The sequence below is a fragment of the Ailuropoda melanoleuca genome, chromosome 9 (assembly GCF_002007445.2).
Source record: "Ailuropoda melanoleuca isolate Jingjing chromosome 9, ASM200744v2, whole genome shotgun sequence".
Taxonomy (NCBI): domain Eukaryota; kingdom Metazoa; phylum Chordata; class Mammalia; order Carnivora; family Ursidae; genus Ailuropoda; species Ailuropoda melanoleuca.
In genome coordinates, this window is record NC_048226.1 from 65,457,318 (window position 1) to 65,529,406 (window position 72,089).

The 72,089-nt window shown below is 44.1% G+C and overlaps 1 protein-coding gene and 1 long non-coding RNA gene across 7 annotated transcripts; one reads left to right on the forward strand and one right to left on the reverse strand.

The window, feature by feature from the left end:
- Positions 1 to 5,673: 5,673 nt before the first annotated feature.
- On the reverse strand, positions 5,674 to 10,935 carry TSPYL5 (TSPY like 5). Of its 6 annotated transcripts, none has more exons than XM_034668352.1 (3): positions 9,863 to 10,935; positions 7,239 to 7,344; positions 5,674 to 7,152 (listed from the first exon to the last, which is right to left on the reverse strand). In XM_034668352.1, the coding sequence occupies exons 1-2, from the start codon at positions 10,781 to 10,783 to the stop codon at positions 7,243 to 7,245; spliced, it is 1,023 nt and encodes a 340-aa protein (XP_034524243.1). In that variant the 5' UTR covers positions 10,784 to 10,935; the 3' UTR covers positions 5,674 to 7,152; positions 7,239 to 7,242. The 6 variants fall into 6 exon arrangements, with proteins under 6 accessions (XP_034524243.1, XP_034524239.1, XP_034524241.1 ...); XM_034668348.1 differs by having other exon boundaries at positions 8,592 to 10,935; XM_034668350.1 differs by lacking the exon at positions 7,239 to 7,344.
- A 219-nt stretch (positions 10,936 to 11,154) lies between these two features.
- LOC109491319 lies at positions 11,155 to 31,472 on the forward strand. Its single transcript, XR_002144662.2, has 3 exons — positions 11,155 to 11,282; positions 18,227 to 18,284; positions 30,836 to 31,472. It is a non-coding gene; the product is annotated as an uncharacterized LOC109491319 (long non-coding RNA).
- Positions 31,473 to 72,089: the final 40,617 nt, after the last annotated feature.

A 72,089-nucleotide genomic window follows, 5' to 3' on the forward strand; every position in this document is an offset into this window, starting at 1 on the left:
TTGTCCAGCTTGCTTTTCAGTGATATCCCTCTTTTACAGATCGTCTTTGTTCTAACCCAATTTTTTTAAGTCCTTTGAATTCGTGGGACCTCTTAGGAGAGCCCACACTATGTGTACATACCCATATATAAAGAGAGAAAGGGGTGTCTGGGTGGCTCAGTCGGTTAAATGTCTGCCTTCAGCTCAGGTCATGATCCCAGGGTCCTGGAATCGAGCCCCACATCGGGCTCCCTGCTCAGTGGGGAGTCTGCTTCTCCCTCTCCTGCTCCCCCTGTCTGTGCTCTCTGTCAAATAAATAAACAAAATCTTAAAAAAAAAAAAAGTGATAAAAAGTCATTGGCAGAATCACATTGGCTTCTCCTTTTCTTGCTTTTGATTACAGACTCATGTGTGGAACATTACTAGAGCACACCATACGTGGTACATTTCCAACATTATTCTTTTGCTTCCCTGCTCACTTCCATTTTCCTACTTGATTTCCAATATGCTCCAAGAGTAATTTGGTACCACTAAGTTTTTTGCCTGAGGCTTTGTACCGGTGATAGTCCCCCCCTACCCTTAACCTATTTGTATTAAGTTCATGCTTCTCCTTCACTTGAAATTAGTCCCACTCTCTGCTTCTGGGCACTTCCAGCCTCTCTGTAGTTTGTCACTGACACCTTGAGGAATCTTTAGGGGCCATTCATCTGCTTACTTGTTCAGGGCTTCGTGAGCACCTACTATGCATAAGTCCCTGAACTATAAGATTACAAAAATGATTAGGACATACTACTTGTCATTATTATTCTGTGGCCTTAAGGATCCCACAGTCTCTGACAAACAGACAAGAACAAGTCACCATGTTAGGTACTGTAAATTGAAGTGTGGACAAAATATTGTGGAAATAAAGAGGAGGGAGAGAATAATTCAGATTAAAAACTATGACCCAGTATAAGAATGTCTGAGCCGTATCTGAGAAAGGCTGCGAGCACTTTCTTCCTACACAAACAGCTCGTGCAGACATTCGGGGTATGAAAGAGCACAGTGGGCATCCAGGGACCCGGAAGTGATTCACACTGACTCACACTGGCTGCAGCACAGCACACGGGGGGCAATGGGAGTAAATCAGGGACAAGGACAAGAGGAGTCTGGTAAAAGTTCATAGCAAAATGCGGGTCAGTTTAGTAGCCAACAGAAAAATGACGGTAATTGATCATAAAACGCTAAATAAGTAAAACTCCACAAGTCACAGTGATGATAAAGAGAAGAAAAACATGCCCTTATTTGAAACCACTAGAGGCAATTATTATACCAACTTCTGATTCTGAAACTAGATAATAAAAGGAATAAATGAAGCATTTACACTGCCTTTCGGAAGGAAGTATAGTTCATTGCTAGATGATGAGGGTAAGGTCTTCCTCAAAGGAAAATACCAGATAACGTATGTAAAGGAAATGCCAAGATTAGAAAGTCACTATTTTGTAACCCACAGTGAAATAACGGGTTTGGGCAAATGTCATCAATGGCTGCTAAAACCCTGGGATGAAAGTCTAAGGAAACAGTATCCTAACAGTAATTTCAGGGATTTCCTGCTAATTGGAAGAGAGAAATATGGTGATCGCCATCTTAACCAAGTGAGCCAACGAACAGCATGACAGTGGGACCAGCTGTCACTGTGCCTTCAGAAGTGACACATTGTGAAGTACCAGCCCTTCTATGTACACTTGCCAAAGGCATTCCATCTGCATCCTCAGTTTACAAGAAATACAGGAGACAGAGGAAAAAGTTAACTGACACCAGGAATATGCAATCAGACAAATCCGGAATTTGGGACATCCTGTAAGACAACTGGCCTAACTACTTCAGAAAGTCAATGTCATGGGGGGACAAAAGTGAGGGGTTTATTTTTGTTTTAAAAAGATTGAAGAGAACACCACATGAATGCCTGAACACTATTCAATCTTGATTTTAAAACTAATACTGTAAGATAATCTTGGGAACAATGGAGAAATCTAAATGTGGACTGGATGCTAGATAGTGTTTGGGAATTGTCCTGCAGTGTGATGATGGTCTTATGTTTACGCAGGAGAAAATCCTTTTTTATGAGATGCATACTGAGTATTTAGGGGTGAAGGGTCAAGCAACTTATTTTCAAACTGTTCAGCACAACATATACCCAGAGAGACTAAATATGGCACAAAGTTAAAAATCATTGAACTTAAATAGTACATGGGTAATCATTGTGCTTTGTCAACTTTTATGTATATTGAATTTTTCATAATAAAAAAGTTTGAAATAAAAAACATGTAGGGTCAGATCATGGAAGGCCTGTTATGAGCTTCTTAGGATTTTGGACCTTACTCCTGAAGGTTTTGAACAGGTGACTGACATGATCAAATTTACATTTTAGAAAGATTACTGACTTATTGCATTTGCCCAAGTAGCATTTATAAACCACATGCATCAAATGTTGAGTGAACCCTGAGCGAGGTGCTACGGGAGACAGGAAAACCAAAAAGGCATTGCCTAGCAGGAAGAGCACTTACCGTGTAATGGAGGAGATGAGATACGGAATGCCAAGCACAGGCAGAGCTTTCTTGTCAAAAGAGGTGCCCAGGAGCACTGGGGCAGGGGCAGTGCACACACATGGTGCTTCCAACTACTATGTGACGCGCGTGTCAGTGGCAGAGCCACAGCGCTCCAGAAAGGAGGAGCCTGCAGGTGACTAGCATCCCCCCTCCATTCTAACCACTTGAGCTCTCCTTATTCCTTGATGGCAGCGCTATGTTTCCCTGAAATAGAGTGTAAGAGTGTGACCCATTTCTGGCCCAAGGAACCTGACTCAGGTCTCCTGAGATCCAGCAGGGACTACAGGCAGATTTTCTTCCCTGATAAAGACAGAAACATGTGAGCAGCGCCTGGGTGGCTCAGTCGTTAGGCGTCTGCCTTTCGCTCAGGGCGTGATCCCGGGATTCTGGGATCAAGCCCCGCATCAGGCTCCTCTGCTGGGAGCCTGCCTCTTCATTTCCCACTCCCCCTGCTTGTGTTCCCTCTCTCACTTGCTGTCTCTATCAAGAGACATGTGAGAAGATCTCCCCGTCCTCCTTCCTGTCCGCCTTTAAGTGCATTTGGGGAATCATGAGGGGAAAGCCAAGAGACGAGGAAGCACAGGTGCGGACCAGAGCCCTAACACCATGGAGATATTGAAGCAAGCAAAAAATTACCTCCTTTTTTCCAAATCATTCATCTTCAGGCATTGAAACTTTGAGCCGATCCTAACTTTAGAACAAAGCAGTTAAAGGAAGCCTCAGCCACCGTTCTGGGTCACCCAGCCCTAGCCAGCCCTGCTTCTAACCGAGCTCTGCAGGCAGGCTATAGTTCGGGACGGTCAAGAAGGTTCACACTCACAAGCCAACTCTGATGGGCTTTGACTGACCAGTGCACTGTGCTGAAGTTTCTTTTTTTTTTTTTTTTTTTAAGATTTTATCCATTTGAGAGCGAGAGAGCACAAGTAGGGGGAGCAGCAGAGGGAGAGAGAGAAGCAGGCTCCCTGCTCAGCAGGGAGCCCATTGGAGGACTCGATCCCAAGACCCTGAGATCATGACCTGAGCTGAAGGCAGACACTTAATGGACTGAACCACCCAGACGCCCCAGTGCTGAGGGTTCTGACACACTATGTGATGGCTTAATTAGAGGTTCTGTGGAAAGAAGGGTCTAGATTCATAGTACCAGGTATCTGCTTGGGCCTCACATTACCATCACAAGTATGGATGGAGTTTGGAATTGGCAGACCTGAGTTTGAGCTCTGGCTCTACTGCTTACTATTTCTGTGGTTTTGGTCAAGTCATTTAACCTCTTTGAGACATCCTACCGGATAGTTATTACAACTGAGATAATGTAAGTGACTGTGCTTTGTGAACCATCAAGTGTCACGCAGACAGAGGCTAGTTTGTCTTTATCTGTCAAAGCTCAGCTGAGAACCAAGTTGACAGGAGGCAGGGAGAGGAGGAAGCAATTCAAGGTTTGAGCCTTAGAGAGTATGTAACTGAACACCTGACCAGAGAATGCGGATCCGGGGTCCAGAAGCACGAAGTCAGAGTTTCAGGTGAAAATGAATCAGCAGAAGTGAGTTGGTACCCTGAATGATGAAATACGGTTGGAGAGGATTCCAAAAACAGAAGTGAAAATGCTAAGGACAAAGAGAGATAAAAACCACAGANCCTGGTTTTTTTTTTTTTTTTTTTTTTTTTTTTTTTGCTGCCCCAACCCCTGAGGGGCATGGCCCACCCATCAGTAACAGTGGCTCACCGAGGCCCAGATCTCAAGGGGAGAGAGGGCAGAAGGAGTTTCCACAATTTTCACAGGGACAAATGAGGGCAAAGTCTCCTCCTTAGGTGAGGCCACCCCGGAGCAGTGTGCCTCCCTGCCCTGTTGCAAATCGTGGAGAAGACCAGAGACAGGAAGCCCAAAGTGTAAGGATAGACAGTCCGAAGCTGATAAAAACTTTCAATAAGCTATGAGTAGTAAGACTATTTTTGTCTCCTCCCTCACCCATGGCATAATCAAACCCCCCATACTTCCAAAAAAGCCCAGCCCGTAACAAGTTTAGAAACCAAAAGAAGGCCTTTTGTAATAAAACTCGAAGTTGAGAAAAGGGCCAGGGATTCAGCCTAATAAGAACTACTCCAAAGAGTCCTCACTTTCCAGGTTATTAAAAACCTAAGTGCCCTGTGAATTCTGACCTAAAGGTCAGACGATGAAGAGGCTTCCTTTAGCTCCCATATGGATCTAAGGCACTCAGCAGCCCTAGGCAGGAAGACAGATTGACTGACAATCCCCCGGCAAAACCTGAGAGCTTGAAACCTAGGAGGGGGGCAGAATTCAAAGTTCTAGTTGTTCATAGCTGTATTTCTAACTCTATAACTGAGACTGGCACGTACAAGAGGCAATGAAGGAAGGAGCCCATGGGGAGGGAGTGAACCCCAGATCAGAGTGAAGGTTTCGCACCTCTGAAGAAGCAAGTGTGTGAGCCGAACTGGGCAGAGAGCCCTTCCCAGGGCATAACCCCAGAGGACTCGGCACGGATCCCAAGACGAGACCTGAGCATCCGAGGCTGCTCTCTATACCTGTTTGCACGCCACGTACAGCAAGGCTCTGGGTGTTTAAATTTTTTTTTTAGTTGAAAACATTCAAAATTGGGAGATTCTGCATAAAAATCCTGATTCCTCCCACTGCCCTTTGAAGATGTAGCCACCCTAGGCTGGCACCGCCCCCAAGTAAACAATCCAGCCCTGCAGAACAGCCACACACAATCTCCACCTCCGTCCATAGCTCCCAGGCTCGCACAGAGGAAAGGCCATGTGAAGACAGAGTGAAGAGGACCATCTACAAATCCGGAGAGGGGCCTTCAGAGGAAACTAATCTGCCCACACTTTGATCCGACACTTCTAGCCTCCAAAACAGAGCAAGTCAGTTCCTGTTGGTTAAGCCAGCCAGTCGGTGGTACGTCATTATGGCAGCCCTAACAAACGGATGCGTACATCCTCATGAAACGAAACTGGCCTACTTTGCAAATTTAATTACCAGACTAGCCCTGAGGCATCTGACTATAAACTGCGTTTCAAACTCATTCATTCATTCAATATTTGAACACCTACTATGCTCTGAACACTGCAAGTGCATTGATTCAAGCCCTTTATCATATAAACCAATTTTATTTTTTGTCATTTAACAATCCACTTCTAATTTTTTCCAACTATTTTCTGCTGGGCAGCTTTTCGTGGCCTTTTGTTGTCTGCTGCTGCTTCCCTTGATGAATAGAATTAACCTTCTTACATATGTGTTATGAACAGCATCAGAGACCCCAGTTCTCAACTCTGGCTAGACAACACAATCACGTGGGATGTTTCTAAAACACCTACACCTGGACTAACCCCTTCCCACATTCTGATTTAGTTGGCATTTGTGCAGAGCTCTGGCAGTATATTTAAGTTTCCCAGATAATTCTAATGTGCAACGAAGTCTGAGCACTGCTGCTCTAGTCTGAATGGGACTTGAACGTCACCTCCTTTGTTACTCAAAGTACAGTTCACAAACCACCAGCACTGGCATCACCTGGAATTTTGTTAGAAACGCAGAATCTCAGGTTCCAGCCTGGACAACTGAATCAGAATTCACACTTTAACAGGATTCCTCACACAATTCAGAGGTACTCTAAAATTTGAGAAACACTGGATTTCCACTAAAATCACCTGGAAAACTCGTTAAAAACAAGAACTACCGGGCTTCCTCCCAGAACCAAAAACAGAATTTCAATCTCTGCTAAAGGCGTGAGAATCAGAATTTTATATATTGTTATGCAACTTGTCACACCAGGGCCTAAGACCTAGGAATCACTCTTGGAGTCCAATGTATACATCCCCTCAACTACCTAGCTCAGCTTCACCTTCCAATTCTTTTTTTAAAATAAAAAATATAACAGAGATACAGGCTTTTATTTTTCCATCATGCATGCAAGCTTACAACTATTTATACTGTTTAGGAACAAAGGAATAATTGCATTATTACCAAGGTGTCAAATTACCAGTAAGACAACCAGTAACTGATTGCTTTGGGGAGGTTATTTTCTCAGAACACAGAAACAATTTCCAAATTATACTTCCAAGACCAGTTATATTATGAGACCAGGACAAGGTGATGATATTTCTAATGGTCACACAAGTCTCCATCTTTCACAGGCAAAAAAGACTGATATTCTGGTGAAGGGTCTCAAATAAGCACCTTATCGTATCAGTCTTCGAAAGATTTACAACAGAACAGTCTCTCTCTCTCTCCTTTTGTGGATACAGGGGAAAGGGAGCATCTTTTCATATCTTTTTGAGACTCCCTGTTTATCCCGAAGACTTTCACTTCTAAGGCCCATTTCTGGAACTTCATTAGTTAACATTCAAAACAAAAAGCAGACCTGATGTGATCACGACAGTGACCCCCACCACTATCACCACCAGAAGAGAGTCCTGATCTCCCAGACCAGTCAAGGTTGAATCGGCACAGTGTCGGATTTTCCATCAACAATACAGGTGGGGAGAGGACGATACCAGGTTGATCATAATTGACGTAGCTAGGTGATGGGTACCAGGGTGCAGGTACCATCCTCTCCGTTTCTGTGCATGTCTGAAAATGTCCATAATAAAGAGCAAAAAGTTAAAAAAAAAAAAAAGAAAAGAAAAGAAGGAAAGAAAAGAAAAAAGCAGACCTACACAGTTACATCTTCCCATTAGGCAAAAATGGGGGAAGAGGTAAGATTTTACTTATGGCAAAATAAGCAGCATAGAGCATCAATCTTCCACATACGCAAGGCCACACCTAGAACAAAAGAGAAAGCATCCAAAGTAACATTATTCTGTTTTGGATTTGTTTCTGTGATGTATAAAATCCACTAATCATAAAATAATCATCGGACAAAACTGTGGGCAAATCCTCACCTAGGCATCATATCGGCCCAGGACCCTTTTAATTCTCCCCTCCTTGCTCTGGGGAAGGTCCCGCCCCGTCCCTGCCCTCACTGAGAGATAGGCATCTCTCCCTGAGGCTTCTCAAGCCATTTCTACCAGCATCACCAGGCCCCCTCCACACCAGGCTCATTCCTGCTCTGTGTTTTTGCTCCAAGTCCCCCGCCCCTGCACACCCTCTCTACAAATTTGAGTCAAGGCCTCCCCAGCCCTTGGGGGACTCAGAACAAGATCTCCCGTAAGGAAAGGGAGATTAGGGGGAGGGCAAGTGTAGTTACAGTCCTACTGCCCCAACCTTAGGGATGTGGAGGAGAAAGAGGGCCCAGTTCAGGTTTTATACTCCCTGGAAATGAGCCTTGGAGATCCAGAAGATTCTGCCCAGCCTGTCCTCATGCCCCAGGACAGAAGCCTACTCCTAAGGGTATCTGAAGGTAGAAGTAAAGAGAGCAAAGGACTGCTGAGAGTAGAAAGCTGGAGAATGAGGGCCAGATGGCCCTAGGCTACCACAGAGGAGGAAACAATATGAGGTACCTGGGTCTTAAGGGGCACAAAACAAGAAAGAAAAAAAAGTTAGAATTGGAGTAAACACTAGTCCACAACACTGCTGCCTTAGGGCTTATAATTCTAACACATGTGTAGCCATGAAAAGAATTCTCAACTTGAGAATTACAGAGTGAACCCAGGAGTCGGGACCAAGGTCTGACCACAGACCCACTTAGCTTTCTGGCTTCCTCTACCCTCTGTCAGCCCAGTGTGTGAGTGTGCACAGCAAATCCCAGCTGCCTTGCTAGCTGTATGCAGAAAATCCTAGTTTCTCAGTCGTTTTCTCTTTCTGAGCTGTGGTAATATTGAAACAAGAAAGGAAGGGAGAAGTGGAGGAAGGAGGAGGACAGGAAAGGAAGGGAGGAAAGAAGGAAGAGAGGGAGTGAAGGAAGGGCAAGTAAGGTGTAGAGGTGTGCGATGAGGCAGACACAGGCCCACAGATCAGGAGTACCGCTTCCCCAGCAACCCCACTATAGCACTCTGGTCATGTGCTAGGAAGGGATAAGTGGAGCTGACAAAGGTATCTAGATTGTACGTGGGTCCAGTCCCCACCCTCACCTGGAGCCATGGCACGATGACAGTGAGCACATGTCCACACACCCACCCGTCAGTCTGGCAGGCAGCAGGGTTCCTGGAAGGCTAAGGAGGGTAGGTGTGTGTCTCATGCACTGGCAGGGGACCTGGGTCCACAGGCAATTCTTGGGATCCTCATTGACCAGGAGGCCAACTGGGGCCAATAGCAACCTAGACAAGTCTCAATGGCCTGACAGTGACAGGGCATGGTATAGACCTTGACGAATGTTCAACGATAGAATGGCCCAGAGGCAGGAAGAGACACATGATGGTACAGAACACATGGCATACTGCTTCTCACCCTTAACCTCATCCACGCCCAGCAGTCAAGCGCTATTGTGCATATCCAGCAGGGCAGCAGAGGCCCCTGGCCAAAGTCAGAGATCCAGTCGGTGGTGGCAACTAAGCCGGTGACCCCAGGGCTTTGGACAATCAGTTTTGGCTGATGGCCAATACCATGCGCACTAGCTTCATTCTGCAGTGGCAACAGAAAAACTGGCCATAGATGGCATGCGTGGCCAGCATGAACACAAAGCTCAGCAAGTCACTGGCCCTGAAGTAGCAGAGCTTGAGGATGCACTGTCCTCTTGGAAGATGACTCATAAGTGTCCATGTTAAAGACGGCTGGGAAAGGCCAGAGCCAAGAACACGGTCCAGGCAATGTAGACAAAGGCAGCACACATTTGAAGCATGTGTGCTTAACATATAAACAGGAGGGGTGAGATCATTTAACATGTAACACTAATGTGAAAAAGCAAGAAGGCCACCAGGAGGCAAAAGAACATGATCATAAATACCATATTCTTGTAACTGAAGTCCAAAAGGAATACAGTGCACAGAGGCCAACATGAAGAGAACACAGACAGCCAAACACGAGTGGTTAGCTAGGCACAGGTCCAACAGGAGGTAGTAGGGAGACTAGTGCAGGATCAGCTGGACTTGTTTGCCCCAGGCTCAGGGGTCTCCACTGGCTGCCTTGCTGGACCTTGTCTGCCCTCCTTTCCTTTCTCCGCACGGGCCCCTTCACTCATAAGGTAGTACTGCAGGGGGTTGGGCCACAGTTCTTCGTTGATTATCTCCACAATCTTGTCAGACTCAATGGAGCTGTGGTTTGCAAACCACCCAAAGAAGCTACGGCTGTTGTCAGGGTTCCCCTGGCTTAAGGACTGGAGATCATGCCCTGGGAGCCACTGGATTGGAGTAGAACGAGACACCACCTGACCCGAAGGACCACACCCATATTCCTTGATGAGCACCTTATTTTGGAAATAGGGGTTGCGCCCAAAGTAGAACTTGATTTTGTAGCCTAATCTGGCAAGGCCAAGCTCTTCCACCTCCAAGCTGTTCAAGTAGCTGAGAACCTCTTTATCTTGGTTGTTCAGAAAGGACGAGAGCTGGGGGTGGTTCTGAAAAGCTTGCCCCCAGAAACCCGGGATATTCTGGATGAGGAGGTTCCTGCGCTCTAAGTGATGCAGTCGCAACTGCCCAAACTTCCGCGACAGCCGAAGGTAGGCCCTGTCTGCCTGGGCGTTCATGGTCTCCAGCTTCAGCTGGACGGTCTCCAGCGTATCCATGCTGCCATCTGTCGCCAGGGGCCCTGACCCTGCATCCTTCTCCACCTTCTTTTCCTCTACCACAGGGAGGGAGACATTCTCCCCTGTGGCCCCCTTCTTCAGCTTCCCACCAGCTATGGCCTGAGGCGCCCTCCCCGCTGTGCTACAGGTTTCTGGGGCCTTCCTCCCGGCAGGGCCACGCCGATTTCCAACGCGGGGGCCGTTTTTCGGCCTTCCCACGGCTCCCGCGGTTCCCACGAAGACAGTGTCTGCGGCTAGGCGCTCCGAGAGAGATGTGGCCTTCCCCAGGCTGGGCCTGGTCGCGGCCTGCCCGCGATCCCCCGCAGCTCGGGCCCGGAGCGCGAGGCCACAGTCCAGGGGGAGCCGGCAGGCAGCGTCCTCCCCGGGCCGACGGGACGGCGCGGGCGCAGCGGTTTCCAGGCCACCCCAACCCGCGCCAGCCTGCACCTGTGCCGCCTGGGTTTCCTCCCCGAGCCTCTGGCACTGTGGCGGGTCCGGGTCGCGGGGGGCGTCGTCAGGAGCAGCGCGGACCCGGGCTTTGCCGCGGCCTTTGCCCCGGCTTTTGGCGCGGGAGGTCTTTTTACCCCTACTTCGGCCGCTCATGGTGGTAGCGGAAGCGGCTTCAAAGCCACGCTCCGACCCTGCCGCCCCTGGCGCCAGCTCGCGGCCCCCAGCTAGCGGGCCTCTCCATGGCAACTGCCGACGTCACGACTGTACGACTGTACAATCGCGCGAGGACGGGTTGCGCGCGGCGATTGGCTCCGCCGCCGCAGCTGCGCAGGAGCCGACCCTCACCGACACCCCCCTCCTCTAGCGCACCCTACCTCGCTTTGTCTGTTGGAGGGGGATGTGCTTTCCTTTCGTTGCTTCCGGTTGGTCTCAGCGTGCCCGCTGGGTCTCGTAGAACACGTCTAATTTCTCTCATACAAGACGACGTGACGACAGCCATCACGTCCATCCCCCCCCCCGCCCCCGTCATCTCATTTCTAAATTACCTCTTGTGACATTTGCCACGATGAAACTGCTGTGGGCCCCTCTGTTTTCTCTTTGAAAGCCTTTGCTGAGGGATTTGCCATGGTGTCTGAACTCCAGAGAATGAAAGGTGGGTACCATGGTGCCGGGCCACAAAGCGATTTGATAGGTGGTGGGCTGTTACTAGCGATTACAAAAATAATCACCAGTATTTTGTGAGCATCCTATGAACCAGGGACCTGACTACATGCTTTATATGCATCCTCTCAATAAATGAGGGAAGTGTTGTTGTCATCCCCACTTTCCAGATGAGGAAACTGTGGCTCCAGGCCCCCAAGGAATAGTCCTGAGATTACATAGTAAGGGAGAGAAGCGCAGTTCAAACCCAGGCCTAGCCGACTCATAACTCCTGCTTTATAGTCACAAGTGGCAAGTCCTCCCAGGCCTGCTCCCCTGCAGATTACTGCACTAGCCCTTACGAAGGCCAGCCTTGCATGTAAAATAGTCATTAGCAGAGCATTCTCTCTTCTACCTAGGAGCATAACCTAGATCCTCTAGCTGTCTCAGGCCAGTTTACAGGGCTGGACTTTCACTCAAGGTATAGGACCAGGAGTGAAGGCCGCAAGTCAGAACTTCATAATTGGAGTAAGATAGGAATGTGGTCAGAGCCTCCATAGTGGCAGTGAGGAGGCCCTAGAAACTTACTAGACCCTCCAGGGGAACAACCGGACAACCTGTCTCTTGTTCCTGGAGGGAGCTCTAGACCATGCTGTTACTAGCCAAGTGATAGAACCTTGAAATAGACCAGTGGTGAGACCATGACGGATAGGAAAGTGAACAAAAACCTTTTGAGGTTGTCCTTTCAGGCTCACAAGGAACAAGAAGGCCCTTGAACCCAGCTAACAGAGAGGTAAGTTCCAGGCCCCCTGGGAGCTCAACACCTCTTTACTCTTATTTGTCAATGTGTGGCTGTAGACTAACAGCCTGGCATCACTTGGAAGCTTGTTAAAAATGGAGAATTTCACACCCTGCCCCAGACCTACTAAATAAGAATTTGAATTTTAACAAGATCTCAGTTTATTTGTATCCACGTTAAAGTTGAAGTATAGGAGACCAGGGAAAAGATAACTTATTTTGATACAAGCAGACCTTGCTTTAAGCCAGCCCAATGCGAGTGACCGCTGACTTTCTCAAAGCCTCTACAGTTTTGCAAGGCTCTGTATGATCTAGCAAGTTCCCTGCTGCCACTGCCCAACTTACCCCTCTCACCTCATCTTCTTGTCTTTCCCACCCCTTTCCAACTATACTGGTCTCTTTGCTATTCTTCAGACACATTAGGTAAGCTCCTGCTTCAGGGCCTTTGCACTGGCTCCTCCTTCTGCCTTAAATACTCTTCCCCCAGTTGGGGTTGGTCATGTTGGCTGGCTCCCTACACACTTTGCTTATGTGTAACCTTTGCAGTGATCATCCTGTTTAAAATTATCCCATCCCATCCCATCCCTCTTACCCTGCACTACTCTTACATTATCCCTTAGCACTTACTGCCTTCCAACATACTATACCAATTATTGATTCTGTGTATTGTTTAACTCTCTCTCCTCCCCAGAATGTCAACTCCATGAGGGCAGGTATCTGTCTTTTATTCATATGGGCCAACAACAGTGTCTGATAGTCATGAAATCACTCATTAATTGTTGAGTGAAAGAACCAACCAAAGTAGAGTTTTTAAAAAATGGGTCTATAAATTTGTCTGAAATTCAGAATACCCCTGTTTCTCCCACAGAAGCAATTTTATAGGTGAAGGTTATATACACAGATCAACATATGAAAACTTATTAAACTCATAACTTAGACACAGAATTATCTTTTGATATGAGAACCAGTCAGGGACAGGTTGTAGGGGAAAATCTAGTGATAAATTTAAAAATTAAGTTAGAGGTTGGTGTGCCTTGCTGGCTCAGTTGGTAGAACATATGACTCTTGATCTCAGGGTCATGAGTTCAGGCCCCACATTGGGCTTGGGACCCACTTAAAATTAAAAATAAATAAATAAATAAATAAATAAATAAAGGCATTCCTCTTTATAAAAAATAAATTAGGGGAATTAATATTTGATTTCAAAGGGATTAATCCAAAGACTACCTTAAATTCTTGTTGAAGGCCCTTCATAACCGCATCTTTCCAAGGCCTTCCATGAACATTCCAGACCACAGGAAGTCATCCTGTCCTTGATCTCACAGAGAAGTTAACTGTAATATTTATCTGGCAATTAGACACGCGGTTTTGTGCCAGTCCTTATACAGAATTACCTCTTAAACTGGATAGCCACAGACTGGAATTGTCTGTAAATCTCAGAGAAAAACTTAAAAATCAGCTCAAGCAGTCACTGTCCCTCTGCAAACTGCAGAAATTGTTGGGCTGGCCCGCTTCTCAGAGCACTCACAGCTCTACCAACCTCTGTTGTCAAGAGCCTTAATCCAGCATCAGCAGCTGCGTCATTGACTGCTCACCCATGGTTAAACCACTGCAAGATTAATGTAGGCTGGGCCACTGCAAACGGTGTTTAGTATCCAATTTGCCTTGAGCCTGTTTCCATCATGTCAGAGAGATAAGCATCAGGTGAAGGGAAACAAATGTGAGACTAACATTTTATATAAAGATATTCCTCTGGTCCAGGTCACCCAGCCCATAGGGCTTCTATATTTAAGAGGCTGGTCCGTGCAGCTGAACTGAACTATTGGATTTTCTTCTCAGGTATTAATATTTAACTTTATATAAGACGATAGCTTGAGTTCCCAACTAGATATTAAACCATATGAGGGTAAAGACTGTGTCTCCTTTTTCCCCCAAAGCAGCTAGCATGGGCCTTGCATATACTAGTAATGTTACTGAAAGTTCACATTTATTTTGTACTTTATACAATGCCATGTTCTAATTTACTTAATCCCCACAGCCACCTCATGGGGCAGATGCAGTTGTTGCTTGCATCTTAGAGATGAAGTCATTGCTATACAAAAAGGTTCAGTACCTTGCCCAAGGTCACATGGCTAATTAATGGTTTTAGCCCAGGCAATCAGATTCCAGCACGCATGCTCTTAACCACTATTCCATGATATAAAATTATCATTTGAGAGATTGAAATATCAAACTCTTTCTAGTGGGTAAAAATACCTTTCAATGTTCAAAAATTATATGTGTGTATAAAATTACGTGTATACATGCATGTACATACACATTCTTACACATGCAACATGTCAGTTGGTCAGGAATCATTTTTCAGTAGGGTATGTACCTGATGTGGTGATACTCAACATAAGGGAGTTTTCATTTCACCAGTCCATGTTGGGAATAAAACATCTCCATTTGCACTGCATTTGTCATGAGCATTCTGTGAATATTATGAAAGAAATATGTTTACTATCATGAACTCAGAAATCTGGAGAATTTTGACCTTTTCCCAATAATGAGGGCCTTAAATCCATGATAATATAAGCATTTAATTGATTCTTTTGAATGTGGAGATATTTCATCATTTGCAAATTTTATTAAAAATTCATAAAAACATTTTTCAAAATATTAAAGTAACTAGTGTTCACTTTTGTCCTCTAAAAATTGTACTTTCTCCCTTCCTTTTAAGGTCTGTTTTCCTTGAATCATAGAAATTAACAAGCTGGGGAAAAGACATTTCAGTGATCCAACCTATTCCCCCACCAAGAGACTTAACATTCCCCACAGTTTCTCGGGTAGAACTTCAAGATCCCAGACTTGATATTTTTAGCCACAGGGCTTTGTCTCCCCAAGGAGATAGTATGAGGCTCTTAATTGGCAGGAAGTCTTGCTTACTGTATGGAATTTTGCCAACTAACCCTCCTAGGTTATGGAGGATCATGGAAAAGAAGGGGGTGACATAGGAATATTTTCAAAGCCAAGAGGGAGAGAAAAATCCTCCTATGGTAAATTTCAAAAACTATTTAAAGTTAATATCTTTAGACATTGCCTAGATTCTTTACAATTCCTCCCCAAAGAGCAAAATTTTATATTAGACCACCTAAGTCATTCAGTTCATATCATATAAGCAGCTGTAAAATATTTTTAAATTTTGACAGATGTATTCTTACTTCTTGGCATTTCCTTTTTACCCTACAACATTTTCACCATTAAAATTAGATCTTTAGGCTAAGGCTTTTATCCTAGAGAGGGAAAGGTACTGAAGAACCTAGCCAGAGCTGAATTCAGCAAGTCAAATTCTTCACTTTGAATTTCAAAATAGGCTCTTCAGAGGGGAAGATACAATGGTATTGAAAAAGAAAAAAAAAATTAGCTCTTCAAAGGCAAATCCTGGAGCACTAAGTGCATAGAGTTTATAACATAAAACATAAGGAGGAGGGGCGCCTGTGTGGCACAGTGGTTAAGCATCTGCCTTTGGCTCAGGGCGTGATCCCGGCGTTATGGGATCGAGCCCCACATCAGGCTCTTCAGCTATGAGCCTGCTTCTTCCTCTCCCACTCCCCCTGCTTGTGTTCCCTCTCTCTCTGGCTGTCTCTATCTCTGTCGAATAAATAAATAAAATCTTAAAAAAAAAAAACATAAGGAGGAAAAACATTTGATGATGTATAAACCATATCTTCACCACACAAAGAGGCAATAAGAACCTTTTCTGAGCTGGGTTTAAGGATCTTGGAAAACATTTAGGGAGTATGTAGCTGGTGCAGGATCTCTCGAGAAAAGGATTCTCACAGTTACCCTTCCAAGGAGCAAAACCCTTGGGGAGTTGGTAGAGACCATCCTCCTAGAAAAGATAGACATCTGAGAATAGGGAGGACTAGCTCCCAACTTGAAAACTAGAACCCAAACAAGAAATCCTCTGAGAGCTTCTTTCATCATAGGGCAGCCAAGAGAGTAGAAAAGTATGTACTGAGTGTTAACTTTAAAAATAAAACAGCCAGTTATTTTATAAGCAAAAAAGAAAAAATGGGTTTATTCAGGAATAGCAGAAAATTGTAATTCAGAACATGCAAGCTGTAGCAAAACTATAGGCAAGTTCAGAGAACAAAGGAGAGGAAGGCTCTTCCATATAGGAAAGAAGGAATTGGGAGGGGCTGTTACAAACAAAAGTCCATTGGAGTAAACTGAGAGTTCAAAGTATGGTGGGTTTTCACTGGCTGAGTTGTGACTCTCTCTCATTGGCTGGGCTGTTGCTGGGCAAGAAGAAAACCATCTTCTGCTGGGGTAATAAAGCCGCTAAAGTAGTATGGACTTACAAGGTGTGAGTCTTCCTGTTGTGTTTGCAATTGTCAACAAGTGGTAAGGCATAAGCGCTCGCCTTTTGGCCTCCTGACTTTATTTATAAAAGGTTTCTCTTTTTTTTTTTTTTTTATTTTATTTATGAGAGAGAGAGCATGAGCAGGGGGGAGGGGCAGAGGGAGAAGGAGAAGCAGGCTCCCCGCTGAACAGGGAGCCTCACGTTGAACTCGATCCCAGGACCCTGGGATCATCGCCTGAGCCAGAGGTAGACGCTTAACCAACTGAGCCACTCAGGTGCCCCACAAGGTTTCCTTTTATTTTCACAAGGTTAAGTGTTGCAAAGGCATTTCTGAAATGGCCTGTCCCACCCTCCAGCCACCCTACTCTCAATCTCTCACAGCCCCAGAGTAGAGTGTAAGTGCAACCACGCATTTCCCCATGTTAAGTCAAGAGAGGTGTGGAGATTGGTTAAGAGCATTTGGGGAATTTGAATGGACTTTGTGTTGTTGGCAAAGAAGGTGCAGAGTAAAGGACTTGATGACTAGAGACTATGAGGGGCAGGCTTCCTCGGGGGACACAATGGGAGTAGAGGCAGATTTCAAAGACCAGGCAGGTGCAGCTAAGCCTCAGCAGACACGGGCAAAGACGGAAGATGAGATTCACACCAGACTCTCCTCCATCAATGACAGGATGGAGAAGCTTTAGCCCTGGAGAGATGAGAAAAGAAACTGGGAACGTCCTACGTGATTAAGTATTTATCTAAAAGAAACTGGAATTTTTAATGTTAAGTTACCAAGTCATTTGAATTGCCATGTTCAAGTTATCTGAACTTTGTAAGTTGCTGCAACCATGAAAATTCATACTCACTGCAATAATATTAACTACCCCAGACCCAGGATCTAATGGGTTTAGTCACGCAACTCCAAAGCTGGAGAAACTTAAGAGACAGTGTTTTAAAACTCCTTAGAAAATAAGTGACATTGATAGTTTTAGAAAATAACAGAACGTATTAAAAGAAGGCCTCAAGACGAGGTTGTGATTATGAAAATTATGAAATCCATGAAACTCCAATCACCAAATGTGAGCCTTTTCACTACAATTTAGGGAGGGCCCCTAAAGCAAATCTAAGTGCTCTCCAAGAAAGTCTCTCGTTAATGGGTTATGTGCTGAATTTAGAACCGTGGGTGCACCCCTTTTATTGCAGTTATTACTTTTAATATGCGATTTAGTGATTTATCACACACTTGAATTTTTCCCTAGTTGGGCTACATATGCAAGCCTTTGTCTCCAACCAGAAAAGAAGCTTCATGAGTTGCAAACTCCAAACTTGCCTTATATACCTTGTATGTAAGCTGCACAGTGCCTTCTCCTTGAATTACTGCACGGTCATTCCTGTACCAAACCAAATTTCTAAACCAAAACAAGCTGTCCTCAGTCAACATCATCCCATGTTGCCCAGTGCAGAGAGCAGTAGGATGCAAGGCCTCTCTCTTTTTGTGCATTCAGGAATGTTTTATTCATATCATACTCATAATTTTTTAAATCTTCATTATCCCCTTTCCTATATATACACACAGACACACTCTTAACATCCTTACTCCTTCTTCTTTCCCAACAACACATTAATAGTACAGAAATGTTCTGGAAAAGGAAGTGAGGTTGGTAGATTTTCACTTGGGAGATAAACTGGGAGGAAAATATCCCAACAGGACTTGGATATGAATCTTGGTATATCCCAGAAAAAAGTTATTGACAAAGGGCAACATGAAAAACAGAAACTGGGCTTCCGTCCACTTCATATAATCTAAGATCCTGCATGGTTTACACTAGGTTCTGAGACTGAAGAAGGCCAGGATCTTCACAGAGGATGACCAGAGTCTGCGTGGAGGTAGGGTCCCTGGGATGGAGGTAGGGGAGAGAATCCTCTCATATCACCCAGCACACTTCAGACACCAGCCAAGTAACTATGGTAGTCGAGAAACCAATTAGAAGACCCCCCCCCATTTTATCAAACAAACCATAAATCGTCATAAAGCTAGGAATTTACCTCAAAGACCTGGGGAAAATGAACAAAGATAAAATTAAATTGAATTTTAAATTAATGGGCTAGCATTGTGTGGTTAAAATGTTCAATTATATGTTGCAATCAGCTAGTACCCATAAGCATGGGGTGTTATTGTTCCCTTTCCTTTTACCCAAGCTAATTTAACTGAAGATACTCCTTGCCTTCTGGAATGCTCAGTTTGGTTTTTCATTCTGTATTTGTGTAATATCTGATAGCAATAAGACATTTTCAAAAGCACCTAAGAATTAATAGTCAAGAAAAGGAACAAAGGAAAATTAAGGTCTAGGAAATTAAGGGAAAAAACCCCAAACAGAATGAAGTATCTGAATGTGTCCCTTTCCACTATGTCTCCTTTTCTTGCTGGAGGCTGGCCATGGATTCGATTCTGCCTTTAACCCACCAGTGCAAAGAGAGAAATCAGATGTGGTATAGCCTTTATAATGTTTGCAGTATTTAAACACACACACACACACACACACACCAGCAACAAAATGAAAAAACAGTTCTTGGAGAAAACACATTTATTCCCAATACTGAATCCAGAAAGGAATATCAGGAGTGAAAGCCCCAGGACCATGCTGATGCTGAATCCAGCACCATGGGCATGTCCTGTAGCACCAGCCACATAGACGGGCGAGCAGAACAGAGAGCCACTTGGTAAAAGCAGTTCTGTGGTGGTCCAGGTCCAAAGCGATAGTGGCTTCGTCCAAGGATATAGAGTTTGTGGAATTTCGAGGAGAACCTGGACATGTATCCTGAAGTCAGCCTCTGCACATGGGGCCCTCTCCAGCTGACATTGTGCCTGGGGCCTGGGCATTGTCTGTGGGGGGCGACATCACGTGAGGAATGGACTGGTGAATTCTGGCGCAAAGCCTTCCTGAGAGCCATGTCCTCCCCTTCCATTTTGTCATTGATTTCTCTGTCTCCCTCATTTTCTTTCTTTGCTCCCCCAACACATTGATGTGTGTAAAGAAACCATTCCAGTTGCTTTTAAAAACTTTTCCCCACTTCAAGTCCGCTCCCATTCACACACAAAGTTGAGTCCTTGGGGACTTAACCTGCATTTGTCTCTCAGAGTGACTCTGTACCTCAGTTTCCCCGGAGTGTGAGAGGTGGTTATTCAGGTCAGGGTTCAGGTATAGGACCAGGCAGGTGGTATAAGAGAATGAAGCAGGCCCAGTGCACATCAATAGGGAACTAAAGAGTGGGTTATGCCCTTTCTCAGGCTGACAGTTGCCACTTAACTCTGGCTGATTGTAGCCATGGAGAAATTTCCATTTTTGTGTGAAATTTCTTAAAGATCCTTTGAGAATCAAACAAAATAATTCTGCTGGTAGACTCCACTTTTTAACACCTACTCTACACCCTTATTTTTTTTAACTAATTTTTTAAATGAAATCACGAATGAATATCTGGAAATTACTTGAATTCCTCCAAAGAAGAGAGATTTTTTGTGGCTGCCACCCAAGAGAAACCTTTGAAAATAAAGAGCGCTCAGATGATCCCAGGTCGGACTGTCCCCTGCGTGATTGAGGCAAGCCAGGAGGTGATGGCAACTAGGGGACAGCTGCTACTCCAGATGGGCACACGTGAGAGGTTAGAGTCTTGTCAAGCAAGATTTTTTTTTTTTCATTTTGAACTTCCACGAGGATGATCGTTATTTTTAATTGGCTTTATTTTTTCATGCATAGAACCCCATGCTCCCTTAGATTTCTTAACGCACGAAATGTAGACTCCCAAAATATTTTCGTCTTCCTACACCATGAAGGCTTTGCAAGACCGGCTCAGAGACACATCCATGCTGCTCACATCCCCCGGCAGCTGCATCTACAAATCTTCACTGGGCAACGAACACACTTGTGACATAAATGGTAGACTTGAGTGACTAACTATGCCCCTCTGGATCCTTTTTTTCCTCCCCTTCTTAATACCCACACAATCGATCAGGTGGGCCATATGGCCTCTTTGATTCACACATGAAGACAATTAGGACACCAGGCAGTTAATTGCTCAAGCTGGCATTTTCATAACTAAAACAAGAAAACCTAACGCTTTGTCTTCCTCAGGAAAAGCCAACTCCATCTGGTCTTGGGTATGATTCAGATACTAATTCATATAATATCTAGCTAAAAATGGATATAACCCTATTTGGACAAAAATAGTGAATGAAAGTCAATTATGTGGCAGTAAGTTTTCCACTGCAGAATCCAGGCTGAAATGTAATAGTAAAAATCTAACATGAGGATAGCGAGTATACTGTATTTACTAAGATTTTACACACACTCCAAGAGGGAGATGCTGGTCACTGAAGAGCAACCAGACCACCCTTCTCTGGGACCAGATATCAGAGAGAACGGCAGTTTGGAGATGGAGGGGCGGGGTGGTTCATAGCTATGACCTCTAAAGTGATGGGAGGACACTTAGAAGTACAAGGCCAGGTATCAAGAAAGCTCAAAGGCTTATTTTCTGGCACCAGGACTTATAAAGTGTACCTCTCCCACTGCAACCCTATTATTAAAATAAAGCTAATCAGCATGTTGTGGTTGAGGAGATTTCTGGAAAGTTGTCTACTCCTAGCCTGGACTCTGTGAGTTGGGAGCCAATGAGAGGGGGGAAAAATAGCAACAGTCTGAGCACAGAATTATTGTTTTATTTAGAACAGAAAGAGAATATTTACCATGGTATGGCTAGACCTATGAACTGTAGTTGGAGGGGTCAGGAAATTTATACTTCCCGCGTGACTCATTCTCCCACCACAGGCAGGAGCAGTGAAGGAACCAAGAACCCCTGAAGCAGAGACAGCCCAGGAAGTGCGAGTACACTGAGCACACTTCTTGTGAAAGGTCTGCAAGCGTAAGGGAGACCCCTGAAGCACTTGCACGGCCTACCCACTCTGGAGGGGTGAGTGGAAATTTTTGGAAAGTGCCTGTGCGAAAGAGATGACAAATATTCCTCTTGTCTCTTGCCTGCCATCACTAAAACCAATAAAAAGGAAAACAGAATGGAGGTTCCTAAAAAAATTAAAAATAGCGCTACCCCACAATCCAGTGATTCCACTACTGGGTATTTACCCAAAGAATACAAAAACACTAATTCAAAAGGATATGCACCCCCATGTTTATTGCAGTATTAATTACTATAGCCAAGATATGGAAGCAGCCCAAGTGCCCATTGATGGATGAAGGGATGAAGATGTGGTACATAGATGCAATGGAGTATTAGTCAGCCATAAAAAGAATGGATTCTTGCCATTTGCAACAACATGGATAGAGCTAGAGAGTATTAGGCTAAGCAAAATAAGTCAGAGAAAGACAAATGCCATATGATTTCACTTATATGTGGAATTTAAGAAATAATTGAACAAAGGACAAAAGAGAGAGACAAACCAAGAAACAGACTCTTAACTATAGAGAACAAGCAGATGGTTCCCAGAGGGGAGGTGTTTGGGGGATGGGTGACATAGGTGATGGGGATTAAGGGGTAGACTTACCATGATGAGTGCTGAGTAATGTAGAGAATTGTTGAATCACTACATTGTACACCTGAAACTCATCTAACACTGTATGTTATCTATACTTGAATTTAAAAAAAAGAAAAAAATTAGGAAGTAAACAAAAGTATCTAAAAGAAGCAAACAACAATTCTCCATTTACAAACAAGATTTCAGCAACCAGTGATGTTTAAAAAAAATTACTACCATATGCCTCATGTATTACTCTAGTAAATGAATTTTTTCATCATCAGGAGAGTTTATAAGACATTCTCTTGATGATGAAAGAATTCATTTGCTAGAAGAGAATTCTGGAAAAAGTCATGTTAAGAATCATGCTGGCATAATTCAGGTTTATCTAAGGATCTGGCCTTCTGGCCTTAATTTTATCATTTAGTAGTGACTAGAAAATACTACAAACCACCCCCCAAAACTACACAGAGTGAACAACGTATAACATGTCATTTTAAAATTATAATAGAATATTCCTTTTATGATTTGAAATTATGTATGTGGGATTCATAGGGTGGGATCATGTGAGATGGGGGAGGCAAGAAAGGATGGCCACAGGCAGGGGCCTAATTTATGAGTCAGCATGCATTGGGATCTAAAGAAATCCCACCCAAACCTTTACAATTTTGCACTCAGGAAAATGAGACTACCTGTTGACAAGAAGCAGCAATGCTGAAACAACAGAAAAAGGAATTGGGCCTGAATCAGTTTCCTATTGATGCTGTAACAAATTACCACACATTTAGTGGCCTAACAAAACATAAATTTATTGTTTTACAGTTCTGTAGGTCAAAAGTCCAAATGGTCACAGTGGACTAAAATCCAGGTGGTGGGAGGTGTGTGTTCCTAATGGAAGCCATAGAGAAGACTCCATCCTAATGGCTTCTCCATCTTCTGGAGGCTATCTGCATTCCTTGACTCTTCCAGCCAGCAAGTGGATCGCTCCTAACTCTGCTTCCATCCTCACATTTCCTTCTCTCACTGACTCTTCAGCCTCCCTCTTTTACTTATAAAGCCCCTTGTGATTGCATCAGTCCTACCTGGATTATTTGGGATAAATTCCCATCTCTCAAATCCTTCACTTAATCATGTTTGCAAAGTCCTTTTTGCTACAAAGGGTAACATCTTGAAAGGTTCTGGGGATTGATATTTGGACATCTTTGGGGGCCATTACTCTTTCTACATATAAAGCCATAAATACTGAGTATTAATTTTAAAAATTAAGTGTTAAAAGAAGATTTATGACCAGTTATCCTGCTTTATCATTGTTCTTCTCTTTGATATACACCCATACTTTTTTTTCCTATGCCCTAAATATGTTTTATAATAATAATAGGTAACATGTATCAAGTGTTTTCTAATACTGGGTACTGTGCTAAGCAATTTACTTGCATTTTTGTATTTAATCCTTTCAACAACCCAGTGAGATAAGTGCCATTATCGTTCCCATTTCATGGATGAGCAAATGGAGGCTTTGAGAGATTTGTCTGATATTATACAGCTGAAATTCTGAGCTAGGTCTCTCTGGCCCCTAACCCATGAGAAACAATTCAGCTAGAATGAGGCTTACAAGAGCAAAGGTGTATTTCTTGTTCATATTCTCTATCTACCACATGTCTGTCTTGGGTCTGCTGCTTCTTCACATCCTTGTCATTCTGAGACTCAGGTTGAAGAAGCAGCCCCTATTTGGGCTTCTGCCCTTTTCAGATATTGCCCTTTGTTAGAAGAGAGAAAAGTGAGATGATAGAACTTCACATGGACTTTGAGTGTTATCTTGGAGGTGACATGCATCACTTCTCACATTACGTTGGTCAAAGTAAATCAGTGACTAAGCTCAGCATCCATGTAGCTGGAAGGTCTTACTCTATCACTAAGTAGGGCAGCAAATATTTGGAAAGAATAATACAACATATAACCGCTTCACATATGGTGCTGTACCATTCACTGAGGAGGAGAAGAAAAGTAACCATTTGTCTACAAAGCCAAGATGACTTGGGACCTCCCTTAGTGGCCTAGCTCTCATCTCTAGGCCACTGGACTCTTGGGTTTATGTATAAGAGGTCACCTGTATGGAAGGATGTTCTCTGATACTGAAATGTTCCTTCATCTGTGCGCTTAGAGTATCTCACACTGCATTGTTGGAGAGAAAATTGTGTCACCTGGGGGAAGCTATATGGTGCTAGGAGCTATGAATCGTTCCTCAGGGAGAATTTCTCCCAACTAGTAAGATGATAGATGGATGTAGATCTCCCTCAAAGCAGCAGATGAGAAAGCGTGGGGGAATCTCCAGAAGTCCTCTCTAGTACCCAAAAACTTCCTAGGATTCTAATCAAGATGAAGAATGCTCTTCTCTGAGTTTTTAGGACCCAAGGGTTGGGAGTGATCATTACATTTTGTGCAGTGGTCCTCAAACTGTGCTTTAAGGAGCCCTCAAGTTTCAATAAAGTTGTCTCGGAAATGGCTAGACAGAGGACCACACACCACATTCCCCCTCACCTTCATTCCTGGGCCTTGCCACACAGGCTAGAGCACAAATGGGGCTTTCAGTAATGAGACTCAAAGTGGAAGAAGAGGGAGAAGAGCTCCTTTTAGTACAATACACAGAAAATCTGCTAAGAGAGGCTCCATTTAGTAGTCTGGAAGATTCCTTTGCCAAGGGTTTGTTTCCCCTGCGGTTATAAATGGTTCTGCCCCATGCCTACTCTACCCAGCACCTTCAGAGAGGGTGGAGCTGAATGACTGGCCATCCTAGTGGGAAGCTAAGGAGAAGAGGGTAATAGAAGGGAGGAGGGGGTGGAGGAAGTTAGGCTGGGCCAGGGAACGAACAAGGAAGAGAGAGTGTCAGTGCAGGGGCTTGTTCTCTGTGCCACTGAGAAGGGAAGCCATGAGGCTAAGCCACATGTCTGTCAAGGTGAGGGTGCTTGAGTGGTGGAGAGACACACTTCTGACGCCTCCCTCCCCCACCTCTGAGCTCTGTGGGACCCAGTGTACCCTGGAAAAGCTGCCAGTTAGCTGTTTGCCAGAACGCTGTTATTACCACTTCCTTGCACCATAATATTGAGCATTGAGCACACATACATAAAAGACTTCCACTTAAGATTTAGTTTGAATGAAAAGAAAAAAAAACCCACTTGAAACCTCACAATTTAACCCAATCTTTTAACGTCATGGAAGAGGGAATAGGATCCCAGATGAAAAGGCTTGCCTAGGGTCATGAAAGGAAGCAGGAGAAAGTTGGAACCAGAACCAGGACTCTGGCTCCCAGTCCAGCGTCCCTCCCCGACAGCCCCATAATCCCCAGTTCTGGGCTGTCATCGTTGGGGCTCACAGCCCCATCACTTAGGGGTGACAGCCATTTGCTTTCACCGGGTAACCTCGTTTCCAGTTCCCTTCCAGAGGAGAATGACTTACTTGGATTTTGCGGCAGCACCATCGTGCTCGGAAATGAATCAGACCCTCATCTTCCAGTGGTATTAGACTCATCTAAAAGCCACAGCATGGGAGCGTGTGGGCTGCTCGCTTCACCTGGGTTGCCGTCCCCACTCACGCCCCTTGCCTTGGCCTCACCTCCTTTGCAATGCCTCCCTGGTTTGTCAGGGTGGTGCAGTCTGCCAGATAGCTGCCAGTCGATTTTTTTTTTTTTGCAAGTTTGCCACGTTGCAGTGACAGGACTGTGTCGAGGCCCAGATGCTTCAGCATAAATAAATAGCACATCTGGAACCTGGAAGTCCAGCTGCACGTTATAGAAAAATTTGGGTGGAAACAGAGCCAAGTGATACACAGCTGGAAACTGTTGAGTTCAGAGCGAGGTGGGGAAGCAGTTGAAGCAGGGAGAAAGAAGAAATGGAAAGGAAGAAAAAAAAGATTAAACCAGGGATTTCTGTTGTCCGGGAGGCTCTGAATTATCATTGCTGTGAAACAGAGCCATGGATTATGCAACCGTTGAACTAAGAGCATCCTTATAAAAATGATAGCTTATAATAATTGACCTCAAAGCAGAGAGGCTGAGCAAGGCTGGGAAGCTTGACTGCTGGATGTCTGGCTGCCTCAGATGTGTTAGTTCGGTCACTTCCTAGCTGTATGAGTCTATAAATGGCCTCGTGGTGAGCAGGGTGAAGGAGTTCAGCCATGCCCTGGTGAGAACCCCAGGGCTCCCTGCCCAGGATCATCCGGCATTTGGGAAGCTTAGTGAGTTCCCAGGCTCCTGGGCAGCCTCAGCTGAACATGCCTGTTTGAAACATGCAGCGTATTAAAGGGGAGGCCAGGGAGGAGGAGGACGAACAGTGACATCACTCTCTCCCAGCCCAGATGCCCAGGCAGATGATTCACCAAGATGAATCAGCAGCGGCTGCCGAGAGAGCCGCTAACACCCACACCCCCGGCCAGAGACTAGAAGCTACAATGACATCACTGAGCAGAGGAGAGGAAGTTTAAGTAAAGGGGAAAATAGGACAAAAGGAAGAGAGAGAAAAAATCTGTTCTTCTCCCTCTTAATGGAAATCAAATGCATGGATTAACTTCTTAATGGATGGCTTGGTTTAATCTCCTGGATTAAATATACCCCAAATTAAGCCATCATTAAGAGATACCAGAATGCAGGCTTTCTAAGCAAAGAACAGTATCACAGGGCAAAGCCTTTCCCAATCCTTCTAGCCCCTCCCACCTCATCCTTGTCTCCTGGCAGGTGATAGAAGGTAAATCCTGCTGCCTTAGAGAGAATCAAAGACTCCTTCCAACCACTCAGGGCTGAACCTTGATAACTGTAAGGTGCAGCCTTGTCATTTTTAAAGTAAAGCAGATGACTAAACAAAACGGGCCCCATGGCAACTCTTACACCTGGTTTGGTCTAGATACCAAGTGTTCTGCATTCACAGGGATCTGAAAGGATAAATGACTTTCTTTGGGTATTAGGGAAACTTTTTAATTGGCAATAATTGCACTTTGAAGAGCTCTTAAAATGACTGAATCATAAACAAGGACTAATCTTGGATACTAACTCTTAGTTTGTGTGTTCCCAGCCCTCCAGTGGAGGTGGGAGCCATTCAACCCTCACAGTATCATTTACAGTGATTCTGAAATCTTTTTAATAATACAGACTTAAGGAATATGGTTAGAAATAGGTATGATTTGGCTATGTATCTATGCATAATTTTAAAAGCTTTGTTTACTTATTCAAGAAATATTTATTGAGTACTTTCTAAGAACCACACATTATGCCGGAAGCTGGGGGTAAGTTGTTGAATGAGACACAACCCCTGCCCTCAAGGAGCTTATAGTCTAGAAGCCAGAATTTCTGTATCCACTGTGCAAGGGAAACACAGCTGCTAATTCTGTTCAAAATTAATTTCTTGGAGTACCGATCAATTCTAGGGTAAGGGGAAAAAAAGGCTGCACAGCACCAAAAATGTCCCATGCCTCCAAATAAAAAGAGAATTGTATTTAGAAAAATCTTAATTTTGTGGCATTTCAAGAACACAGAAGCAGCATAAAGAGAGGTGACCAGACTCTTTCTTGCAGCTTAAAATCTCTTATAGGAAGAATCCAAACCAACATGGTATTTTGGAGAAGGTGCACTGGGGAGGTTGAATTCCATGGAAGCCATGTTTCCTCAAAGCATCTCATAATTCAAAATGGATACAGTTCCATCCTGACCGTGGATAGAGAGTTAGGGGGAGGAGGGGTGTGAGTGCTGTTTACCAGCTGGAGTGCCACAGGCGATAGCAGAAACCCCATTTACAATGTGCCCTACCGTTGGTTTGAAATGAAACTACTCTTGGCTCAGTTTTTGGTTTAGTGTGGGGGTCCTCCAGGTCCTTCACCCTGCTCCCCTCAGGGAGTCCATCTATATATACAATATCAACAAGTCTCCTTGCTTTCTGGCTTCCAGCCAGGTTCTCCCAGTGGGCAGCACCTGCAAGAAATCAGGGAGATAGAGGAGAGACGTTAAGGTATCAATTCCTAGGGATCCCACTCTGCTGGGCCACCACTGGTCAGCTGTGTCCCTCTCCCAAAGGCCCAAGTTCCCATCCAGTGGCCTCCCCATATAGCTGTCCTCCTGAGGGTTCAGGAACCGCTCACTCCCCTTGTCCCTATCGGTCTGGAGCACGGATTGTACTACTCCTGGGAGTTCCCCTACACCCTGCCCACACCTCTGTAAACAGTCCTTTCATCTAATTTAAGTGTGCCATCTATTTCCTGCTGGGAACGCGACAATTTATATTATTTATATTATCCCAAATGTTGAACCTAAAGGGAAGCTTTATTATCATTATTATTATTATTACACGATTTCGAATTTGCTTGGCTCAAATTTGCATGAAAAAGTAATAAATTTCAAAAGATCCACAGGCCCGTCTGCATCAGCAACAGGGTTGAAAATCAAGGTTTACAGCAACCTGCCTTAGATTTCCCTCCCTAGCTTAAACTATTATCCTTGATGACTTTGGGGACCTTCCTTTTCTGCTTTACTTTTAGCTTAAATAGTAGATGTTGGGTTGTTCAATAACAATTCCTTCTGCCTTAGCTTCATTAACTCCTTGGCAAAAGGATGAACAGGATTAACGGGCAATGCATTAAGGCAATCATCCCTCTGCCTTTCCAGTCATTGGAATTCCATTCCCAGGCAACGATAATCTCTGAAATATTCAGAAGCAGGCATGTGACATCTCTTCTTCTTCCACTGCAGCAATGCCCAGGATTTGATTTTTATTTGGCTTGATTCAATCATTTCAGCCCCTCTTGTTGGGTAGATAGTTTGGCCTCCACTGCAGCTCAGCAAAGCCAAAGCAGACAGTTTGGCTATGGGACAAATGGGTGTCTGTCACCAAGAGCCGTGCGCATGTGCTGATTTACGGATACAACCCATCATTTCAGCATTTCTCACCTGCATCTGGAACTCCCTATTCATCCATTCACTCTTACCCATTGCCACTTCATCATTCGCAAGGAAATGCATTCTGGAAGCATCACGGGAAAGGGAAGCCAACAATTTCCTGAGATTCATGTCCAAGCAATATGTATTTAAATGAGAAGGCAGGGATGGACAGTGGACCCACCTTTTAACGGGCAAATGATGAGAGCACTGCCTTTAGAATCAGATCTGGATTTTAATCCTAGTTCCACCTCCTACTACTTGTATAACATGGATTAGTTGCTTAACCTCTCTAATTCCTACTATGCTTCTCTGTAAACTGGATATTATTAATACCTACCTCGGTGGCTATAGTGGAAATTAAATGAAATAATGGTAGTAGAGCTCTTAGCCTCCAGTTTATCCTGAGTTTGTTAATTACATAAATTCTGGCCCTCTCTTTACATTTCAAGGTTGCTAACATTGGTGACCCTCCCAAAGGGTGGTAGATTTCAGTAATGAATAATCAAGAGGAATAGAAGCCATAGTTTCAAAAGAATATTCCATCTTCCTGGGTTTAGATAAAACAAATAAAACAATCCCCCCTACCACCAAAATACTCAGTGAAATTATTATCAACACATAAGTTAAGATAATTTAAGAAGCCTAATCTTGAAACAGTATATCTGGAAGCCGGTTTGCTTAGAAACTCAAGGAGGAACTGGATTGGTTGTCAAAATCATGATTCTGTCCTATTATCTAAATAGGAGTGGAGAGAGAATGAAAGACAAATGAAAGCAGATGGGCTGCTTAAGCAGGAAGAAAAGAAATCTTTCCTTGGGAAAACAATTGGGGTTTTAGAGACGAGGTAGATGGATATAAAGGGAATAGAAAGACACACCCAGATCTAGCTGCTCCCAAAGAAAAGATTAGGAAGAAGACCCAGCTGGAAAGACCCCTCCCCTCCCCACACCTGGTAAGGGATCTCAAGTTTAGGAAAGCACTGAAAGCCATCCTCTTCCAGCTCTAGGAAGAGAGTCCCTAATAAGAGCAACTGTAGAAACCACAGGCCGGAGACTGTGGCCGATCTGCCAGGTAGTTACAGAACTTTTGGACAGATTCGAGGGGGGGAGATCCATCCCAAATACTTAAGTGTAATTCTTAAAAGAATTACTGGGTGGGTTTCTAGGTGGAGGAACCATTATTGTAAGTGAGGATGTAGACAATACCTGTGATGGGAAAGAACATGCCCAAGAAATCCATGGAAAGACCCAATGAAGAGGAGACCTTTTAAAAGGAAGCAAAGCAGGACAAGAAATAGATGAGGGGCAGCCTTGGGTTGTTGGTCTAACGGAACTACATCTCCTAGGTTGGATTATTCCACTCATGGGAGTGAAGGTGGAAAACTTCTTTTTGAACAGCATGTTCTGGAAAGATCCAGAAATCTTTGACTTCTCAGCTCCCAGCATGAGGAACTCCCAAGACCAAATCTAAATGGGGTATAGTAGAAAAAACAATCCTAAAATTTTTAAGTTTTAATTGATTTCCTGGGAGAGAAATACACCTTGAATTAGGTGTGGTGCCTGGGGCTGCCACAGCTGTAAATTTATAAGTTTGACAAGAAAGAGGACTGTTTCAATATCCAGTCTCTAATGAAGCAAATGGCATTTCTGTGTGGATTTCCCTCCCACCCAGCCATCCCAAGTATGGTGAACTAGTGCCATGCATAACCGCTTTATGGAAGATGCCTCCTAACCGAGTTTCAGTTCATGGGTTGTGGAGCACGGAGAAGTGCCCTGGATGGACTGGATGGCATGCTGGTAAAAGTGACTGAAAGCTTCTCGCCCTGTTTCTCACAGTCTCTTCTATGATCTCCATGACATCAAATATAGAGTTGTGGAGGTATCATGTAGCCAGGGATACCTGTACTGGAAGACAGTAGTTTGACTATGTTCCTCTAGAAGATGGCCATTTCTGTAGAAGACTGTAAGTGATAATTGTGGTGTTCTAAAAACTCCTTAGATTTGTTAAACAAAGAGACTTCGGGATGGATGAATTCACTTCAGAGACACCAAAGGAACAGCACTTGAAGGAAACATACCTCCACGCAGCCCTGAAAATCCTTCCAACGCCGCCTGAGCCAAGGGTACCTGAGCAGCACAGCTCCAGCCATCATACTGAAAAGGCCCCAGCCAACTTACAAAGCACATTTGTCTCAGTGCCTTCCTGCTTTTCAGCTCTCCTCCCCAGTCCCTGGTCCCAGCCACTTTCTTCTGGCCCCTGGCTCCCTGTGGCTCCCCCACTGCAGGGCCTCTCCCTTGTCCCTTCCCTCTCTCTTTCCCTCCCTCTATGCCAACTAGCCTTCTAGATCTGTGCTGTCCAATATGGTAGCCACATGTGGCTATTGGACTCTTGAAATGTAGCTCCTCTGAATGGAGATTTGCCATCAGATTAAAATACACACTGGATTTTGAAGACTTAGCATTAAAAAAAAATGTAAAATATCTCACTAACAATTCTTATTTTGACTACTTGTTTAAATGTACTTTTTAATATATTGGGTTAAATATATTAAAATTAGGGGTGCCTGGGTGGCACAGTTGTTAAGCGTCTGCCTTCAGCTCAGGGCGTGATCCCAGCGTTATGGGATCGAGCCCCACATCAGGCTCCTCCGCTATGAGCCTGCTTCTTCCTCTCCCACTCCCCCTGCTTGTGTTCCCTCTCTCGCTGGCTGTCTCTGTCTCTGTTAAATAAATAAATAAAATCTTTAAAAAATAAAAAAATAAATATATTAAAATTAATTTTACCTGTTTCTTTTACCTTTTTCAATGCGGCTACTAGAAATTTTTTAATTACATATGTGGTTGACATTATGTTTCTAACACAAATCCAGTGCCCTGGGTCCCAAGCATATCTTACTGCACCCTCTCCTGCTCCAGGTCCACTAAAGCACCCAAACCAACCTAACTTTCCTTCTTCTGAATAAGCATAGATTTTAGTGTTCCTAGTTGGAGAATGATTTTATAAGTGAACCATTCCATTATGGTGCTAATGGTTGACAGTGCTTAGTTTGGCTCTCCACATGTACTTATTAAACACCTACCATGTGCATAGATTGTACTTAACCCAAGTGGGCATACTTGGAAGCATAAGAGAGCTCTGCCATCCAGCAGCTAACAACCGAGTTAGGTATCACCATTCGATCAGAATAATCTAAAATGTTGACATTTCTTTCCCTAAAGAAATGAATCACGCAGGAATTCTAGGCACAATGGCAGAATAATGGAAACTATTCGTATAATAGAGGAAGTTTTATGGAGCCTTTCAATTCCTATCACATATGTCCATGTACTTACAGCCCACCACACTGTCAAGCATTCGAAGATTTCTTTCCCTCTCTGACAAGAAATACAGCATATACGTTTCTCTGGTGTAGGCCGTGTTGCGAAGAAAGGTAAATGACTTGAGCGAAGTTAGAAAATTTAAAATAAAATGTCAAAATACCTTCTACTTTTTTTTCCTCTGTTTATAGAGGAAGGAGTCTGGGGGCTCAGCCTTGACTGGTCCATGCTGCAACCTCTTCTCCATTTCTGCCCGCAGGAAAAACAGCAAAACCAATCAAACAGGAGCCTCACTTAGGGACGAGATACATCCTGAGGAAATGGCTTTTCTCCTTCCTCCATGGAAGAAGCCAGTATTGATGGTCGAAGAAGCCAAGGATAATTTCATTTATAAATTGTACATTTTGACCCTGTGGTTTTTGGCACAAATTAGGGATGGAATTTAGCTTCAATTCTCTTTCTTTTGAATTTGATTATTTTAAAAGAAGAATGTTCTCCTTGAAGCATTTCATATTTGCGGCCCAGACATTTTCTGCTCACTGCTGTGTACCGGGTTGCCTTTCGGATATAAATGTCCCTAATAGATCACAGTTCAGGACTTAAAATGTCCATGTTTATCCCAAAGTGTTTGTTTCCTTTATCCTTCTACAGACACTGTAGTCAATTTCTTTTCCTACCCTTTTTATCTCAAAGAAAACAAGTTTTATCATTTGAAAGTATCTTGTGCCATAAAACCAGATCAATATTAAAAGAAGGGTATAATCATATAATCAGTCTCAGACAAGAGAGGCAGGATTTAGAGTGGAGAAAAAAATGAGATCTTCACAACCACCGTAATCAATTGCAAAGAACAAAGCAAGCAGAGCCCAGGCTTCAGTGTGGATATCTTACCTACTGGGATCTGTGCACTGCGACTGGGCTCCTTCAGTCCACAAGCAGAAAGGACTCTACTCCATCTACCTTCAGCTGCTCTAGGTAAGTTTGAGTTGCAGGTTCTGATTAGAATAAATCATTGATTTCTTTTTCATGTCATGACAGACAACCCCAGCCCTGAGCCACACCGGCCCCTCCACTTACTCACGTCCCCTTGTCTTCATGGCCACACTCTTCTCTCTGCCAGACATGTTTCTCCTCACACCACCACCACCCTTCCCCCTTTCTCTCCACATCCATGCCTGCCAACCCACATACCCTCATCTCCCTACTCAAGCAGCAGCCCCTCAGAGGAAACTTCCCTGACCTACCTTGCAACCACCCACACCCTGGCCCCAGGCAGTCAGAAGTGCTCCTTGGGGTTCCCTCCTACTGTCCTTTGTGCAGACCCTACTGTGGCACTGCCTCTGGCTTGATTACTATTTGCCTGTAGGTCTGCCTCCTCCCTGGATGGTAAACCCTTGAGGTAAGAAACTGGATCTTGTTTAACATGATATCAATAGGGCCTACCAGAGCACCTGGAACTAGCAATACTCAGCCAATTTTTTTTTTTGAATGAACAAATTCTCTGATGGGCTCAGGATGATGATAGGTCCCAAGGATGATTAGACAAAATCCCTTCCTTATGGAGTCCAGAATATCAAGAAGGTGTGCACACCTAGCTTCATGATGGAGTGGGTGATGGTTAAGTTCTAGACTGGGAGGGGGAACACTGCAGGATTTCAGAGCAGGGAACCCACCTGGAATAACAGCCAGAGCACAATGTGAGTGTCCATTCATTCATTCACTACATAGTTACTATGGGCTGATGCTGATTTAGGGGCTGCAGACACATCAGAGCATAAAACAGACAAAATCTGGAGCACCTGGGTGGCTCAGTTGGCTAAGCGTCTGACTCTTGATCTCAGCTCAGGTATTCATCTCAGGGTTGTGAGTTCAAGCTCTGTGTTGGGCTCCACACTGGGCGTGGAGCCTACTTAAAAAAAAAAAAAAACAGACAAAATTCTTTACCCTCATGAAACTTACTTTTATTGAGAGGAGACAGACCAACAACTTCATACAACCCCCTAGAAGGCACATGCTAGTCCCATAAAGGGAACAGAGACACTGAATTTTGTTAATTCACTTCTTTATGCTTCTTGTACAATGGTATGAGCCAGCTCATCCATTCAGCAAACAAACAGACAAACAAAACAGGATGACTTGTTTGCAAATGCCTCTGTGAGGCACACATTTGCAATTATCCGTGCATCATTCACATTCCCAAACAGCTGCCTCCCACTTCAGCTCTCCGTTGCTTCTCCAGTGAGTTGCCCAGGTGACCAGCCTGCCACAGGCAGTCATGGGGTTTGGGCTGCACAGTAGTCCCTGGTCTTCATTTTCAGTGTCCAGGCTCTGTGGTGTTGATGAATCAGGTGAGAAGTTGGATGTCGTATGACGCCTGTGGCAGGCCTCTGGCTTCTCTCTTCTTTCGACATATTTTTGAGCTTTCTAGTGACCACCGCTGAGCACACCAAGGGAGATAAATAAATAAACCACTCACTCATTCAACAAATATTTAATGAGCCCCTACTAGAATGCAGGCAATAAGTCTGCCACTGGGGATGCAATGGAGAGCAAAACAGATGGGCTTGTAGGGTAGGAGGAGGGACAGACATGCACAAGAAAACCATCAATGGTCAATTCACACACAAATGAGCTCCTGGACCCTTGGGGAGCTCCAGCAAGAAAAACTAGAATAAAAGGGGTCTCCCTCGATCTCCTCCTCTCCTTGAAGGGACACACTCCTTTTCACATCTTTATACCTTCTTCTCCCTTCACAGAAGACCTGCTGCATAACCCCCTGCCCCACCACCGAAAGTTCAGTCCTTTGTGTCTCAGTCTTGGCCTCTTCTTTCTCTCTGAGGAGGGAGTACTTTCCTCTAGCCTGCTTCTCCCATCCAGAAGCTTCCTCCCACTCAGCCGAGTTTCCCACAGTGTCCTTGGTAGCAGTGTTTCTCTAATTTTGATGCATAATAGAATTACCTGAAGGAATTTTGATGCCCCTCATAGCTAGGACACTCCACAGACCAATTAAATCATACTCCCTAGGGCTGAAACCCAGCAAATTCCAATGTGCAGCCAAGTTTGAGGACCCATGATTGATTGATATATCTGTCTCCATTTCCTTCCCTTCCATTCTTTCCCCTACCACAGCACAAGCCCATTTCTACCCCCACCATTCCCCTGGGTATGAGTTCCTTTCTATAAAACCCCCTGGATTTTTCTTAGTGTCCATCTTACTTCTCTGGAATTTGACATTCTTGCCCCTGCTCTTTTCTTGAAACAATCTTCCCTTTGCTTCCATTGTCCCATCTTCTCCTATGTCTCTGGTTGATGGCTTTTTGCCTCCTTTGTCCCACTTTTTCTTACCTTTTCCTCTTTTTTGCTTCTAAAGTGTGGGTGTTTCCAGAGAAACATCTCATCTCAGTCTGCACATTGTACACCCACTCACAAGGTTTCAATGGTGTCTTTCTGCTAAGGACCCTCAGATCTGTCCAGGCAAGACCTGTCCTCAGAGCACTTGGCTTTAGTCCTACATGTACAACTGCCCACTATAAATCCCCACCTCTTTGTCCTTCAGAATTCTCAAATGTATATGTTCAAGTTGAATATATTATTGCTCCCAACCCATCACACACATACCACCTATTTCCCCCAGCCTCAGAACACCTTATTAATTTCCTGTCTCAGTGGCAAAAACTTCTGCCTGCCTAGACGCCCACCAGAAGCTCAAGAATTGGCCTTTCCTCCTCCCTATGTTTCCCCCCCACCACATTCAATCAGGCTTCAAGTCCTTGTGGATCCTGCCTTCCTAAAATCTGCCAAACCTACCCCTGCTCTGCATCCCCTTCACCACCGCCCTTTCCATTTCTCATCAGGATCATCCTACGTGCTCTCTCTTTCATTCCACACCCCCTGAACTGTCTCCCCTATGGCCACCAGCGTCATCGCTACAAAACACAAATTTAAGAGACATCTTCAGTGCTCCCGGGTTATTTCAGGATACATTCAAGGTTTGTCTCATGGCACACAAGGTCCTCCATTTCTCTCCAGCCCCACCTCTTGCCAGAGCCATACGGAAGTACTTATGTTTCCCCAGATGTGCTCCTGTCTGTCTGGCTCAGTGCCTTCTGTACCTCCCTCACCCACTTCTTTGTCTGGTTAAGTCTTATACACTCTTTAAGACTCAGCTTGGAACTTCCTTCAGGAAGACTCTTGTATCAATTTAGATGTTTTAGGCTTCAACTAACAAAATATCCAACTAGAGATTTACTATATTATAATACAGAGGGTTATTACCCCCCTAGCAAGAAGTGCACAGCAGGAAGTTCCATAGCTAGTTAACTTAGTAGCCTGATGATGTCTGAGCTGTAGCCTGCTTTCTCTTTGTCTCGGCTTGTCCCATATGGTCTCAAACTGCATGCCTTGACTCCAAACATCAGATCCACACAAAACCACATCCAAAGGCAGAAAGAAATGACAGCTTCCCCCGCGACATCTTTTTTGTTGAAGAAGAAAATCTTTCCCAGCAGACTTTCTCACTGGTCTCATTAGGCAGGTCGAGGTTACTAGCTGACCCTAGAGCAATCCTTGGCAAAGGAAGAAGAATCGCTATGTTCTACCTTTGACTAGGGGGAAAACCCCCCCTTCTTTGAATGTGTTCTGCCTCATATAGAGCAAAAGGTTCTTTTGGCAAGGATGAATGGGGGAAATGGTGGAAGGGTAGGCTATCTCAACGGTTTTAGCCTTGCTCTCTCTCCTAGAGTCCTTCGCTCCCCACTCCCTCACCAGTGAATGAGGTGTCTTTCAGGTCCTCTGTCATTGTGCTTTTCAAACTATCTTGTGCTGTTGGCTTATTTATCTGTCTCCTCACTCTGGCCTCCATACAGTTTATTCATCTTTGATTCTTCAATACCTAGCACTAGGATGTCCTGAGACTAGTGCATAGTCTCAGTAAAAACTATTGTTTGAATGATTGAGTGATTGAATTAATTAGTGGAATGTTCAGGACACTTGCCACCTAGTTTAGAACTGTGGTTGCCTTAATGCTAATAATTTGACCCATCTATACAGTTACACATCTGAAGAGATTGATGTATGACCACACACTTTGTGCTATTTGCTCCATGCAATTTCTATTTTTTTTTTATTGCTTTTGTGACTTAGTCCTATGGTTGGTTATCCTCTGTAGCAGCAACCAAATGACCGCTTTCTTCATTAAACAGAGTCAATGTCTCTCGTTCCCCAACGGACCATGCTGGTGTTGAGCCATTTTTTTTTTCCTGTTGCTCCATTAGTGTCTGCCAAGGCAGCAGAGATCAACACCATCCTTCGGTGTCCCATCCTTGGAGTGGAACTTCAAGGGCAGGGTTTCCTTGTCTGGGTCAAGTTGACCTGTAACTTCCATCTTCTTCATACTAACCCTCAGTCTGTAGAACTGCATCATCTCTGCGAAGTGGTCAACAGCTTCTCATCCAGTGCCTTAGCAAATATTTATTGAGGGAATTATTGAATGAATCATTTAACTGACTTGCATGTAATCTTCAAAAACAGTCATAGCAGACAAGAGCTCTATTTAAAGGGTATCTGCCTCAGCTCAAACATCTTTAAAAATAACCAAATTAGCAGCTTTTATCAGTGTTGACATTCTGTCCTCAAACTAATTACCTGCTTATGTAACTGACCTTATTAAGGGCTGTTGACACCTCCTTAAGTTATCTTTGGAAATCGAAATCAAACCCAAATACAATTATGATCTTGCCAGTTTCAAAAACTGCCATTTTGATAGAGCCAGAATTCCCTTTTGAATTTAGAAATCTAATTCAATCCCTTAAGTTGGAAAAAGAAGGGATGCAAATCAAATCAATAAATGAATAATGAATAAAAACAGCCATTAGTTAACTTAGGCATGGAAAAAAAAAAGGAAGTGGCAGCTGAAGCATGTACTGCTATTTTTCTAATATAGAATGAACATTAGCTGGTTGATGGAAATTTTGTTTTTGACATTTATATGGACAATAGTTCCTTGGCAAAAAGAACTGTAGAGCACTGTCATGTCAATATCCCATGTGACAATAAGCATTATCCCGGTGGCAGAAATCATGGCCAGCATCCTAGAGGATCCCCTCAGAACAATCAAAACATCAAACAGAATGTCCCATTAGATGTAAGGGTCCCTGAAAACAAAGTCATGCAATCATGCCCCAGACTGCCAGGCAGGAGTACATCCTGTCACAGGTCCCCCAAGCAGGATTTGTCAGAGGATCAATGAGACCAAGATGGCAACTTAGCTGTTAGATATAGTAACTCCTTCTGGAATAGGAACAGTATCCTCATGAGAACATGCTCGGGTAAACTTCAAAACTTCAGCAGTCAGAGATGGGGCTCATTTGGCCCAAGATGTAAATCACCCTGTGAAACAAAGGAACAGAACTCCCAGCAAACATGGCCCTATCACAACAAACCAAAGGCCAATCCTGGCTCACTGGGTCCTAAATTCCTGGAAAGCAAAAACAGCTAGGTAATGACAATATTTTTCATAAATAATATCCAGGTTTGGGCTGACTCTGAAATGCATGTTCACAAATCATCAAGTGAAGGTGAGCTTTAGAATTTATTTAATCCACTCTTCATTTCATTAAAGAAGAAATCAAGTTTTAAGGAGGGGAAAGGTCTTGCCTGATGTCATATGGCTCTCTCTCTTTCTCTGGGACCCCTGGACCCCTAACTCCAACCGAGGGCTCTTCCCAGTTTATACTATAAAGCCCCGACCACAGCACCCTGCCTGCAGTTGGCTTTCAGTAAAACTTGATGAACAAATTGTGGCAGTAATGATTATGTATTAACAAGGCCAATTTCCGAGTATATGGGACTTAACATGTATAATTTGGGGGAGGGCCTTTTTTAAGAAAAAGAATACAAAATGAGGAATATAAAATTTGGCACAAAAATGAATATTTTTTTAGACTGAGAGAAGAAAGTAAACACATTTCCAATATAACAAAGTTGACTAATACCACCAGTATCACAAAATCCATAAATAACATATTCTTATTAAATAATTGCCTGGCACATCTCTATAATACATTCTTCCCACACAGTTTTGGGCTCCATATGCTCTGATCAACTCTTCATACAATAACAATTGTATAATCTTTTCTGAAGAGAAAACAAAGTTCAGTCTTTTAGCAAAAAAAAAATTTATTTTGCATTATTTATTAATGACTTAGAAAAGTTACTTTCAGCTTCTTAACTTATTGTATTGAGCTACGTGATCTGTAAAATAAATTATTCTTATGCTACACCATGATTCAAAGATGAATATGGGTAGGACTTTTGTTCAGGGAAACACTTGTCGCATCAGGCTGTGGCTTGGATGCAGTTTCACCTGCAAGCATCAGACTTCATCAGAACAGAATATACTAGATTCACAAAAACGTGATCTGTTACGCGTGCAGGAAAAATGCAACTTTACCGTCAGAATAGGCTCAGCATATGTAATACTGCACAGGTCTGTGTCCTGTAAACACAAGAATTCAGACTACATTCTATTTTATGAGACTTTCCATCATAATATAGAGAATGTAAGACGTGTTTATCCGTGTACAGGTTACATTATGAAGTATATTTCTGACAGAAGAGAACGTCCATTCTGACAAAGATGATGAGCATAGATTCTCCAGTTACGGTTTTATACATCTGGTGATCCAAAGTACGCTTCACAGACTCCCATCTGGGTGCGCGTGGAACCCTGTGTCTTTTCACTTCCCCCTAGTCTTGGAGTGGGTACTGAAAGACACATGCTTAACAGGGCACAACTCTGGCCTCGTGCCCTGTGTCACTTTGCTGAGTGGGCACAGTAAGGGAGAGGAGAATTACAAAAAGTCCTCTATGGAGGGAGAGCTAACGCTAACTCAACTCTACATTCAGGGGACTGAAAACCACATAAATCTATGCCACTAAGACAAGCTCAGGTATCTCCTAGATAACTTATATCTTCTAAGCAGGATCCCAAAAAGTTCCCAGCCATGACAAAGTCACCTGAACCAAGAGGAGAGGAAAAAGACAGCGCTCTTAATTTATGGTGGCTAAAACACCATTTAAAAATTTTTACCAAAACTTACAATCACGTGAACACAAAGCTGGTGACCCTCCCATGCCCTTGGAAAGGGCCTCATAAGTGAGGGGCCCTTGAAGCTTAATGAGTTTCGAGGTCCTTGTGCGTCTGCGTACTGACCTTTGTATCATCCTGTGCAGAGACAGGGAGACAATCAGCGGTCATCTTCAAAGGACGAGGACTGATCATCTGGTCTGATGGAAAGGGTATTGGTTTTGCAGGGCTGCCGTCAGAGGATCACAAACTAAGTGTCTTAAAACAACAGAAATCGTTGTCTCCCAGTTCTGAGGCTAGAAATCTGAAGTCAAGGTGTCAGCAGGACCATGTTCTCCCCAAGAGCTCTAGGGAGGAATCCTTCCTTGCCTCATCCAGCTTGGCTCACAGGAGTCCTCGGTGTGCCTGGCCTGCCAATGCATCGCTCCAGTCTCTGCCCCCAGGGCTGAATGGTCCTGTGTGCATCGGTCTCTGTGTCTTTTCTCCTCTTCTGAAAGGACACCAGTACTATGGGATTAGGGGCCCATCTTAACTCATTGCCTCTACAACAATCTTATTTCCAAATAAAATTCCATTCCGAAGTCCTGAGAGTCAGGACTTCAACATCTCTTCTTTGGGTAACACAATCAGACCATAACAGAAAGGAAACAGTACTCTCCTCACTGTGCATTAACTACGCACCATGTGCTTCTAAGCCCCCCAAACGTATTGGTCAGCAAACGGTTGCACCTCGCGCGTGCTGGGGTATCTGGAGGAGCACGCTGAGGCAGCCGCTCTTAAACAGTGCCCATCCTGGGAGAGAGACTAGCGAGCAAACAGACCCAGGGCGGCACTTGCTGGAGGGCAGGCCCGTGCACATGCTGAGATGGGCCTGCTAAGGACACAAGGACACAGCGTGTGAGTACAGGGTGTGAGAGGCTCTGCGCGATGCGGGCTGTTTGAACTGAGTCTTCAAGAATGGCTGGATGTTCACCAAACAAGAGAAGGGAAGGGATTCCGGGCAGGAGCAATAGTGCATAACAAGGCCTGAGTTCACGGGAAACCATGCTTTCAGGGAAAGTTCTGTGTGACTTCGAATGGTTGAAAGCAAAGCCGTGTTTGACAGAACTGCAGATTAGATGAGGAAAGTAGGGGAACCAGGTCTGAAAGGCCTTCTAAACCATGGTAAGGGGTCTGGTCTTTATAGAGGGGGACAGGCAGGGCACGAAGAGGAGAGTAGCTCAATCAGGTTTGCATGTCAGGAAGATTGATTTGGCCACAGTGCAGAGGGTGCGCTGAACAGAGAAGGAAAGTGGGAGGGATCTCACTGAGACCCTTCTGGAGATCCACTGGTTCACATCTTCTTTACTCTCCTCAACAGCCCCTCCAGGTTCCCATGCAAGCTGTGGGAACTGGAGCACAGGGAGGGAGGAGCGGCCACAGTTTGCCGGCTGCAGGCCAGTGCACGTGTGCTCAGTGGCCTCCAGCCGTGGCCACCTCCCAGGAAGAGGCAATGAGAGTCTGATCTAAGGCGGGAAGAAGCACGGCAAGGTGGAGAGGACAGACTCCAAACGGGCTTAAAACCAGATTCCCATGTAGGTGTGGAGTGTGAGAGACAGGAGTCCACTCCCTATCTGGGTCGTATTTGCACATTTGTCACGACTGTGTAACCATCCCTGCAGCCTCAGGTTGAGTGGTCACCTACCACCAGAACACCTGGCGGAGATGCAAACGTGCGGACCACCCGAGCATCACCTCGGAGAAGGACAGGTGTGTTCTTGTCTCCATTTGACCTCTTTTTCTGGGGTCCTCACACCACAATGAAACGAAACCAGATCATTCCAGGGGAAGTTCCAAGAAGGGAGGATGAGGGGAGGAAGCAGGCTAGTGCCTTGGAAATAGGTGTGTGTATGTGTGTGTTTGTGTGTGTGTGATGCACACATGTGAACCAGAGTTAAAAGAATCAAGATTTTTCTCTTGGTTTTTCTTGTGTTTTTGTTTCTCTTTTTTTTTCCCCCCCTTACTTTCCTTTTCTTCTCTTTTTCTTTCTTTTCTCAGGTCTAGTCCTTTCTGGGGCATTCTCTAAAAGATCTTGTGTGAAGGGAGTGTCTTCCCAGAAACTAGTCTGAGTGTGAAGGGACAGGGTCCCCAAACCCAATAAGGCAGGGGGGACCTCGGGGGTGGGCTGGGGCCCCTGACCCCCTCTGGAATTGCTTAACATTTATACCTTATTAATCACCTAGTCCCACATGTACATAACAAAAGCAAATTAACCCTATTAAAAGGTTTATTAAATTGCGATGATATATTATCTTCATGCTTGTTGCTTATAGATTCATCTACTCACGCATGCTAAGAATGGGGAAACCTTGTTTTCTGTCTTATTCTTTCACCCATTCACGCATCCATAAGCCATTCTTCATTTAACAAATGTGTATTAAGAAAGTGCTATGTGCTCTGCTAAGATTATGAAAATAAGATAAATAGATACAAAATGTGAATTTAGCAGAAAATGCATTGAACTTCTAAATCCTCTATAAATGTGTTATTATGTGTTAATGTGTCTTCTCTTTTATATGCAAAGATGGGATCCTTAGTTTTCCATCAGTGATAGCTATACTTGGAGCTGCTTTCTGGGCATGACATGGGCGCTCTAAACCATCCATTTCACACCCCAGGCTCCTCGTGGTCCTAGATACATGCAATGATTGTATTCTGAGACTCCGTTCACTCACGTACTCCAGGCTTGAGTCTCCACACATAGTGGTTCCGGTGACTTTCAATTATTTTCATTGTTAGGGTTGTCTCTTTTTATTCTCCAAAAAGTACCGAGAGTATCTTTCTTTTAACTATAATGGTCAACTGGTTATGTATGCTGAAACCATTGATTTTCCAACTGTGGTGTCTGCATTTAACACTGAAAGTAGCCCCTTAATTGCCACAAAGCCAAGCTCTGTTAGGAGAAGCCTGCCCAGTGGGGTGCAACAGATGCTGGGCAGAGGGACTTTGGGCACAGACCCAGTGTAGCAGGCAGACCCTCGCATGTGGAGGACTGAGCCCAGACAGTGGGGGAGGCAGCACACTGATGCATGACGCAAACACAGGGAAAAGAAGGCTGGGAGCAGAGAACACTCAGAAACAGGCAGGCAGTGTGGCAGACAGAGGCCCCGCTAAGCTGCGGGGGCAGGAGGCAGGCCTCCCGACGATGGCCAAAGAACAGCTCACATGGGGAGACAGAAGAGGGCAATGATGAGGAGTGTTGACTGTGGAGGCCAAGAGACGTGGGTTCAAATCCTGCTCTGGCCACTAAGCAACCGTGGAGAAAACTGCTGGCTGATTCCACACTGATTCTCTTCTTTCCACACCTTTGCAGTTAGTTGTGGCACATGACTGCATTCTTGTCAATGTACCGTGAGGGAAAGTGGAGCCCAACTGGTGCATTAAAATTCCTCACACCCAGTCCCCCATTCTGCCTTGCCTTTGAATTGACCTTGGTAGTGAGAGGTAGAAGTCTAAGAGGACACGGCTTGGCCTCTAGGTCCCTGCTTGGAGGAAAGGCCCGGCCGTCAGGAGCACCTGCTCTGGATTTCCAGCGTGCGAAAAACACATTTCTCTCATGTTAAAACCCTGACATTTGGGGGTTATCCTTTACTTTAACCAGTACAACTTCGACAAGTTCTATAACCTCTCTAAAACTGATCTTAAAATTGAGAGGAATATTAACCAAATGATTTCCTTTCGTCCTGAACAACCTGGAATGTTCCTCCCCAGGTATCTTCCTGTGCCATTCCTTTACTTCACACAGACTCTGCTCATGTATTTCAGCTTGAGAGGGGAGTGCCATGGCCATTCTGTTTGAAATATTGCTCCTTTTCATGTCACCCACCATTGTTTTTCTTCTAAATTTACCTCCCACCTCAAGTTTATTGAGCTATAATTGAAATAGAGTAAACTGCACATATTCACACTGTGGATTTAATCATTTTGACATATGTATATACTCTTGTCCTGCTTTAATCTTCTTCTTGGCATTTATTACTGTTTCATTCATTTATTTATAATATGTCTCCACCACTAGGATAAAAGTTCCATTATAATACAAATAGAATTACTGTGTCTTTGGGGCTTAGAAGAGCATCGGATCCATAGGAGGCATTCAGTCAAAATTTGTTAGATGGATGGATGGATGGATGGATGGATGGATGCAGGAAAGCCCAGTTAGAACAAAAGAAACACAGAGTCAAGGACAAACTAAGCAGTAAGCAGCACGGGTGACTCCATATGGAACCAGTCCCAGGCTGGCTCTCTTTACGGTCGTCTACACCCACTTGGTCCAGGAGTAGAGAAGCCAAATACATTCCTGCCTGCAAGCCAGTCCTAGGCCATTGGGCATAGCTGTCAAGAACCCTGAGTTGAAAAGGATTCTAAGGCTGAGGCTATCTGGGCTTAGCAGAAAAGAAGGTAGTGATCCATGAATGATGTCTATCTGGGAAAGGAAGTAAGCAGTGGCAGGCATATTTGCAATCCTTTTCTTAGAAGCCATTTTGGGGCTGAACCTGCTGATGGGGGTTAAATCATCTCACCGGTGGATGGAAGCAAGCCACAGGGGCTGGGGAAAAGCAGAACTTAACAGTAACGTTTTGAAATGCCATTTACCACCTGTGCTGGCTGTGACGACACTAAGGCTGACAGTCCTGTGATTAAACACACTGAGATGATTAGTCTGAATGGGCTTTGGGCTCCTGGCTTCTTTCTCATTGATTTTCAATGGGCAATAATAACACGCTGATAAATTCGACATAGGAAAGGAATGCAAGGACACAAGAGGACTTTCACGCCCACCTTAACCAGACTGGAATTTGCCTGTGACAATGGCCACGTTTCACTAAATTAGTACTTGTGCTAGCCCCTTTTTCATTTGCAGTATGATTTCTTCGCAATGGATGGCTTGAAGGAAAGAACTGAAGCCTGATGCAGCCTCATCTGACAGTAATTAAAGATAAAGACTAACCCTTCCACTTTAGAATCTTGCTATGAGTAATTCAGCCTTGTTATGGCAAGCTGTACAGCTAAGGGGTCTATTATTACCATGAAGTGTCCCTTGCAAAATCATTTTGTATTTGTCCAAGACTAAGCAATTCTTTCTCTATTAGAAAGAAGAGAGCCACTTTCCTCCAGCCAGATGTAAAGCCTGGATGCTGCCTAATATTCCGTAAGATCTTGGGATTTGCACAGTTCAGGGCCTGAAATGACACGGTATAAATGAGGTGTTTAACTTCTTGAGGCTTCCCCTCAAAGGTCACCAAGTCTCTCTGCTGTCCAAGTCTCTCCCTGGAGGAACATCAAGAGCCTGCCGGTCCTTCCAGCCAATCTTCAGCATTATTTGCAAACTTGCAACCTATGTAGCGGCCATGCTGGGGTATTCTGTCCCCCTGCCACTGCCGGGGTGACACCAGGCCCAAGCCGGTGTATGTGTGTCTGCGTATTCATATCCATATCCACATCCATTTTTAGGGCTTCTAACTATCTTCAATACATTTTTATTCTATTTCCCATGAAAGTTTTGTATACTGAGGGGGGAGTGTTATTACCACGTACCTCTAATTTTTGAATGCTCTTAGATAGGTTTTTTAAATTTCATTTTTTGAATGTATTTCTGGGAGATATAAATTGAATTGTTTTGTTGTTGTTCTTCTTGATTTTGTTGGCTGTTTATCCAGCCCCTTGACTAAACATTTTTATTGAGTCTGGTAATTATCTGTAGATTCCTTTGGATTTTCTGTGGAGACAAGTTTAAATTCTGTTATGACTTTTAGGATCCTTCCATTCTGATCTTATCCCTTCTCCTTACTGAACCAGTCGGGACACAACTACAACATGAAATAGAAGTGGAGATTGTAAGCCCTCTAGTCTTATTCCTGATATTAAAGGGAATATTTTCAGTACTTCTCTATTACTTATGATGTTGGCTATTTGGAGTGCTTTTGTAGATTTTCTGAAGTTAATGAAGTTACTTTCTTTTGAGAATTCTTCCTGGTTGCTAGGAGTTTCTATCCTGAACACATGTTGAGTTTTAGCAGTACATTTTTTCTGTAACTATTGAGATAATTGTATGATTTTCCCTTTTAATTTATTAATGTAGTGAATCATAGTAATTAGCATTCTAATGTTAAAACGAACTTCACATTTTGGGGATAACTCCAACCCACACATGATGTCTTATTACATTTCAAATGTTGCTAAATTCAGTTTGCTAATATTTTTGTGTAGAATGTGCCTATGTCATGGAACATTACATCAAAAACTAAGGATATACTGTATGGTGACTAACATAACATAATAAAAAATTATTATTAAAAAAAAAAGAATGTACCTATGCTCGTAAATGACGTTGGATTAATTCGCATTTCTTGTACCATGCTTGCCAAGTTTGGTATTAAGATTAGGCTACGCTCATATGTTCTGGAATAATTTTTATAAAACTGACTTTGTTCCTTGAATGTTTGAGATCACTTAGCAAAACTGCCTGGAGTTGGACTATTTTTTGTAGGTCTGTTTCTTGTAATTGAATATTTTTATTGATTATAGAACTATTCATATTTTCTATTTCCTCTTGAATCAGTTTTGGTGTTTTATGTTTTTTTAGAATTTGTCAATTTTATCTAAATTTTTTCAATTTGTTGCCATTAAGTTGTTCAAAAGACCATATTTTCTTTTTAACATATGCAGTCATGTTTTTTACATTTTTACATTACACGATTTTTACATTTATATTGGAAAGTCAATTACTATTTTTAACTTGTGCCTCCTCTCTCTCTTTCATTAATTTGGCAGTGTGTCAATTTTACCAGCCTTTAAAAAAAAAAAACTTTGGTTTTGTGGATCTTCTTTACTATGTGTTCGTTTTCTGCTATAAACTTTGTTGCTGCCTTCCTTCTACTTCCTTTGAGTTTATTTCACTGATTTTTTCTAACTTCTTTTTTTTTTTTTAAGATTTTATTTATTTATTCGACAGAGAGAGAGACAGCCAGCGAGAGAGGGAACACAAGCAGGGGGAGTGGGAGAGGAAGAAGCAGGCTCATAGCGGAGGAGCCTGATGTGGGGCTCGATCCCAGAACACCAGGATCACGCCCTGAGCCGAAGGCAGACGCTTAACCGCTGTGTCACCCAGGCGCCCCGATCTTTTCTAACATCTTAAGAATACTTAGTTCATTAATGTTCTACCGTAATTCTTACCTGACTGTCCTCCAGACGATAAAGGCATAGGAACTAGAAATAAAGGTATTCTGACAATATGATCGTATATGTAGAAAATATAAAAGAATGTACCTCTAAGTTATTAAAGTGACTGGGTGGATTTAGCCAGATTGCTAGATAAATATGCCAAGATAAGTGTAAAAAATCAATTATATTTCCAAATACTGGCAATAAATGATTAGAAAATGTATTCTTTTTTAAAAAGATAACTCTTAAACTAGTATCAAAATAATCCAATATCTCTAAATTTAACAAAAGATGCACAAAGCATTACTGACAAACATTTTTAAAGAACAAAGCAAAAAGGATTCTTGCCCACTGATCAGGGATATCTGCTTTATGTTTATACTGCTGTGGGTAGAAAATAAACTTGTATTGTACTAAGGTAATGAAATGCAGAGATTTATTTGTTACAATAGCTAGTGTTACTCTAAGTATTTTGGCTGAAAATGAATGCCAGTGTGACATAATTTTCTCACTGATCACTTAACTAAGTGTGTAACCCTTAAAAATGATGTTTTTATTAGGTTCCATTTCAAAGAGTTTTAATTAAAAATCATCCTCTCTTTCTTCAGCCTTCACTCTGTCCTTTCCAGAAGGTGAGAGGCTTTCCTATTTGCTAGGCCTCAGGGATGGGTTGAACCAAATTGGTCCCAAGACCACTCTCAGGTCTAAGGCAGGAAATCCTGGAAAGAACACCTCTTTCATCATCTCTCTGTCCTGAATCTCCAAATCAGTCTTGTTAAGGCGCAGAGTATCAGAGATAAATCTGCCACCCTTGCCCATTGGTGCTGCTTAGAATATCTCCTCTAACCTCAGCTTCTGGTGAGTGCGCCCTGGAAGCTGTGATCCTTCCTCTCCCCCAGCTAGGTAGGCGTGGTACCCAAATCCAGTTGATTGGTCTATCAGGGATAAATCAGATTCTGAAGCTGGACAATCATCCAGATCCATTTTTAGCTATGTTCGTGCTGATAAGTAAACAGGGAAACCAACCTATAATGAAGCCAGAGAGCAGTGCTTGTATCTGGAGAAAGTCAGAAACCAGAGAGCTTTTGGAGTGAGAGAATGTGAGGGATTGACAGTGTTCCCCTCCCTGGGAGTCCTGGATATCTTTCCTATAACCAAGTCCCAGGAGACCCATCCGGGCTTCTAATGAATTCCTTCTTATTTATGCTAATTTGGGTTGGCTTCTGTTGTTTGTAATCAATAGGCCCTGACAGAGACAGAGTGTTATGACAGTGTTCAGCCAGGAGTCTGAAGAAGACTCGAGTCCTGTCTTCTCTCAGTTATCCTTCTGTCAAAGTATAATTCCCCAAATAGTGAAAACCTGATTTTCATATAAATAAGTAAGCACATGTCAAAGTTTTATTTAGTTCATTAATGAGGGTACCAGAAGTATGACAATGCCGGATCAGAAGAGAATATGAGAAAACAGGGCTTTTTTTTAAAACGCTTTCTTCCTCTGCTGCTGCTTTTTCTTCTTCTTTTAAGATTTTACTTCTTTATTTGAGAGAGAGAGAGCACAAGTTGGGGGGAGTGGCAGGCAGAGGGAGAAGCAGGCTATCCACCGAGCACGGAGCCCAATGCGGGGCTTGATCCCAGTACCCCAGGATCATGACCTGAGCCAAAGGCAGACGCTTAACTGAGCCACCCAGGCGCCCCTAAACAGGACCTCTATAGTCAAAGGAGGAAGCAAGAAGAGCTGAGATAAGATGGCAAATTCAGATACAAAACTGGTTTATATCCAAGAAGGCTGTAAAGCCATATTTTAGGGTTGTCCTTTCCACCTGGACAGAAAATAAAATCATCACCATCTTACTAGTATTTTATAAGGTCTGAGCCCAAATCAATAGTACAAGCCATGTAGCATTCCCATAGAGAGTGAGAGGACCCTTAGGCAAGCTTCTCCGGATAAGTGCTTCACAGACTATATAAAAATACAGATTTCTGAGTCCTGCCCTTAGAAATTCTGATTCAGTAGTCTTCGGTTTGGCCTGAGAATTTGCATTTTCGCCAGTTTCAACTGACGTTGCCAGTCAGCAAACCATGTTTTAAGTAGCATGGCCTTAGATGACATTAAAATGTCACAAAATAACCCTTTTGCTTATTGCTAAGGTTTGAATAATTTTTCTCAACCCTCCACTCAGAGTCCGCAAGAGAGAGCTAAGCCTCCAGATGAAGAAAAGCAAAGTAAGGCAGATAGCACTTTGCTCTTAGCTGAAGATATGAGTTCAAAACTGAATGGAGGACTTTGATGAACACAGCTGGGTCATAGGGAGGAGTCATTTTTCCCCCTGTGCTAGGTAGGTCTCAGCAGCATTGAACCAACAAAGCAGGCACTTGGCCATTTTTCCCCAAGCTCCTATCTGGATCTTTGGTTTTATTACAATGCAAAGAAAAGCCTATTCAAGCCACACCAGCTGGTGACAGAGAAGAAGAAACTAAAGAAAAGGAGAAAACAAATTCCTTCCGAAATCAGGAACGACGCTGGTCTAGGCTGCCTTCCCAGGAGGCCTGTCTGGTGTTGCAGTAAGAAGACAGCTTCCTAATGTGGGAGGAGAGAAGACAATCAGGCCTTCTCCCAAGGCAACAGTCCTGACCTTACAATAGTCCTTTCTTACCATTCTGGCTCCAGGAGATAAGGTTGCTAGATAAATTGCAGGACACTTGACCAAATCTGAATTTCAAATAAATAATAATTTTTAAAGTAAGTATGTCTCAGATATTGCATGGGATATATTTATAATACAAAAAATATATTCTTTTTTTAAAAATCTGATTTAACTGGGTATCCTGTATTTTTTTTTAGTATTTTATTTATTTATTTGACAGAGAAAGCACAAGCAGGGGGAGCAGCAGGCAGAGGCAGGGGGAGAAGGAAAAGCAGGCTTCCTGCTGAGCAGGGAGCCCAATGCAGGGCTCGATCCCAGGACCCTGGGATCATGACCTGAGCCGAAGGCAGACACTTAGCCAACTTGGGTATTATAATAATAATACCCACTTTATGGCTATTGTGAGGACGAAGTGAGATAATAAAGTATTTCAAACATAGAAAGCATTTGATACACGTTAGTTCCTAACAGCTTCCCAGTTGAACAGAAGCTAAGTCTTAGAGAAAGTAATCCGCCAACACTAGACAGCAGGTGTTACGGCTGAATTGTGCTGCAACCCCCTCCCCCGACAATTTATAGTATGTCAAAGCCCTAACTCCCAGTACCTCAGAATGTGGCTGTTTTGGAAGATAGTGCCTTTAAAGAGGTCATTAAGTTGAAATGAGGCTGTGAGGATGGACCCTAACGCCATCTGACTGATGTCTTTTGTAAGAGGAAATTTGGACACAAAGAGAGGCCAAACTGAGAAAATTAATTTCTATCATTTAAGCCACCCAGTGTGTGGTGTTTTGTTATGACGGCCCAGCAAACGAATAGAGAAGATAAGAGGCCATGGTGGGGTTCAAACCCAGGTGGTTGGGCACCAATGGTTAGGAGGTGCTTAGCCACTAGACAAGACCACTAAAAGGTGAAGTCAGCATGGGTTCATCCCAACATCTAGAGCAAACTGTCAATTGTGACAATAAGTCCATCTTTTTTCACCGTCCCCACCCTCCACCCACCACCATCTCCTCCAAGATTCACGTTCACTGTCCTGACTGAGTCTCTACTCTAGACCATTCTCTCTTTCACCTCCCACCTCCCTTAATGGTCCTGGCTACTGCAGATCCCTTACTGATAACACCTGGAGTTATCTTCTGATGCTTCCTGGTGCACAGGGTAGGACTCCATTACCAGTGGCCATGCTGTCATCACAGCCTGATGCGGGGGTGCCGAGTGAATGCGTGAGGGACTGCATGGATGGCAGCCACCTGGCCCTCGCTCCCAGACCCACTCGTACCTGCGTATCCTCGTGCCCAGCCTGCCATGCTGTGTCCACCAGTCCCCATCAGAGGGAAAGCTTTGTGATTGCCCTTTGTTTCTTGTTTTTCTGAGCTTTATGACGGAGTGAGTGTGTGTGTGTATGATAGAGAGATTGGGAAAGAGAGAAAGAGAAAATTGGAGGGAGTGCCCATATTCTCAACCAGTTACTCACTTTTTTTATAAGATCAGGTAGTGTAACAGGTAACAACCATGGGCTGTTTTTTTTTCCCTGACCTTACCAATATAAATATGTCTAAAGGCTGTGCAGGAAACATTTCCCATTAAAGTCGTAAGTAAATGTCTCACCAGAATGTTGAATGCTTGAATTACAAACTCAAGTAAACACTGAGACTGGACTAGAACACAACGAAGTATTTACCTCTACTGGAGGAAAATGTGGTCTCCAAAAGAACAGCCGTTGGGCTGCCAGCTGACCAGTTACTTGTCCAAAGCTCCTGTTAGGGGTTGAATTGTGTTCCCCCTCCCAAAACATGTAGAAGTCCTGACCCCTAGTGCCTGAGAATGTGGCCTGATTTGGAAATGGAGTTGTCATAGATATAATTAGTTAAACTGAGATGAGGTCACACAGGTGTAGGGTGGGTCCTGAATCCAATACAATTTGTATCTTTACATGAAGAAGAGAGACATGCACATAGAGTGAAGGCCACGTGACAACAGAAAAAGATAGGGAAGGGATGCGGCTGCAAGCCAAGAGACACCAAGGATCGATGGCCACCGCCAAGAGCCAGGAGAGGCGAGGAAGGATTCTACCCAGAGTCTTGGAGGGACCATGGCCCTCCTGACACCTGGGTGTAGACTTCTAGCCTCCAGAACTACACGACAGTAAATTCTTTTTTAAACCACCCAGTTTGTGGTCCTTTATTACGACAACTGTAGGATATGAGGACAGGACCCCTTTACTTTCCTGGGCTTGTCTGAATCAAAACATCTTCAGTGGTTTTGTAAAATTTTACAAACAGTTCCGTCACGGTTATCTGTTGCTGCGTAACAAACAAAAACTTAGTAGCTTACCACAACAATTTAGGATTTTATCTCAAGATTCTACTGACCAGAATTCAGCAAGGACAGAGAAGGACCGCTTATTGCTGCTTCACACTGTCTCAATCTCATCTGGAGTGACTTCAATGGCTGGGGCAGGCATTGTGAGAGAGAACCTTGTCCTCCTCGCCTCCCCACTCACGGACTCCCTCCACGTTGCCAGCCTGGACTTCCTCACAGCACGGTGGCTTTGGGCTCATTGAACCACCCTTAATACAGCTCGGGACTCCAAGAGAGAGTATTCAAAGAGACCAAGGTAGAAACTGTCAGTTCCCATAAAAGCTAAACCCAGAACTGACTCAGCATCATCGTCTACTGGTCCAGCAGTCACAGGCCACCCTCAAACTCAAGAGGAGGAGAAATAGACCTCCCCTTAAAGAGAACTGTCAGAGGCTTGGTAACCATCTCGAATCTGCATACATTCTCTGTTTTACGTCATTCTAAAGCACATATGGACACAAACACAGTTTCTTCTTCTGACAGTGGAGTGTAACCCACTGTGTCTGACTTCAAAAACCCAGGGGGAAAGTCTGATGTGAGCAGGTGTTGGATCTGAGGGGCCTCAGTTCTTTCTAATGGACCACCGCTGTCTTCCACTGCTCGGAACTTCCTGCAGCGCCAGAAAGAATCAAAACAATCTAGAAAATCAAAATGCAAACACAAAAAGGAAACGGGAAGTTTTTCTTGCAAATTTGTAAATTACAAGGCGCGAGCAAGCTCAATGAACACTGCACAGAACCTGAGCTGGATGGTTGGGGGGACTGACACTCACTTCTTGCTTGGAGGAGGCTGGTGGCACCCCACCCAAGGGGTGAGAAACCTTCCAAAGCAGGGTCTGTTGTTGATCTTCACCCTGTGCCTTCTTTGTAAACGGAGAGGAAAGGAATCAGAGGAGGAAGCAGGGTCAGGAAGAAGGAGACCCTTCCCAATCAACTCTCTTGCCCTCAGACTATAGGGTCGGGTACACTTGGGTTTGAAGCCCGGCTCAGCCCCTTCCTAGCTGTGTCACTTCGGCAGGTCACTTCACCTGCAAAATAGGGATACTGGTACTGGCCCAGTGAGGTTGTTACGAGCAATAGATTAGATCGTGTTGGAAAATGCATGTAAAGCAAATAGCCTGGGGTTCGAGGTGGGGAAATAACACCTGTTTGTTGTGATGGTCATCGTTCTCATCTTCATCGTTATTATCACTAGGGCCTCATGATGAAAGACGAAATTCTAGAAAGGACTGACCATGGGAGTAGTGGGTCACCTTGGGGGTTGGAATTACAAGTGCTCTTTCTTTTTTAACTCTATCTAAAATGAACGTGTATTTATTTTTCTAATCTGACAAGAATAGAGAAGTTATTTCTCGCTTATCAAGGCCCTTTTGGGGTTCCATTTAGGACACCCTGGTGAAAGCTCTCCTTCTACTTCCCGCCTCTCCTTCCCCAGAGATGGAACGGCTGTACAGGTTGCAAGCACCCATAATAGTGGGTCTTTGGCAACCCCTGGGAGTCTGGCAGCAGCAGAGAATAAAACACGTCCCACCCATCCTGACACATTCCAGATTTGGCCACAGCCTCTCCAGACACCAGACAGAAATGTGGGCTCCAGACTGCCTTGGTGACTACCAAATGTAGAGCAAAAATACTTGAGTCCAACCACAGCCAACACTAGGGTGGGAGAATCGAGGTGCAAAATACAAAGGGGTGTCGACCATGCATTTTCCCAGTGGCCCTGAGAGTGAGGGCCTCTTTACATTTACACCCTGGGGACCTCACTCACAACATCCTAGTGCCAGTCATGATCCCATCATCACCATGCCCAGGAAGCCAGGAGCCCAGGAAGCTCCCATCCACCCTCCCCAATGCCTGGAAGGTACAAAGAGTCTATCAGACAGTTCCTTGTGATGTGACAGGGTGCTGCCTAGAGGCCCACCGAGAAAGCTTTGGTCCAGAAACCTGGGGTTTTAGGCACTGGAGGAAGCAAGTCAGCCTCAGGCTCCAAACAGTGGAGACACTGTGGTCATCTCTCGTCCAGCTCCTGGGCTTATGGTGCCCTCTGGCACGGTCAGTCTGTCCCCCAGACAAAGCACAGCGTGGCTTTTCTCTACTCCTGGGGTTTTGCAGGGGATTCCTGGGTCCAAACCAAACAGATCTCTCTGCCAGGAGCTGAGCTCATCAGTTACGTTCTTCACGAAGGGGTGCTGGGCCCCAGTCAGTGCTGACCTTCCCTTCCTGTTTATCTGCAAGAACCTCCCCTCTCTCAACTACTCGAAGATCTGTGATAGTACTATTTCCTCCAGAGCATCACAGACCGAGCCCTGCCCCCGTTGCCACTCTCCTCTGCCCAGCAGGACAGCAGCTCCCTTCGGGAACCCTCAGGCCCCAGTCCTTCTGGCTTCTTCTATGGTCTTTTTGGTTGACGGAGGTCAGTATCATTTTTAGTGTTGAAAGCAGCAGGTGATTAATTTCTGCTAATGATTTTCCACCTCGCCTCCTAACTCTTTTCGGGAACCCCAATCACAATTTCAACATTAAATGATTCATGTTTCACTTGTTTGCCTAAGGAATTGCCTGCCCATTTATCTCTGTGGCTCTCTGAGACCTCTCTTTGTCCTTACCTCGTTTCCCTCTCTTCTTCTCTGACCCTTCGTATTGCTGAGCCTTCTTTTCTGGCCTCCAGCACTGTCCGTGTCCCTGTACCACGTGCCATCCCCACCTCCTGGAGCCAAAAAAGACTGGTAATAATAAAAAGGAAGTCTAATGCCATCTTTGGCATGCTTCATGAATCCCTGTCAATAACTAGCAATTTAACAGGTGTCACTTTTACTAAAGATCACCGTCACCAATTCTGCTTCCCCCAGTCGGGTTCCCTGAATGGCACTTGCTAAGTACACGCAAGATGGCACCATGCCTCTTGTCATATGTGCTCGGCTTATTTCCTTTACTCAGCAATGAATGACACCTGGGTCTCAATAAAACAGACCCAGGTGTGTCCTGAAGCTTCTGTGTCATGGCCAAACTGCGAAGGAGTCCCCACCGTTTCCACTGATCACCAGGGTCAGCTCTACACAGTATTGACCTTTGCTTGAGCTCACTGATGTTTGTCTCGCTAACTATGAAACAACCCAACACAGTCCTGTTTCCTCCTCCTTTGGCAGCTGCCATGTTTGGGGAGCCAACATTATGGTCTGAAAAGCCCTCTCGTTCTCCCACGCTCAGGCCCCCAGATGCACGTAGCCGAGCTAACTGAAAGGTAGAGAATCTCCATTAGTAAAAGTTACAGGAGAGAGTTAGCACCTGGAACCCATACACTTTAGTCCGACTTCTGGGCCAGCCTGAGTCAAAGTCCTTTTTTCCACTTGTTTGTGTTTGTCCATCAAGTGAAAGGAAACCCGACAAGTAATGGAGAACATGAGCCTATAGTCAAAGCCTCCAAGGATTACTTTCTACCCATAGCATGAGAAAAGGGGGTTGGTGACGTAGATGTTAAAATCGTGTCCAAAATTGGCATCCCAGCAAAGACTATCAATGTTACTGCGAGATGGTCATCCTTGGTAATGTAAGGTTGGCAGTGTGTTTGCTTTCATTAACTCCCAAATCAAGATGAGCAGTTTCTAAATTACTTTCCCCTGGTAAACAACCTGTGTCTGTGGGGAAAAAAAATTAAAGAGGATTTGTGTGAAAGAACGTGTGACTGTCCCTGGGCAGGAAAGTATAGACAGACCATGCTTATAAGACCCTGAATAAATGGTTCAGAAGGACCAAACCTGTTGGGAACAATGACTCAATAGAATCCACTGATGTCAGACTCTGCCTGAAGCAGCCAAAGGAAGTGGGATTTTCACCCCCTAACTGTTTGATTCTGGGCCATGAAAAACATGACCCGTTTCGCCTGTCTATGCCCTCTTCTTTAAGGTCTGCTTATTCGGCCCACTCTAGATGATTCAACACTTATTATTCTATCTGCTTGTTCCAAAGACATTCATTGAGTGCCTGGGCCATTTCCAGCAAGACTCCAGGCCCAGCAGAAACGCAGAGTGAAGAAGCTAGTCTGTCCTCACAGAGATAATAAAGCAAACAGGGAGATATGCAAGTAGACAAATAACTAAAAGGCAAGAAAGAAAGTTATCACTGTTACTAAACAGATAGAAGAAAGAATAGAGAAAGCAGTTGACTCTGACTCGACGGTGTTTATTTTTACCTAAGTCATGTTAAAGTTAAGCGCCTACGGGGGCATTGTGCTTTTCCAAGAGGCAGTTATAGTGTGCTACGTTTCCCTAACTCATGTCCGTGTCCCATGGTGCCTTCATTTATGGTAAACTGGTGAACCTCTCCCTGGATTCCATTTGTAAAATGCTGCGGAAAGACATTTCTCAGGCAGAGGAAGTTGTGTTTGGAAGGGGGGGGGGTAGAGTGTGCTGGGAAGGGGCCTGGATGGTACTTGCTCAAGGAAACTGACTTAGTCTTCTTGGCTACTTCAGGGTTTCTCTGAAGTGGGAACAGTTGTCTGGATAGGGCCTGAATACAGATGAGGGACACCTCTCAAGAGCCTTTGTCTTCCTTAGTTGGTGAGAGTACTTACCCCCATGCCAATGGAGCCAAAATTTATCACCAACACATTGTAAAGGCAAAACTACCATGTCCCTAGCGCTAAAGGATTCATCTGTAAAAGACACACTTCCCATTTGCAAATCCAGACGTGCCCATCACAACGGTGAATGAAAATAGTCAAAAGGAAAAACAAGGCATTCTACTCCTTTGACAAAAAAGAATACATGCTCCAGATAATAAAAAAGTAAAACTTTGTCAGAATATTGCTCCTTATATTAAATTAGTCTATGAATTTTGTCCACAAACCAAACATATTTTCTAAATCTGAGTTGTGTCAAAATGGGCCTGATTGAGTAACAGCCCACTTGAAGAGCATTTCTGAGCATTGATAGTTGTATCATGTTTGCCGTTTGCAACATGTTTTTACATCGGTGGCCTCGCTTAATCCTCACAGCGATCCTATTAGGAGGTGAGGACAACTGTGACTCCCTTTTGACGCATGAGGAACCTGAGGCTCGCAGAGGTAGCAATGCGGGCAGCAGACATGCAGGGTGGGGGGCAGGGGTGGGTCTGCTAATGAGCCTCAGAATTAGCCCCGACACTCCAGCTCCAACGTCCTTCCCACTCCCCCATGCTCTCTCCTGGGACAAGTGCCAGCTGCTTGGAGTCCCAGACAGCCCGAAGGGGCAAGCCATCTCTCAGCCCTCTCGTTAATTCAATTATTTCTTCACTCATTTAGCAAACCTTCACTGAGCGTCACTAGGCACGGGGAATAGAGTGGGGACACGACATACATACCCTCATCCTCATCCAGTGCAAAATCCGCTGGAGAGGACACAACGGTACCAACATCAACGGCAGAGTGTGGTTTGCTATAAGGAGGCAACCAGGGAGGTATGACTCTAACTCAGTACCCTGTTATGTGTCCCATTCAACTGTCCCTGGGCTTTGCTGCCTTTTAGATAATATTAACAACCATTTACTAAATGCCTACTATGTGCCAGGCACTGTATTTGGCTTAGATCCGTTCTCTCAGTGAATTCTTGCTGTAACTTCTGCACGCAGGGTTAGGATTCCATTTCATGGAGGAGGACACTGGAGCTCAGAGCAGTTGAGTAGCTGATACTCGTGACGTATCGCCACGTAAAAAATTCTCCCAACACTTAGTGGCTTCCGACAACATTTATTATCTCACGGTTTCTATGAGTCAGGAATCACGGCATGGCTTAGTCCTCTGGCTTAGGATTTCTCTCGAGACTGCAATTGAGGTATTAGCAGGAACCACAGTCATGTCAAGGCTCCAGTGAAAAGAACCTGCTTTCAAGTTCACTCACGTGCTATCTGGAGGATTCAGTTCCTCGTGTTGGGCTGAGGGCCCCAGTTCCACACGTTGGCTGGAAGTTACCTTCGGTCACAGGACCCTCTTCATGGCCGCTGGCTTCATCAGTCAGAGAGAGAGTGAACAAAACAGAAATCACAGCCTTTTACTACCTAATCTCCAAAGGGACATCCCAGGAGCTTGGCCAGACTCTACTCAGTCGGGTCACCAGGTCCAGTCCACACACACAGAGCAGCTCCGGTTGCACAAGAGAGTAAATATCAGGAGGCGGGGATCCCTGGAAGCCATTTGAGGAGCAACCTCCCCTACTTGCCTACGCTGATGTGTAGTCTCTCCAGGACACAAATCTCTATCTGTCGGACTTATAAAATCCATGCTCAATGCAGCACCTGGCACAGCCTCACAGGTTTCCAGCAGGTACATAGGTCATCATGTTACTGGTTTCAAAGCATTAGTACACATGTGGTTTATTGCACTCAAGATATGGATAGGAAGATGATGGGGTTTTGGAATAAAAGTGAGGTTTGGTGGAGTGAGGTCCGGAGCTGACAGCCGAGAAAGAATTCTTGAGACATCTTTGGTGCAAAATGGCGGTTTAGTAAAGCACAGGGAAAGGACCCGTGGGCAGAAAGAGCTGCTGCACGGGTTGTGAGGGGTGGTGATTATATACTATGGGGTTGGAGGAGATAAGGGAAGAGGGAGGTTTCGAAAGAACTTTCATATGCTAAAGAGGACCTACAGGACACTGAGACCAGAGGCCTTGCCGGTGTCCTGTTAAGGTTGTTTACCCCTCTGGTAAGGCATTAACTTAAGAGAGTTGGGAGATTCCTGGAGGAACTTCTACTCTGCCTGCTTCAAGTATCTGTCAATGGGCTGCAGGTTAGAAGGACATTTAATTGTATCTACATTTCCTTCTGGAAGTTGGGTTATTGATGGTAGCAATGCTTTGTTCTTGTAGATTGCTAAGACGTTTGTAAACTGAGGGAGACACCGGAGGAACGTCACATATATCCCAGGGGGGTGGGGTTGTGGGATGTCAGCTTTGTCCTCAGCTTACTTTCTGTTCCCTCATCAGAAGATATTTTAATTCTCATTTTATAAAGAAGAAAATTGAAATTCATAGAGTGCAAGTGACTCATGGATTTGTATAAGTCATTATAATTTTTAGTATTGATGTTTAATGACATTTCAGTGTTGGAGCTTAATGATTTTCCCCAGGTCACCCCAAATGAAGACTATATATAGGTTTTCTGCCTCCAAATCCCAAGAAGGCCAATGCCACAATTATCTGATTCGCTGATTTCCATCTGTTTTCTGTTTCTGTAAAGCCCTAATAGGCAGGTCCTGACCCCCATTCATCCGTGTGAGGCAGTGTCCAATGATCTTACAGCCTCCAAAATCCCATCAGAGGGGTCCTCGGGTTCCCACGGCTTCCCTGATTGTAGCTGCAAAGCCACCATGAAATGCCACCATGATGGTGAGATTGGAAGGGAGGCAAGAAGAGGAGCTCCAATGGCTTTGGGATGGCCCCCCACATGCTGGATGCGCATCTCACTGTCCCACCCACAGGTCACAAGGTGGCTTTGAAAAGAGAAGTGGAAAAATGTCCACCCAGTACTCAAAGGGAACATTGCTCTTACTTTCATTCCTTTGCAGATAGCTTTGGGTCTTCTCCCTCTTCGGTCCCCAGTTCCATCCAATCACTAAGGACGCCCAGCTATCTTTCAGATCCACCTTCTATTGCCTGGTCAGCATACCAGCCTCCTCACTCACTCCAGTCTCCGCACCAAAATCCATTCTCCATGGCATCCAGGGTGAGCTTTCTAAACTCAGATCTGATCTTGAAACTCTCCTTCTTCAAACTTTCAATGCATATCCATTGCTGTCTGCATAAGGTGATAACCTTATCCTAGAAGGCAAGGTCCTGCTGAGCAGGCCCCTCTCCTTTCTTTGCCAGCCTGAGCTGCCTGTGGTCTTCTGTATTCTTTCTGCCCCAGCCACGCTGACTTGGCGTGGCGGGGGGAGGCTCTTGTGTGTCATGCACTCCCTCATTTTCTGACTATTCCTGCCTGCCCTCCACCCCCCCTTTTTACCTGGTCAAGATTTCCAACTCAACCCTCATATGCCCATTCTTCGTGGAAGCTCTCCCTGAGTGTTTCTAAGTCTGGATTGAGTATCCTTCCTTGTCATCCCATAGAATGCCTTGTGCCTGTCACATGTGTTGTTACTGTGTGATCAGTGCCAGAGGACAGAGCCTGGATTTGCCTTGTCTTCTGTATCCACTAAGGAGGCCAGCATAGCATCAGGACCCTGACAGTGACTTAAAACAAAACTTTGTTGAATGAGTGAGTGAATGAATGCAACCCCTGCTCCCATGTTCCCAGCATTAAAGGCTTCCATCAACCCCACAGGTCACCGAGTTTCCTTTAGTCCTGTTGCCTCCAGGGAGATTGTCCAGAGCTTGGCAGGCTTCTCATGACTTGGGGCAACCTATTCATTCTGTTGTTCTACCAAGAAATATTTGTGCCAGGCATGTGCTGGGTGCTGGAACAGAACCAAAGATGAGTTAAGCACATAAAAGTCCAGACTAAAATGAGTTCCTAGTCTGGCGTCTGGAGCTTATGCTATTTCGGAGAGTTCCTTGGGGGAAGGATAGGCTCGTGTTTATAAAGCACCTTCATAAAGACACCACCTTGGTGTTACTATTCTTCCGCAAATACATCTGGTCTGTAGTCACTATAACATTACTAGCCTATTCTAGAATATTACAGTCATCTACTGTTCCATTTCATTTTATTGTCTAAGTTGCAGGGTATGTGGCCAGGAGGTAGCAATCGCCCCTCTGAATTAATGACAGCATACACAAAAGCCACACGTTATTGTTTGGAATTGTTTTTGAGACTGTAATCATTTTTGGAGTTACTGTTAAAAATATAGGTCAATAATATAGTCGGTAATATACTTTAACATTTTTATGACCCTTTCTCTATTCCCTTCTAGTTAAAACATAAAAATAAAAATCTTTCTCAGAGGCTTCAGGGTTCGTGAGCTTCTACCAGATTTTAAGCCATCATCATTGGAGCTTGTTCAGTTAATTCTCCAGGCGGCCTCAACCCACAGGAGCAGAGGAAACGCCCCAGCAGGATGAGACTGACTTTTTTCTCCTCCCGTAGATAAATTAATTTATTCATGTATTGATTTATTCTCTCACTAGTTTTAATACTAACAATAACAATAATTATATGACACTGATTTAGTACTTAATATATGTCAGGCATTATATTAAATGCTTTCTATTTATTGCCTACAACAGCCTTAAAAAAATTAGTACTCTTGTTATCCCATTTCACAGACAAGGATGCTGAGATTGAACGAAGTCAGGTAAGTTATCCGAGGTCGTACATGTCCTAAGTGGCAGGGCAGGAATTCAACCTCAGGTCATTCTAACATCAGAACTTGCATTTTTAACCACTGCATGCTCCTCAAATCCCTTCCATTCTGAAATATCTGAGGTGACTTAGGAAAACACATTCAGTATGCACAATAACACATCAAGTGAAGTAAAAAGAGATAAAGAGGAAATTTAAGGTAGACTCAATAAGATGAAGTTGAAATTAGCACACAAAATAGACACCCACAGAGTCCTGTGTACTTCAGAGAAGAAAGCAGCAAATGCAGCTCTCTGTTTCTCAGTCTAAGAGGGAAATGTGCTCATTTACATGCTTCGCTGTATTCATAAAATGAAAAGCAAACTAGGTGCTCAGAGGGAAAAAAACCCTCTATCCTGGTACTGAGACTTACAGAAAATGTCTCACTTGAGGCTCTTAAAAAGGGCCGTGTGATGTAATGATAGACAGACCGTCACCCTCAACAGCATCCCTGCAGCAAATCTGGCCAGAGTTCTAGGAGGCCGTGTCCTAGATGCATTTATCTCACATCGCAGCCTGGTGAAATGGCTCCACATCAAAGCTCCGGTGAAAAGGGCCAAATCCACATTTTACAGCTTTCCAATGGCCCGGCTGACTCCCAGGAGACAGAGCTCCATAAACACATTTTCTAACACGGAGGGTGCAGGCATTCCATGGCACCGGCCAAAGCAGGCCTGTGTCCTTCCATGGGGTGTCCACGTATTGACACACTTCTCTGAAGAACGAGAAGCATTTCAGGGATGGGCACCTGGTACGTGTGCCCCCCCATGCGGAACCAGACATGGGAGAACCCTCAGAGCAGGGCTCAGATTCCCTCAGAAAATGACTCTGGGTGCATCAGGGCAATGTGAGTGATGGAGCCCCTAAAACCTTACTCCATAGAGCATGGCTGTGGTCATTTCAGCCTGGAAAAAATTAATCAGCTATTACCAAACTCCAGGCACAATCATTTTTAAAAAATCAATAAATACGCCAATTATAGTAGATCTAAAGTATCTAACTTTAAGCAATGTCACTTCCTGGCAAGCCCGCCAACATAAACCCGTAACGAAACACATTGACTTGTGGTAGAGGGTGGTTACGACAAGTTAGTCAGATGTTGGAAGATATTTGAGATATGGTCAATGAGTATCAACTGTAACATCTTGAATAATTTTTTCCCCACCCGTTTTGAAGGAAACTTCCAGAATCCAGGCCTGGTATGATAGGGTCTTAAAGCCAATTTGGCCACCTGACAAGACGTCATTCCTGGACCCAAGCAAGGGTCTAGCAATGTTCTCAATGGGAGTGTGGGTCAGGCTGTGCTGCTGTGCTGTGTGGTCTTCCATCCACTCAGTAAAATGTTTTACATCTGTATAAATATTTCACATATATAAATATATCATATTATATATCATATTCTGTGTACTAGATTATCTGTTTCAATTCCTGTAGATTATATGTATCAATTACTGTACTAATATCTTACAAAAGCAATGCAAAACATTCATCAAAATAGACATTGGGAGAGAGAAGATATCAAATGAATATAGACAGAAGTTCTCTGGAAGTTCTACTGTTTTCTTCCCATCCCCCATTACATCATCTTTGGAGGCCACCAACATACAGTAAGGAGCTAGGTAGGCCTTCTCTGGACCACTTCTTGGCACCTCAGGTAGGGGTCCCCTGGTTCAGCCCTAGCCCATCTCCCCAGCCTCATCTCTGCTAAGGTTCTCCACCCACACTCGATTCTCCTCCACACTGGCATGCACCCCACCAGCAGCCACCAACTGGAAGAGGCAAGGAACAGATTCTCCCCGAGAGCCTCTGGAGGAAACACAGCCCTGCACATACCTTGATTTCAGCCCAGGGATCCTGATTTCAGACTCCTGGCCTCCAGGACTATGAGAGAATACAGTTTTAAGCTACCCAGTTGGTGGCGATTTGTTATAGCAGCCCCAGGAAACTAAGATAACCATTTTGGTCTTAGAGTTTTGCGGGAAGGAGACAGGAGCTAACAGTAGAAATAAAGTTGGAGAGCGTGGGCTCAGCACCCAGTTCCTCTCCAGTCTTAAGTGTGTCTAAAACCTTGGCTGCCACTTTCCAGGGAAATCAGCGTCTCCCCACCACTAGAAACCCACCAGAAACACACACTTCTTGGAAAGCTCCATTCCCCCAGATGGAAAATGAGTAATTTTTTTTTTAGAGAGAGGAGTGGGGAGGGGTAGAGGAAGAGAGAATCTCAAGCAGGCTTCACACCCCAGCACAGAGCCCAATGTGGGGATTGATCTCCCCACCCTAAGATCATGACCTGAGCCGAAATCAAGAACCCGATGCTTAACTGAGACACCCAGGTGCCCCAGAAGATGAGTATTTCCTAGGATGACCACATCCCCACCACTTACCGAGATCCAACAAAAAATAATTCTTTGTGAGGCTTCTCAGCTAGCTGACCCCGTCATGACCTCTTGTTTGTTATTATCATTAAATACAAGTTCTTATGGATGCCATCCTCATTGTCATTCTCAGCCCCATGCCTCCTTGGGGTTTAGCTCCCTAGGCCCAAACTCCTCTCTTTTGGTCTTTCTTTTGTTTTTCTGCAGTCTGCAGAATTCTAAAGATGTCCCCTCCAAAATGCCCATGTCCCCATCATTTAGTCAAGCACTAATGTAGGTAGGTACTGCTGTGAAGAGACTGCAGATGGAATTCAGGGAAGTCAGCAGCTGACTTTAAGATAGCGAGAGTAGCCTGGATCATCCATGTGGAACCAACGTCATCACTTCTCCCCTAAAAGCAGAACAGTTAGAGAGATGGGGCAGAAGGGAAGGTCAGAGAGATTCGAGAAGATGTAGGCCACCATTGCTTGCCTTGAAAGGGTCCATGAACCAAGGAATGTGAGTAGCCTCTAGAATTGGAAAAGGACTCCCAGCCAGCAAGGAATCTGCCCACAACCTAAATGAGCCTGGAAATAGATTCTCCCCTAGAGCTTCCAACAAGGAAACTGGCGCTCAGACTTGTGAGACTCGAAGCAAAGCCATGCTGAGCCCAGACTCCTGACCCACAGAAACCGTGAGATCATAAATGGGTGTTTTTTTAAGATGATAAATTTGTGACAATTTGTACAGCAGTGGTAGAAAACTAATACACTCTAGAACTCCTCCTTTTCTGCCCCTTTGTGGACCTCTTTTCCTCTACGTATCTCTTACACACTGATTCCCATTCTCATTCTCCCTGAGTAATATAATTGGTTCCAAGTCTTCAATGTCTATCCATATTCTACTCAATCCCTAAGCCATAACTCGATGTCACATATCTTTGCCTGGTTCCAAACACATAGATCCAGCTATCTGCTAGATATCTCCTTTCTTATGTCTCAGAGGCATCTGAAACCAACATGTCCTCGGACCAGCTCATTCTATGCCCCTGCACCTGCTTCTCTTTCTGAGAGCCCTACAAGGAATGGTGTCATGGTCATCCAGCTACTGAAGTCTAAACCTTAGCCTCATCCTTGTCTCCTCCCTCTTTTTCGATGGCAAATCCAAGCCCCAAGTCCTATCTATTCCAACTGCTCATTTTCCCTAATCCATCTCCTTGTCTCCCTTTCCCAGTACAAGTCCCCTTTGTCTCTCATTCACGCTGCTGCAAGAGCCGCTTACTCACCTCCTTGTCTGCAGCAGTTCTCCCCAGCCCCTTCCCCTAGCTGCACTCAAAAGATCACTCCTGCGACAAAAACTCTTATCTGTGGGCAGAATATAATAAAATGAATAGGACTGGTGACCGGGTTATCATTCTGAAGGACAGGGTCAAGGAAATCATCCATAACTAGGACAAAAGATAAGGAAGTAGAAAAAGGCAAGGGAAAAAAATCAGAGACATGAAGGATCACTTCATGAGGTCCAATATCACCTATGACTTTTGAGCAGGAGGGAATGCCCATCAACATATGTATGGGTAAAGAAAATGTGGAATACACATACAATGGAATGCTATTCAGCCTTGAAAAGAAAGAAATCCTACCACTAGCTACAACATCTGATGAACCTCGAGGACATGATGCTAAAAAGAAGTACTGCAGGGGCGCCTGGGTGGCGCAGTCGTTAAGCGTCTGCCTTCGGCTCAGGGCGTGATCCCGACGTTCTGGGTTCGAGCCCCACATCAGGCTCCTCCGCTGGGAGCCTGCTTCTTCCTCTCCCACTCCCTCTGCTTGTGTTCCCTCTCGCTGGCTGTCTCTCTCTCTCTGCCAAATAAATAAATAAAATCTTAAATAAAAAAAAAAGAAACATTAAAAAAAAAAAGAAGTACTGCAGGATTCCCTCTATATGAGGAATCTCAGTCAAACCTGTAGAAGCAGAGAGTAGAACAGTGATTACCAGGGGCAGAGGCTAGGGGAAGATGGAGAGTTGTTGCTTAATGGGTAAAATTTCAGTTATACAAGATGAACAAGTTCTCAAGACCTGCTGTACAATACAGTGTCTGTAGTTAACACTACACTTTAAAATACATCAAGAGGACAGATCCTATATTGAGTATTCTCACCACCAAAAAACTAAAACAAAAAACAATATAAAGCAAAAGAACACAAGGAAATTTTGGAGGTGATGGCTATGTTTAGTACTTTGGCTGTGGTGATGGTATCGTGACTATATGCATATATTGGAACTCATCAATGTATATGCATTAAATATATGAAATTATTTGAATATCAGTTACACCTCAATAAAATGTTTAAAAATAAAAATTAAAAGGTGAGAGTGGGAAGTAATATTTTTTAAATAGAAAAAAATATCCCAAAGTTCCATAAAGGAATTTCCAAGTGCCCAAGAGTATTGATGAAAAGGACCCATGCCCCATGAGACTCTTGATCTTGGGGTCATGAGTTCAAGCCCCATGTTGGGCATCGGTCTTATTTTAAAAAAAGAAAAAGAGCTGGGGCACCTGGGTGGCTTCAGTCCGTTAAGCCTCTGACTAAGGCTCAGGTCATGATACCAGGGTTCTGGGATAGAGCCCCGCCTTGGGCTCCCCACTCATCTGGGAGCCCTCTGCCCCTCCCCCCTGCTGTGCTTTCTCTGTCTCTCTCTCTCAAATAAATAAAATCTTTAAAAGGAAAAGAAAAAGACCCACGCCCAAACACATCCTAATAAAATTTCTCATTGGTAACATTGGATGCCTAAAGACAAAGGAGAAATATATTGAACTTTTTAATGGAAAATCATTTTAAATTTATAGTCGTATACTCAGCCACACTAACTTAATGTGAGAAGGCAAAATGAAGATATTTTTCAGGTATATATATAGAAAGGTTTCCACTTCTCTCAATTGTCTGTGATGTAGACTGAGCCATTATTTCAATTGGCCTCCCAGGACTCTGGAAAGTCAAGTTGCTTCTGACAGATCTGATCCAAGCGGAACAAAAGAGTTCATTCTACCACAACTGCTAAGTGAAGAAACCAAGAGAACTTGTAGTTAAATATAAATAAGTTGGTACACATTGTACAGTTGATCGAATTTCAAAATGTTGCTATCTCTGGGATAAATTACACTTTGATTCTTTGAATAATGAGATACATTTCAGAACACCAAGAGAAAGGCTGGTCAGAGGTTTTCACAGCCCTCTCTTTATTCACTATCAAACGTAATGCTTAGATGATATTTAAATCCTGTTCACATTGATTTCAGCCCTCTGCCCAAATAATGGAAACACTAGCTTTGCAAACAGTGCCAGAACCCAGATCTGGGATTGCTTGCACAGTGCTCAAGGGTGGAGTATGCTAGGAAGAGCCTCATGCCAAGCCCTGTAGGGAGTTTCCAGGTTATAATTCCAGCAAGCCAATTACAGAGCTGTGGTGAAATTTACTTAAAACCACCACCCATGGGGAAACCCATGATGCACTCTGGCCATGGCCAAATCCCTTACAACTTTCTTCTGATACAACATAACAAAAGATCTACAGAACAAAAGAGCAAGGCATCAGGAGTCCCAAACAAAAGGCTTCAAGCTGGGCCTTGCAAATTTTTTTTCTCCCTTTTCAAAGATATTGCAAGATAGGGCCGACAGCCTGCCAGCCCATACTGCTGAGAACCAAGGGTCACAATCAGCACCCCTGTCTAGTCCAGGATTTGTTTTATTATTGGCTATAGGCACAGTTACACCAAAGGCTACCTAAGCCACCTTAGGGACCCCCTAGGAGCTTTCCTAAAGGTGTAAAGTCATGCTGATGTTCCAATTTAACTCTCACCGTACTGTCTTTTCTTGTGACAATTTCAAAGTCTTCTGATTTTATATAAGCATTTCCTGATTCTTTTCTCCAAGATGCCAGCATTCCTCATATCTTCCATATAAAGCATTCTTACCAGTTTTAACACCTTCTTACTATATAGTGTCACCAGGTATTTAAATGATAATATTCTTCAAAACTTAAAAAAAAAATCTTAATTTTCCACTAAACAACAAATTCGCTAACGCAGAAATAAAACCTATTACAAATTCGCAATTAAAGAAAAGCATCTCCTGCCCTTCAACAGATGACTGGATTAAGAAGCTGTGGTCCATATATACAATGGAATATTACTCAGCTAAGAAAGAACGAATTCTCAACATTTGCTGCAACATGGACGGCACTGGAGGAGATAATGCTAAGTGAAATAAGTCAAGCAGAGAAAGACAATTATCATATGATTTCTCTCATCTATGGAACATAAGAACTAGGAGGATCGGTAGGGGAAGAAAGGGATAAAGAAAAGGGGGGTAATCAGAAGGGGGAATGAAACATGAGAGACTATGGACTATGAGAAACAAACTGAAGACTTCAGAGGGGAGGGGGTGGGGGAATGGGATAGACTGGTGATGGGTAGTAAGGAGGGCACGTATTGCATGGTGCACTGGGTGTTATACGCAACTAATGAAGCATCAAACTTTACATCAGAATCAGGGGATGTACTGTATGGTGATTAACATAATATAATAAAATAAAATTAATTATAAAAAAAAAAAAAAAGAAAAGAAAAGCATCTCCGAGATAGGGAGAATAATAGTCCCCTAAATTCACCAGTTCTTAATCCCCAGGATCTCTAAATATGTTCCTGGATGTGGCTAAAAGGACTTTACAAATGTGATGAAGTGAAAAATCCTGAGATGGGGAGATTGCCTTGGATTATCCAGAGAGGCCCAGTGATGTGATCACGAGCATCCTGAGAAGAGGAAAACAGGCAGATACTACTCGAAAGAGAAGGCAATCTGATGACAAAAGCAGATTGGAATGGTGTGCTTGGAAAATGAAGGATGAGCCATAAACCAAGGAATACAGGCAGCCAGTAGAAGGTGAAAAAGGCAAAAAACCAGATTCTCCCCTCAGAGCCAATGGAAGGAACCAGCCACGTCAACACCTTGGCTTTAGCCCGTGAAACTGATTGCATACTCCTGACCTCCAGAAACACGGGAGGAAAAGAAGTGTTGTTTTAANCTCCAGAAACACGGGAGGAAAAGAAGTGTTGTTTTAAGTCACTAGATTTGTGGTAATCCACCAGCATCCACAGGAAACTAAAGCCACCTCTCTCTCTCTCTCTCTCTCACGCACACACAAACACATACGCACATAGATTTACTTGGAAATTTAAATACATTCAAAATAACTAATTAAAGAGTAATTACAAATTAGAAAGGAATGAGCGTACGACATATTGGAGGCTAAGAGATTTGGCCACAGAAGTAGTAAAAGGAAAGATGAGGGGCGCCTGGGTGGCACAGCGGTTAAGCGTCTGCCTTCAGCTCAGGGCGTGATCCCGGCGTTCCGGGATCGAGCCCCACATCAGGCTCCTCTGCTATGAGCCTGCTTCTTCCTCTCCCACTACCCCTGCTTGTGTTCCCTCTCTCGCTGGCTGTCTCTATCTCTGTCCAAAAAAAAAAAAAAAAAAAAAAAAAAAGGAAAGATGAATAACCTCTTAGGTATTCATATGGCACACACACACACAAAGTAAAAGTAAGTGTAGTATTCAATTCTGGAATCAAAAAAACAGAAGAATAAACCCAAAGAAAGAAATCACTAATAACCAAAAGGCAAACATAAATGCATTAGAATACAAAATAGCATAACATAATAAAAAATTATTATAAAAAAAGAATACAAATAGCAGATTTAAACTCTAAAGCTAAAATTTGGTTCTTTAGCAAGATCAATAAAATAAACTTTGGCAACTCTTGTTAAGAAAAAAAGAGAAAAGACAATGTTAGAAATTCAAAAGAGATTATAACGACAGATACAGAAAAGATTATTTTAAAAAACATGAGAAATATCCCATACAAATTCATACCAAAATTTTGAAAGTTTACACAAATTGCATATTTCTCTGTGAATATCTATGACTCAAGAAGAGATAGGAAAAACTTAGTGGACCCATGACCAGTTAATAATGTTTTTTAAATGTCAAAAGTTTTATCAGATGAGTTCAATGGCAGGTTGTACCAAGCACACTAATCAATCCTTTTCCAGAATTAACCAATTAGAAAATTTCATAAAAAGAGGATCCCATTCACTATAGCAGGATATAAAGTATTTAGGGGAAAAGTAACAGGAAATACTAAGAAAAAAATATGAAGAAAGCTTTGAGAGAAGAAAAAAAGAAAGATACACACATTGAAGGATTTTGTCAAAGACCAGACTACTAGAAATCCCATCCAGGTGCAGCCTGGCCACCCAGGAACCAGAGGCTGTGCCAAGAGCCAGCAGCCAGGAAGACAACAGTTTCTGGAACAGGCTGCAAAAGGGATGTCACCAGAGAGCACAGTGAAACCTCATGGAAGTTGCAAAGCGGCCCTGGAGCCCAGGAGCAGAGCCCGAGTGACCTACTTTTCCCTTTTTCTTTATTAAACAGAAACAAATGATTCTGTGTCCATTTAGTAGAGGGCTTCCCACCTGTGCCTGAGGCCTCAGTTGGCCTGGCAGGCCCCTGCTCTCTGGGCAGAACACCTGGACAGGTCCTGAAGCGACAGGATGAAACTGAGGCACAGTTGGGTTTGGGGGTTCGGCACCCATCCCCCCAGAGCCACATCAGACAAGGGGGAGGGCTGAGGGAAGTCCTCCCTGGCGGTATCCAGCCACACACACCATCCGGCCACACTGGGATACTCTGGGGCCAGACAGACACGAACAACCTGGTCTGATTCTCTCTGATTTGTCTTTAGTGTCATTGTTAAGTCTGGAGCCTCGTTTCGGTATCTCCACCATCTCCAGAATGTGTGGGCCAGGAGCCTCCGCTCTGTGTCTTCAAAGCCTCCCCCAGAAGAAGCTTCTTTGATCCCTATAAAGGACTTTAATTACACAAAGATCTGAATCATTTGATTAATTTTCATTATGCATAAAAGCTATTAACTTCCATCAAGCAAAACTACTTTTCAGGAGCCCAACCGGCCCCTCTCTTTGTCATTTACCACCCATCATTTTATTAGCAAGATCTCTGGAGACTCCAACTCCAAGCTTTAAGGTAGGAGTTTTTAAAAATAAGTGCCTTTTCCACATTTCTTTGGCCGCCATACCAAGATCCAACCTCCCTAATTCCCCACAGCTTGGCCCTCTGGCCCTCCCGCATGCCATGGGAGGGGGCCAGACCACAGCTGGGGAAGGTTGGCTCCGGACACCCGACCTTGGCAGCTAGGGATGCTGCGTGCTATTCAGGAGGCCTGTGTTACAATAGCCTCGGTGTTGGAGGAGAAGATGCCAGCAGCGGGCTGAACAAAAGTTCGCTTATATGAGCAGGACCGCGTGCTTGCTGCTATTAACATTCGCTCGCTCCTCTGACCATCAGACCATCCGGCCCCCGCTTGGGAGGAAAGAAGGGAATAACCTTCTCTTTCCTCTGGAGGATAACTTTGGTGGTACCCCAGACACCAGTGCCTCTTCCAGACTCTTGCTTTTCCTACCTAGAACCACCCAGGACTGCCGCGGCCGTGTAAATAGAGCAACTTGTATTTATGGAGCTCCTACTATGTGTGTGCCGGACACGGTTTGCTCGTGGAATCCTCGCCACAACCCCAGGAGGTAGGTCCCATAGCATTCACATGTTATAGGTGAGGAAATCGAGTCCTAGAGTTTGTGCTAAGTCCCTTAGCTTGTGTAACGTTGCATCACCAGTGCTAGGGCTGGAGCCCAGGCCGCTGACTCCAGTCCTGCCATGTGTAGAGCCACTCTGTGCTTCTGAGTTCATGGAGTTTCACGTGTATCCATTCACATCCCTACTCTCAAAAGAGGCAAAGGGAAAACAAAAGCTACCCTCCTATTGCTATCGAGATCCCTTACATTCCAGCCAAGGCACGAATTTGGGAGAGACATAGAGTAGACTGACTCCCTGAGCCAGAGACCAAAA

Excerpts from the sequence above, each read along its gene's own strand:
- TSPYL5 (XM_034668349.1), bottom strand. The coding sequence starts at position 10,783 with ATGAGCGGCCGAAGTAGGGGTAAAAAGACCTCCCGCGCCAAAAGCCGG.